The 72089-nt window shown below is 42.8% G+C and overlaps 2 protein-coding genes across 5 annotated transcripts; both read left to right on the top strand.

Moving 5' to 3' along the window:
* The first annotated feature begins 11810 nt into the window (after window positions 1-11810).
* LOC115115328 (immunoglobulin-like domain-containing receptor 2) lies at window positions 11811-37890 on the top strand. Of its 3 annotated transcripts, XM_029643854.2 has the most exons (9): window positions 11811-11966; window positions 22338-22667; window positions 24250-24369; window positions 30064-30120; window positions 33190-33336; window positions 33453-33617; window positions 34001-34114; window positions 35244-35445; window positions 35664-37890. In XM_029643854.2, the coding sequence occupies exons 1-9, from the start codon at window positions 11900-11902 to the stop codon at window positions 36406-36408; spliced, it is 1947 nt and encodes a 648-aa protein (XP_029499714.2). In that variant the 5' UTR covers window positions 11811-11899; the 3' UTR covers window positions 36409-37890. The 3 variants fall into 3 exon arrangements, with proteins under 3 accessions (XP_029499714.2, XP_029499778.2, XP_029499846.2); XM_029643918.2 differs by lacking the exon at window positions 30064-30120; XM_029643986.2 differs by lacking the exon at window positions 34001-34114.
* Window positions 37891-47162: 9272 nt separating this feature from the next.
* Window positions 47163-68986, top strand: me3 (malic enzyme 3, NADP(+)-dependent, mitochondrial). Of its 2 annotated transcripts, none has more exons than XM_029643756.2 (15): window positions 47163-47352; window positions 48404-48624; window positions 58267-58397; window positions 58713-58862; window positions 58965-59040; window positions 59147-59308; window positions 60973-61076; window positions 61158-61267; window positions 61551-61648; window positions 62316-62429; window positions 62728-62833; window positions 63019-63161; window positions 63363-63536; window positions 66169-66267; window positions 66380-68986. In XM_029643756.2, exons 2-15 carry the CDS (start codon window positions 48409-48411, stop codon window positions 66539-66541), a joined length of 1845 nt encoding a protein of 614 aa, XP_029499616.1. In that variant the 5' UTR covers window positions 47163-47352; window positions 48404-48408; the 3' UTR covers window positions 66542-68986. The 2 variants fall into 2 exon arrangements, with proteins under 2 accessions (XP_029499616.1, XP_029499548.1); XM_029643688.2 differs by having other exon boundaries at window positions 47163-47366.
* The last annotated feature ends 3103 nt before the right edge of the window (window positions 68987-72089 follow it).

Here is a 72089-nt window from a genome sequence, read left to right as displayed (position 1 = left end):
CAGTGGTAGGCCTGATCACCGACAACGATGAGACAGCCTATAGGGAGGTCAGAGACCTGACCGTGTGGTGCAAGGACAACAATCTCTTCCTCGACGTGATCAAGACGAAGATGATTGTAGACTACAGGAAAAGGAGGACCGAGCACACCCCCATTCTCATCGACAGGACTGTAGTGGAGCAGAGCTTCAAGTTGCTTGGCGTCCACATCACCAAGAAACTAACATGGTCCAAGCACACCAAGACAGTCATGAAGTGGGCACCACCAAACCTATTCCCCCTCAGGAGACTGAAAAGATTTGACATGGTTCATCAGATCCTCAAAAGGTTTTACTGTTGCACCATCGAGAACATCCTGACTGGGTTGCATCACTGTCTGGTTGCATCACTAATCATTTGTTTTTCTTATCTCATACTTTTTGGGGGGGTATTTTCTTAAAACTGCATTGTTGTTTAAGGGCTTGTAAGTAGGCATTTCACTGTAAGGCGAATGTGACAAATAACATTTGATTTGATTTGAATGACTGTAAAAAGACTGCTATTGTGAACCACTAATCTACATTTGGGTTGGGGAAGTCCTGTAGGTGGGGCGTGGGACAGGAACTGTTTGTCTTCTCTTGGTCTTATCACCTCTTTCTGTCCATGTGTACCTGTTTTGTGTACCTAAAAATAATACAAATATTTGATTTTAAAAAATATTTTAAAAAGAGTATACTGAATACTCATGGGGCATGACAGTAAAGTTTGAGCTGGCAGAGTGGATCTGATTGGTTGCCATGCAGATGTAGAAACCAGAAGTCGCCATAGACATAATGCAAAGAGAACTGCATGGAAACCTCTGAAAGAACAACAAGGAAATTAGGAAGTCAAAATTCAGAGAGGATAGCTGCACGTCAGTGGAGACTGCTGAGGGGAGGACAACTCATAATGGCTGGAATGGAGTAAATGGAATGGTGTCAAACATGTTTGATTTCATTCACTCCATTCCAGCCATTATTATGAGCCGTTCTCCTCTCAGCAGCCTCCACTGCTGCAAGTACACACTGATAAACAAATGGATGTTTTACATACAAAACTCTGCCATTATTCTATTGCTTGTTAAAAGTAAATGTGAACACACACAGTACATACTCTCAGTGGTCCTAGGTGGGATTGCTCTGGGGGTGTTGTTGGTCCAGTACTCTGCTTCACCATGCACTGTCCTACATTTACAGAGGGAGCCACTGGGAAGGGAAGGAAACGTCACATCATATAATGTCATTTGATAAGTAGTCCAGTAGAGGGCAGTGGAGTCCTATTGAATATCCTATTAGAACCATTTTGCTGAAGTAAACTTTGAGAACAGCTAAACCAGCGTTTCCCAAATTCGGTCCTGGGGACCCCAAGGAGTGCACATTTAGGTTTTTACGCAAGCACTACACAGCTGATTCAAATAATCAAAGCTTGATGATTGTTTCATAATTTGAATCAGCTGTGTAGTCCTATGGCAAAAATCCAAACGTGCACCGCTTGTGGTCCCCAGGACCGAGTTTGGGAAACTCTGACCTAACCAGTGGCAGGTATTTTACTCCTCCCTTTACATGACAAGACCGAATTGAAGTATCTATTCCATCTTTAAAACAGATTTAGCCTTTTCATCCAGACTTCATCTATCATACTATTTCCCTACATGGCTACTGTTCTCACCCAGGACCACCAGTTGGATATGGCGGACAGCCTCCTCTTGTCGTCTCCAGGGATCTGGACCCTGCACTGCCACAGCTGGTTCTCATGTATGGTCACCTGGCGCAGGGTGCTCTGCCCTCCAGGGACGTCATGGTTCAACTCTGCTCAGCCCTCATAGGAGGGCTTGATGTCCAGTTGACCGTTGTTAAAGTACAACGAGGCAATAATGATCTGCACGAACCAGGGAGACAAAATAATACACATTCTGCCTATACACACACTACAGTGCACACACTCAGTGGTGAAATAAGTACACTGCATCTAGTGCTCTTAGTAATTAAGCCTTAGCATGTCCAACTGGGAGAAAAAAAATCCATCTACGTAATTAAGAGAAATTATCTTCACTTGATCCAACTGTACTCCTTCTATTGATCTTAATTTGCATTTTGACATTAAGCAAATTGTGCAATCCCTTCTCTCGTCTTCTGACTGACCTTTGGATCAACATCAGAGTAATCAGCCTCCGTGGACCATGAGGTGGTGACCAATTGAGTTGTCTGGCAGGTATGAAACTACATGTCAGGGTGACATCATTGCCAGTGGTGTATAAAACTACTTTGAAGTACTACTTAAGTAGTCTTTTGGGGTATCTGTACTTTACAATTTATATTTCTGACAACTTTTACTCCACTACATTCCTCAAGAAAGTATGTACTTTTTACTCCATTACATTTTCCCATGATTCCCGAGTGTTGGAGTGTGCCCGTCTGTCCGTATATATTTTTTTAATAAGAAAATTGTGCCTTCTGGTTTGCTTAATGCAAGGAATTTGATGTACAACATATACTTTTACTCAAGTATGACAATTGATTATTTTTTCTACCACTGCACTTAAGTTCCTTTTAAACCAGATACTTTTAGACTTTTACTCAAGTTTTACTTGAGTCATTTTCTATTAAGGTATCTTTACTTTTACTCAATTTTGACAATTACGTACTTTCTCCACCACTGATCATCGCCTCACACAGCTTCGTATTTACACCCAACAAAAATATAAACACAACATGTAAAGTGTTGGTCCCATGTTTCATGAGCTGAAATAAAAGATCCCAGACATTTTTCATACACACAAAAAGCTTATTTCTCTATTTCTGTTTACATCCCTGTCCCATGGTGCCGGTGGGGTTATGGCATGGGCAGGCATAAGCTACGCACAACGAACACAATTGCATTTTATCAATGGCAATTTGATTGCACAGAGATACCGTGACGAGATCCTGAGGCCCATTTTCGTGCCATTCATCCGCCGCTATCACGTCATGTTTCAACCTGTTAATGCACAACCCCATGTAGCAAGGATCTGTACACAATTCCTGGAAGCTGAAAATGTCCCAGTTCTTCCATGGCCTGCATACTCACCAGCCATGTCACCCATTGATCATGTTTGGAATGCTCTGGATTGACGTGTATGACAGTGTGTTCTAGTTCCTGCCAATATCCAGCCACTTCGCACAGCCATGGAAGAGTAGTGGGACAACATTCCACAGGCGACAATCAACAGCCGGATCAACTTTATGCGAAGGATAGAGGATGAGAATGTGTCGCGCTGCATGAGGCAAATGGTGGTCACACCAGATACTGACAGGTTTTCTAATTCACGCCCCTACATTTTTTTTAAGGTATCTGTGACCAACAGATGCATGTCTGTATTTCCAGTCATGTGAAATGCAGAGATTAGGGCCTAGTGAATTTCTCTCAGTTGACTGATATCCTTATATTAACTGTAACATCTTTGAAATTGTCGCGTTTATATTTTTGTTCAGGTTGTGGAATTGTCACCTGTAGGTCCCAAGCAGATGATAATGCTGAAATGGAAATTAGTCATTCTCTTCATCACAAATCACTTTCAAATGTGTTGCCTGGTTCTGTGTGGTTTGGTTGGTAGAGCATGGTGCTTGCAACGCCAGAGCTGTGGGATCGATTCCCATGGAGGACCAGTACAAAAATCTATGCACCGGAACCCTGGCCCCTTGGTGGTTTCAAACAGTTTATCATGTCATATTTTGTGAGTTCAGTATATCCTTGTTTAGTGCATGTAATTCATTATTTATGCCAAAATGTAATATTTAAAAAACGAATAGGCCTATACAACGATATACATTTTGCAGAGGCTCGCTTATCCAGGGCAACTTGATTGATTGTTTTTATAAGATAAGTTTAATGCTAGCTAGCAACTTACCTTGGCTCCTTGCAGCCACAAGATTATTTTAACACTGCACTTGCGTAACAGGTGGTCAGCTTGCCACAGTTTCCTCGTGGATTGCAATGTAATCGGCCATAATCGGTGTCCAAAAAGGCTGATTACCGATTGCTATGAAAACTTGAAATCGGCCCTAATTAAATCGCCCATCAGATGGGAGCCCTTACCACTGAGAGGTCAGAGGTTGCCACGATCATTTCCTTGCTGACCGGAGAGGCATTGGAGTGGGTCACGGCCATCTGGGAGAGAAGAGATGAGGAGTTGGGTTCCTATGAGAGGTTGATGGCTCTGTTCAGGGCGGTCTTCAATCAGCTACCGGAGGGCAGAGAGGGAGGTGAGCACCTACTCTGACTCTTGCAGGGTGCCCAGACTGCTGCGGAGTGTGCCCTCACCTTCCAGACCGTGGCAGCCTCCAGCAGATGGAATGAGCCGGCGCTCTGTGTAACAGTATAGCTTCCGTCCCTCTCCTCACCCCTACCTGGGCTCGAACCAGGGACCCTCTGCACACATCTACAACTGCCTCCCACGAAGCATCGTTACCCATCGCTCCACAAAAGTCGCGGGGAACAACCACTTCAAGGTCTCAGAGTGAGTGACATCACATCACATCACGCTATTAGCGCTCACCCTACTAACCACTTCACATCGGTTACATCCGCACCCTAATTCAGAAGAGGACTGCACGAAGAGGTCCAGACGAAGCTGGCGTTCCGAGACAACAATCTCTCCTTGGACACACTCATTGCGATGGCCATCCGTCTGGGTAACCTTCTTCAGGAGCATCGGCACCTCCATCGCCTCTCGCCCTCCTCCTTTGGCCATCCTGAGACAGAGCCTGAACCAACTGAGATAGGGTCCACACACCTCCTCGCGGCGGAGCGACGCCATCGGCGACAGCTGAGGCTCTATCCCGATTGTGGTCAGGAGGGGCACCAGATTCAACAGTGTCTGGTGCGTCCTAACCAGGGATCCACGAGTGCAGAGGGACCGCCCTGTTATCATCCATCTCCCGGGGTTGGCATGAGTATTTCATCATCTCTTTCCGCCAAATCCTTTCTCGTTTCAATTTCACTGACTGGCTGTCCCTCGTGTTGTCTCTCCAGCTCGTGGACTTCGGTGCCGTGGGGAATTTCATTGACAAGGCCCTTGCCTCCTCCCTGAACATTCCTTCATATCTTCTCTCCTATACTTTTCCGGTCCAAGCCCTAGATAAGCAACCATTGGGATCCAGCACAATCAAGCACATTACAGCACCCCTCACCCTCACTGTGGGACCCATACACCAGGAAAGCCCTTCTTCATACACAAAGTAATCCTGAAAATCATTGCCTGGGTACCAGGATGCCGGAGGACCTGCTTTCCCATACCCTGTGGTTCCACACAGGTTTAGAGTCCTGTAAGTGCCCTCCAGCCAGCATGCCAATTGCACGCTGCCTCAATTTGAGACATCTGTGGCATTGTGTTGTGTGACAAAACTGCACATTTTAGAGTGGCCTTTTATTGTCCCCTGCACAAGGTGCGCCTATGTAATGATGCTGTTTAATCAGCTTCTTAATATGCCACAACTGTCAGATGGATAGATTATTTTGGCAAAGAAGAAATGTTCACTAACAGGGATGTAAACAAATGTGTGCACAACATTTGATCGAAATAAGCTTTTTGTGAGTGACACATTTCTGGGATCTTTTATTTCAGCTCACGATACCAACACTTTTACATGTTGTGTTTATATTTTTGTTCAGTATAGTTAATGTGAGCTAACCAAAATGCATTGCTTCTGACCTGCCATGATCCTGCTTTACATCTGACAAATCTTTTTGCTACCTAGATAATGGTTTAGTTCATTATCTAGCTAGCTAGCTAGCTTTAAGTGGAAAAACTGAGTCTTGCTGTAAAATGCAGCTAGCTAGCAAACTCGACTTTATCAATTTTAGCCAAGCTAACTAGCATGACACTCAGTAACGTTAGTTTACCTCTCGCCCCTCTCGTTCGACTCCTTGCCTACTCTCGTCTCTTGGTATTCTAGGTTCAAAACTATGGCTGTAGTCTGGTGCCTTATTGCCAAGGCAACTGACTCATAACACAGCCACCTGGTGCAGTCAACGGCTCAGTGTTCCATAACTATTCACCGGTTTCTACGTCAAGCAAGGAACGTTTTATTTGTGTGTGTTATTATGGTGCACGTGCGGCATATAATATATTTTACTTCCAATTTCCCCCAAAAAGTGACTGTTTTACAGACGAAAATGTGAAACATGGCCTTTAAACTTCTGGTCTTAACGCAGACCAGACAAATACAATCGATCATCGCGCCGTGGCATTGATCAACCAATGGTTAGTTAGATACCACCCACATAAGTTTGTTTGACACCCCCTCATTATCATATTGGAGGAAGAAATACAGAAATAAAATGAAAAGGTGGGATTCATTATTTATGTGTGCAATAATTCATACATGTATTTATCTATTTGTTTGCATTCACATAATTCTAATTCTGGCAGCTTTGGTTCTCCATGCATGCTGACTCCAATGCTTCCTTCCCACAAATTGGATGTCCTTTGGGTGGTGGACCATTCTTGATAAACACAGGAAACTTTTGAGCATGAAAAACCCAGCAGTGTTACAGTTCTTGACACACTCAAACCAGTGTGCCTGTCACCTACTATCATACCTCTTCAAAGGCACTTCAATCTTTTGTCTTGCCCATTCACCCTCCGAATGTCACACATACACAATCCATGTCTCAAGGCTTACAAATCCTTCTTTAACCTGTCTCCTCCCCTAAATCTACACTGATTTAAGTGGATTTAACAGGTGGCATCAATAAGGGATCATACTGTAGCTTTCACCTGGATAGTCTATGTCATGGAAAGAGTAGGTGTTCCTAATGTTTTGTACACTCAGTGTATATATGTGTCTTTCTATAAACTAGGGTACCAGTGAGGATTTCCTATGCTGGACAACTTGTCACAGCTGTTGATAAATCATTGATACTAATCTGCATAAAATGTTTATGGCATTACATTAAGATATAAGGGGGGAACACACAGTTGAGGTTGGAAGTTTACGTACACCTTAGCCAAATACATTTAAACTCAGTTTTCCACAATTCCTGACATTTAATCCTAGTAAGAATTCCCTGTCTTAGGTCAGTTAGGATCACTACTTTATTTTAAGAATGTGAAATGTCAGAATAATGGTAGAGAATTATTTATTTCAGCTTTTCTTTCTTTCATCCCGTTCCAGTGGGTCAGAAGTTTACATAAACTCAATTAGTATTTGGTAGCATTGCCTTTAAAATTGTTTAACTTGGGTCAAATGTTTGGTGTAGCCTTCCACAAGCTTCCCACAATAAGTTGGATGAATTTTGGCCCATTCCTCCTGACAGAGCTGGTGTAACTGAGTCAGGTTTGTAGGCCTCCTTGCTCGCACACGCTTTTTCAGTTCTGCACACAAATCTTCTATGAGATTGAGGTTAGGGCTTTGTGATGGCCACTCCAATACCTTGACTTTGTTGTCCTTAAGCCATTTTGCCACTACTTTGGAAGTATGCTTGGGGTCATTGTCCATTTGCAAGACCCATTTGCGACCAAGCTTTAACTTCCTGACTGATGTCTTGAGATGTTGCTTCAATATATCCACATAATTTTACTTCCTCATGATGCCATCTATTTTGTGAAGTGCACCAGTCCCTCCTGCAGCAAAGCACCCCCACAACATGATGCTGCCACCCCCATGCTTCACGGTTGGGATGGTGTTCTTCGGCTTGCAAGCTTCCCCCCTTTTTCCTCCAAACATAATGATGGTCATTATGGCCAAACAGTTCTATTTTTATTTCATCAGACCAGAGGACATTTCTCCAAAAATTACGATTGTTGTCCCCATGTGTAGTTGCAAACCCTAGTTCGGCTTTTTTTATGGCGGTTTTGGAGCAGTGGCTTCTTCCTTGCTGAGCAGCCCTTCAGGTTATGTCGATATAGGTCTCGTTTTACTGTGGATATAGATACTTTTGTATCCGTTTTCTCCAGCATCTTCACAAGGTCCTTTTCTGTTGTTCTGGGATTGATATGCACTTTTCGCATCAAAGTACGTAGCAGTATGACGGCTGTGTGGTCCCATGGTGTTTATATTTGCGTACTATTGTTTGTACAGATGAACGTGGTACCTTCAGGCATTTCGAAATTGCTCCCAAGGACAAACCAGAGTTGTGGAGGTCTACAAAACGAGTTTTAATGACTCCGACCTAGTGTATGTAAACTTCCGACTCCAATTGTACCCTAGTGGTTAGAGTGTTGGGCCAGTAACTGAAAGGTTGCCAGATCGAATCCCTGAGCTGACCAGCTAAATATCTGTCGTTCTTCCCCCGAACAAGGCAGTTAACCCACTGTTTCTAGGCTGTCATTGTAAATAAGAATTTGTTCTTAACTGACTTGCTTGGTTAAATAAAAAACAAAAAATCAGCAGTTGAAGCAATAAAGCTGCTCTGTTTCACTTAAAAGCTGAGGGATGGGGCTGGAGAAATGTAACCACTCAAATTAATAGACAGGGCTATGGATGCAAGGACTGGCTGTCCATGATATCAAAATCATAGTTGGTGCGGCTGGCTTCCGGGTTGGTTGCGCACTGTGTTAAGAAGCAGTGCGGGTTGTGTTTCGGAGGACACATAACTTTCGACATTCGTCTCTTCCGAGCCTGTACGGGAGTTGTAGCGATGAGACAAGATAGAAACTACTAACAATTGGATACTATGAAATTGGGGAGAAAAGGGAGTAAAATTTAAAATATATATATATTTTTTAAACTGACTAACCTACCGATCCTCGACTTCGGCGATGTCATTTACAAAATAGCCTCCAACACTCTACTCAGCAAATTGGATGCAGTCTATCACAGTGCCATCCATTTTGTCACCAAAGCCCCATATACTACCCACCACTTCAACCTATATTCTCTCGTTGGCTGGCCCTTTCTTCATACTCGTCGCCAAATCCACTGGCTCCAGGTCATCTACAAGTCTCTGCTAGGTAAAGCCACATCTTCTCAGCACCCACCTGTAGCACGTGCTCCAGCAGGTGTATCTCACTGGTCACCCCGAAAGCCAATTCTTCCTTTGGCCGCCTCTCCTTCCAGTTCTCTGGAATGAACTGCAAAAATCTCTGAAGCTGGAGACTCTTACCTCCCTCACTAGCTTTAAGCACCAGCTCTCAGAGCAGCTCACAGATCACTGCACCTGTACATAGCCCACCTATAATTTAGCCCAAACAACTACCTCTTTCCCTACTGTATTTATTTTATTTATTTATTTATTTTGCTCCTTTGCACCCCATTATTTTTATTTCTACTTTGCACATTCTTCCACTGCAAATCCACCATTCCAGTGTTTTACTTGCTATTTACTGTACATAGCTCATCTGTAAATAGCCCATCCAATCTACCTCATCTCCATACTGTATTTATTTATTTATTTATCTTGCTCCTTTGCACCCCAGTATCGCAACTTGCACATTCAACCATTCCAGTGTTTAATTGCTATATTGTAAATAATTTGCCACCACAGCCTATTTATTGCCTTACCTCTCTTATCCTACCTCATTTGCACATGCTGTATATAGATTTTGCTACGAACTGCTTTGCTTTATCTTGGCCAGGTGGCAGTTGCAAATGAGAACTTGTTCTCAACTAGCTTACCTGGTTAAATAAAGGTGAAATTAGGCATTTATACTTTATATTCTTTAAGAATCAAATATCAATCATTTAGAAGTCAAAAAATATATGTGCAATTGCAGATTTCCCCTTTAAGCTAACGGCCTGTCCGACCCTGTAGCGCAGCTGTCAGAAAGTGTAAGATCTGCTGGCTACTAGTGTTGGAGAATTTCCAGATTTCCCAGTACCTAGACTGTTCTCCCAGAAGTAGTGAACATAATCAACATAGGGTTGATTAGCAGACATGTGTAAGCAGAATAAGGGCTGAGCCCAGGTGAATGTACAGAGCTGGATCAACAGAAATTAGACATTTAAAAACAAAATGTAAGCAGAATCCATGGGATTGTACAGGGCTGGATCAACAGAAATTAGTATAGGCACCACAAGCCATGTCTCTGCAATAAGAGTAGGTTTGTACTAATCAAATAATATTTGACATATACATGTTCCCAACATAAGTGTATGTAATACATGTATTATTTTTTTGTATTAGTACCATGGTGACGCCACCAATATAATCTAAGATGAGCATAAATAAATCAGAAGTGAGTGAACAAGCCAGAAGCGGGACAGGAAGATAATAGTGGTGAAATGCCAAGGGGTGTTAATCATTTACAAAGAGAGGAGTGTCCATATATGTTATGTAAGGGCAAAACTGTATAAAAGCAGAGTGCTGAGACTGGAGAGGTCAGTTGTTCCATGGAATTGCTCGGCTTCTGTTACCTTTGTAATAAAGTCTATTTGAATTCACGAGTTCCGGTATCTGAGAAATATTTGGACCAATATTTCCACGACACTAGCTAACTTGAGTTGGCTAACTAGCGGCTAACATTAATAGAAGCTAGCTAGTAGCGTCACGTATCTTCAGAAACCCAGAGGAAACTCTAGAATTGCCGGTATCTAGAGTTACTATCTGGTCTCTTCACTGTTCGCCATTAACCAGGGATCAAAATCACCTTAGAATCACAGTTACCTACTTTAACTTCAAAACTAGCCCGGTCTTCTCCCCCTCACGCTTGCTATTGGTGGAAACGTACTGAACTCTTGCTGTGCCCAATCGAACTGGCAAACTAGGACTGATGATTTGGTTAGCTAGACTAGGAAGTATGTTTGCTTGGTTACCATGGCAACTACTGTAGCTATGTAGTGTAAACTTTCTAGCTACTTCAGTGGATGTTGAACAAATTTCTACCAGCAAATGAACACATTTATAACCATGGTATAAAAGGGATAATCAACTTGGAGCTCTATGCCTTCTCTGGAACACACCTTCCACATCATTCATTATTTTCCATAGAACGCATAGCCCCTCGTTGATTATCCTTTACATAATGTACGCTCTAGAATGCTCTTCAAGCCAATCAGAAACGAGTATTCCACTGTAGCCATTGGTCAGCCATATTGACATTCCCCAGTAGAAGCAGTCATCCATAGCAATGACTGGAATTCTACAGTATTTCAATGAAATATTTCAAGGACAAAATTACATGTATTTATGTATTTTTTGTTGTAGTGTGGACAGTAACATTAGAACTTTCAAAAAATTATACTTTAAGGATTTTAAAAATAGTTATGTTTAGCTCACATAATATAATTTAAAAGTATTTATTAAGGTGTCTGTTACAGAATACACGTGGCAAAAACAAATGTAGACAGTTAATCATTTTTCAATTGTGTATGTATATTGTGATGAAAGTAGGCCTACATCCTTTTTATTTGATAAAGCACTGATTTATGAATTAATTTGTTTTAATATTTGCTAGTAATTATGCCAATCAATAAATTAAGTCTTGTTATGAATGATTCATGGAAATGTAATGAAAATATTTATGTAATTTAATAACTAATTTTGTTTTTATTATAGAGCATTTACTGATAATAAAGTGAAGGAAAAACTGAACTAAAGGATTATTTTTGTTTACATTTTTTACATTTTAAAGGATCACACCGGAGTTAGTATGACCTGATTTTATATAAAAAATAAAATATTTTCAATTGTCGTTTTTGGAGACCAGTTTAGATGTAATGTTTTTAATCACAAATCTATTTAAACACGTGCTTGTACGATTATTCTAGGTAAAAGGGTGGTAAAACATTTAAAAACATTTATTTGTTGGAGTGCAGTTGGAACTCACCCGCTGGTGAAGTGGTACACTCCCCCTGGTCTCGGATTGACACTTCGGCTCTCCCGATTTATTCTTGTGCGCACTCAACGGACCAAAGAATGAGGCGAACAATGGGCAGGACGAACATTTGGATTAATTCTATCTGAATGCGAAACTTTTATTTTCGAAAAATGAGCTGGCTGTTAGGTCGATGGAATATTTTTTGCATAACAGGTAAATGTTTTTTTCTTTACTCACTCAGCATGTTGTTTTGTCATCTGTCTGCGAAAGCCGTGGATGCAGCCAGCAACAGTTTGACCCCTTCACTTTATTCCAGCAGCTAACGGGTCTACCTTTACAGCAGGCTACGACCTCAAAAGTCAACATGACTTTTGGATTCCCTTCATTTTTATAAACATACTTTTGTTTGCCCACTTGTTGTGTTGGGGGATTAGTCTGATTTGCTTTATTTTTGAACCTGTGCAGTGATGGGCCTTAGGTAGTCTTACTCTTGTTTTTCCTCTATTGTTTTTTGTCCTAAATTACAGGAGGAATGTGTGGAATGAGGACGCTAGTGAACACGTTTATTCTTAATATATTTTGTAATTGTGGGTTGGTTTGTGTGCAAGGCTTATCTGTAAACAATACTCTAGTCTCAGTATGAGTTCCCCGTCAAAATAAAGGTGAAATAGAAAATAGAAGGTCCCGTTATGCCTGCACCCCAATGACTCACATACACATTTAATAGAGATATGCTGGTCCTCTATTATAATACACATAGAACTCTCATTCCGAGAGCCCAATTTCCCACCTTTTGATTTAGTAAATTAATATAAAATGTAACCATTATTTAATTCTGTATTTTGAAGAGGTTTTTCTGTAGACCTATACAAGAACAAAAAAAGTCCTCTAGGGAGTTAAATCATTGTGTTGGAATGCCTGGCAAGAAAACGTGTCAGTTGTTTGCAAGGAAAGGGCCTGATGTGGTCAGGAAGCATGGTGTGACTCAGAACTTTGACCAAGAAGAGCCTAGTAGACTGGTTAAACTATAACTGTTGTCTACTCTTCAAGAAAATAGAACATGATTTGATTGTGTAAAAAAAGAACACTATTTGATGGTGTATGGTACAGTGGCTTACGAAAGTATTCACCCCCTTGGCATTTTTCCTATTTTGTTGCCTTACAACCTGGAATAAAAATGTACTTTGTACAATTACAATTACGTTTGCAGCAATTATAGTTTGTACAGCTTAAACTGGTCCTATGAACATATACTCCAATCTCCACTGTGGAGGTTTGCAGCTCCTTCAGGGTTATCTTTGGTCTCTTTGTTGCCTCTGATTAATTTCCTCCTTGGTGGGCAGCCCTCTCTTGGCAGGTTTGTTGTGGTGCCATATTATTAAAATATTTTAATAATGGATTTAATGGTGCTCCATGGGATGTTCAAAGTTGCAGATATTTTTTTATAACCCAACCCAGATCTGTACTTCTCCACAACTTTGTCCGTGACCTGTTTGGATAGCTCCTTGGTCTTCATGGTGCCGCTTGCTTGTTCAGGTCATGGATGAACTGGGATGGTTTCAGCTTCCAGGAATTGTGAACAGATCTTTGTGAAATGGAGCTGTGCATTATCATGCTGAAACATGGCGTGATGGCGGCGGATGAATGGCACAACAATGGGCCTCACTATCTTGTCAAGGTATTGCTGCATTCAAAATGCCATTGATAAAATGCAATTGTGTTTGTTGTCCGTAGCTTATGCCTGCCCGAACCATAACACCGCCGTCACCATGGGTCACTCTGTTCACAACATTGACATCAGCAAAGCGTTTGCCCACGTGACGCCATACACACTGTCTGCCATCTGCCCGGTACAGTTGAAACCGGGATTGATCCGTTTAGATCACACTTCTCCAGCGTACCAGTGGCCATCGAAGGTGAGCATTTGCCCACTGAAGTTGGTTACGACGACAAACTGCAGTCAGGTCAAGACCCTGGTGAGGATGACGAGCACGCAGATGAGCTTCCATGAGACAATTTATGCATAAACTGTCAGAAACAATTTGGTTGTGCAAACCCACAGTTTCAACAGCTGTCTGGGTGGCTGGTAACAGACAGTCACACAGGTGAAGAAGCCAGATGTGGAGGTCCTGGGCTGGTGTGGTCTGCGTATTGTGAGGCCGGTTGGACAAACTGGCCAAGTTGTCGAAAAAAGCATTGGAGGCAGCTTATGGTTGGGAAATGAACATTAAATTCTCTGGCAATAGCTCTGGTGGACAATCCCTCAAGTCAGCATGGCAAATGCACAAGCTCTCAACTTGAGACATCTGTGTCATTGTGTTGTGTGACAAAACTGCACATTTTAGAGTTGACTTTTATTGTCCCAAGCAGGTCCACCTGTGTAATGATCATGCTGTTTAATCAGCTTCCTGATATGCCACACCTGTCAGGTGGATGGATTATCTTGGCAAAGGAGAAAAGATCACTAACGGGGATATAACCAAATTTGTGCACAACAGTTTAGATAAATATGTTTTTTGTGCTTATAGAACATTTTATTTCTGCTCATGAAACATGGGACCAACACTTTGCATATTGCATTTATATTTTTGTTCAGTATAGTTAAGTGTTTCTGGTAATTTGTTGTGAATATGGATTAGGAAATGTATGTTTTGAGTTGAATCAGGATCATACAGTACATTCAGTAAGTATTCAGACCCTTGACTTTCTCCACATTGTTAAGTTACAGCCTTGTTCTAAAATTGATTCAAATGTTGTTTTTTTCGGTAATCAATCTACACACAATACCTCATAATGAAAAAGCAAAAACAGGTTGGTATTTTTTTGCAAAAAAAGAAATATCACAAGTATTCAGTACCTTTATTCACATACTTTGTTGAGTAAAGGGTAAAGTGGTTAGAGCGTTGGGCCAGTAACTGAAAGGTTGCTAGATCGAATCCCCGAGCTGACAAGGTCGTTCTGTCGTTCTGCCCCTGAACAAGGAAGTTAACTGACTGTTCTATTTTAGATATTTTATTTTTATCTTTACTTAACCAGGCAAGTCAGTTAAGAACAAATTCTTATTGGGCCAAAATCCCTGCTGCAGTGTGTGCAAACCTGGTCAAGAACTAGAGGAAACGTATAATCTCTGTAATTGCAAACAAAGGTTTCCTTACCAAATATTAAGTTCTGCTTTACTGATGTATCAAATACTTATGTCACGCAATAAAATGCTAATTAATTACTTAAAAATCATACAATGTGATTTTCTGGATTTTTGTTTTAGATTCTGTCTCTCACAGTTGAAGTGTACCTATGAAAAAAATTACAGACCTCTACATGCTTTGTAAGTAGGAAAACCTGCAAAATCGGCAGTGTATCAAAAACTTGTTCTCCCCACTGTATATATAAAAAAAACAGCCTCGAGATTCTTCACCGTAGGGATGGTGCCAGGTTCTCTCCAAGCTCAAACTTGGTTTCATCAGACCAGATCATCTTGTTTCTCATGGTCTGAGAGTCATTTAGGTGCCTTTTGTCAAACTCAAAGTGGGCTGTCATGTGCCTTTTACTGAAGAGAGGCTTCTGTCTGGCCACTCTACCATAAATGCCTGATTGGTGGAGTGCTGTAGGGAAGGTTCTCCCATCTCCACAGTGTTCTCGGTCACCTCCCTGACCAAGGTCCTTCTCCCCCAATTGCTCAGTTTGGCTGGGCGGCCAGCACTAGGAAGAGTCTTGGTGGTTCCAAACTTCTAACATTTTATGAGTGATGGAGTCACTTCAAAGCTGCAGAAATTTGTTGGTACCCTTCCCCAGATCTATGCCTTGACACAATCCTGTCTCAGAGCTCTACAGACAATTCCTTCTACCTCATGGCTTGGTTTTTGCACTGACATGCACTGTCAAATGTGGGACCTTAAATAGACAGGTGTGTGCCCTTCCAAATCATATCCAATCAAATGAATTTACCACAGGTGGACTCCAATCAAGTTGTAGGAACATCAAGGGTGATCAATGGAAACCAGATGCACCTGAGCTCAATTTCAAATCTCATAGCAAAGGGTCTGATTACTTATGTAAACAAGGTGTTTCTGTTTTTAATCTTTAATACATTTGCACAAATTTCTGTAAACCTGTTTTAGCGTTTGTCATTATGGGGTATTGTGTGTAGATTGATGAGGGACATTTTTTATTTAATCAATTTTTGAATAAGGCTGTAAGGTCACAAAATGTGGGGCCTGAATACTTTCTGAATGCACTGTAGGTATAAATGTATTTTTGTTATGTCACACTTGTGGGTATTTTTAGAGGTTTATAAATATGTGTTTTTGAGTGCCTAGTTACATGCACGGACAGTTTTGTGTTGTTCTCTGTTAGAGAGATGCTGAGACAGGCTGACACCTTGGATGAAAGGTCCCAGAATATTTTTTGATGTGTGAATCATGAGGTTACCAAGGTGTCCCACCCTGTCTGTTCTTTCTGTCCATCTTTATTTCTCCTCCTCGCTAGAATATAATAAACTCTTCTTCAAATCTCTAACCGCTAATTGGCTGTTCACTGGGCCTGATGAGATAATCTCATTGGTTGGAGTCCTCACATCCCCCTCCATTCTGTTGTCCACATACAGGGCCTTCATAAATTAATAATACCCCTTGACTTATTCCACATTATGTTGTATTACAGCCTGAATGTTTGCAAATGTATTGAAAATTAAAAACTGAAATATCTCATTTACATTCAGTACCAGTCAAAATATTGGACACAGCTACTCATTCAAGTTTTTTAAAACTATTATCTACATTGTAGAATAATAGTGAAAACATCACAACTATGAACTAACACATATGGAATCATGTAGTAAAAAAGTGTTAAACAAAAATATATTTTAGATTTTAGATTCTTCACCCTTTGCCGTGATAACAGCTTTGCACACTCTTGTTATTCTCTCAACCAGCTTCATGGGGTAGTCACTTGGAATGCTTTTCCAACAGTCTTGGAGTTCCCAAATATGCTGAGCACTTGTTGGCTGCTTTTTATTCACTCTGCGGTCCAACTCATCCTAAACCATCTCAATTGGGTTGAGGTCAGGTGATTGTGGAGGCCAGGTCATTTGATGCAGCACTCCATCAATCTCCTTCTTGGTCAAATAGTCCTTACATAGCCTGGAGGTGTGTTGGGTCATTGTGCTGTTGAAAAACAAATGATAGTCCCAATAAGCGCAAACCAGATGGGTTGGCGTATCACTGCAGAATGCTGTGGTAGACATTGTTACGTTCCCCAGTTTCTGTGTTGTAGTTTGTGTAATTGAGTGTGTTTCAGGAGATGGCTTCCTGAAATCCCCCAGCAGCTGATTGGTCGACTCCACGATTAATTGGAGAGCTGACCCCGCCCCCTCATCAAGAGGGCAATTGGCTATTGGCCGTTCTTTTGCACCAGGCGTGTGTAACAACATGCTGGTTAAGTGTGCCTTGAATTGTAAATAAATTAGACAGTGTCACCAGCAAAGCACCCCCACACCATCACACCTCCTCCATGCTTCACGGTGGGAACCACACATTTGGAGATCATCCGTTCACCTACTCTGCATCTCACAAAGACACAGCGGTTGGAACCAAAAATCTCAAATTTGAACTCATCAGACCAAAGGACAGATTTCCACCAGTCTAATGTCCATTGCTCGTGTTTCTTGGCCCAAGCAAGTCTCTTCTTCTTATTAGTGTCCTTTAGTAGTGTTTTTTTGCAGCAATTCGACCATGAAGGCCTGATTCACACAGTCTCCTCTGAACAGTTGATGTTGAGATGTGTCTGTTACTTGAAATTAAATCAAATTAAATCAAAATCAAATCAAATTTATTTATATAGCCCTTCGTACATCAGCTGATATCTCAAAGTGCTGTACAGAAACCCAGCCTAAAACCCCAAACAGCAAGCAATGCAGGTGTAGAAGAACTCTGTGAAGCATTTATTTGGGCTGTAATTTCTGAGGCTGGTAACTCTAATGAACTTATCCTCTGTAGCAGAGGTAACTCTGGGTCTTCCATTCATATGGCGGTCCTCATGAGAGCCAGTTTCATCATAGAGCTTGAGGGTTTTTGCGACTGCACTTGAAGAAACTTTCAAAGTTCTTGAAATGTTCCACATTGACTGACCTTCATGTCTTAAAGTAATGATGGACTGTCATTTCCCTTTGCTTATATTAGCTGTTCTTGCCATAATATAGACTTGGTCTTTTATCAAATAGTGCTATCTTCTGTATACCACCCCTACCTTGACACAACACAACTTATTGGCTCAAATGCATTAAGAAGGAAAGAAATTCCACAAATTCAGTTTTAACAAGGCCCACCTGTTAATTGAAATGCTTTCTACATTATTCCATATGTGTTATTTCATATAGTTTTGATAGTTATTGTACAATGTAGAAAATAGGAAAAAACTAAGAAAAAGCCTTGAATGAGTAGGTTTGTCCAATCTTTTGATTGGTACTGTAAGTATTCACACCCCTTTGCTTTGACACTCCAAATTGAGCTCAGGTGCATCCAATTTCTACAACTTGATTGGAGTCCTGTTGCCAATTAAAACATTTTGGGACATGATTTAGAAAGAAACACCTGTCTATACAGTATAAGATCCCACAGTTGACAATTCAGAATGTCAGAGCAGAAACTATACCATAAAGTCCAAGGAACCGTCCGTAGATCTCCAAGATAGAATTGAGATGAGGCATATATCTGTGGAAGGGTATAAAACTACTTCTAGTGTGTTGAAAGTTTCCAAGAGCACAGTTTCTATCATTGGGAAATGGAAAAAAATATGTAACTACCCAGACTCTGCCTAGAGCTGAACGTTCGACCAAACTGAGCAACCGGGCAAGAAGAACCTTGGTCAGGTCGGTGACCAGAACCCAATGACCACTCTGACAGAACTACAGAGTTCCTTGGCTGAGATAGGAGAACATGCCAGAAGGACAAAAGTCTCTACAGCACTTCACCAATCTGGGCTTTATGGGAGAGTGGCAAGACTGAAGCCCTTCCTGAGAAAACGGCACATGATAGCACTCCTGGAGTTTGCAAAAAGGCACATGAAAGACAGATTATTAGGCAAAAGAATCTGTGGTCTGATGAGACAAAAATGTAACTATTTGGCCTGAATGCAAAGTGCTATGTCTGGAGAAACCAGACACAGCTCCTCATCCGTCTAACAACATCCCTACTGTGAAGCATGGTGATGTCAGCTTCATGCTATGGGGTGCTTTTCAGCAGCAGGGACGGGGAAACTGGTAAGGCTAGAAGGAAACAATAAATGGAGCCAAATACTTGCAAATCCTTGATGAGAACCTGTTCAGAGTACAAATGAGTTTTGAGGGGGGCGAATGTGTACATTCCAACAGGACAATGACCCCAAGCATACAGCCAAAACGGTATGGCTTCAGAAAAAGAATGTGAAAGTCCTTGCTTAGACTTGAATCCAATTGAAAATCTGTGGAAAGACTTGAAGATTGCTGTTCACCGTCGCTCCCAATCTAACTTAACAAGGAAGAATGGGATAGAATCCCCAAATCCAGATGTGCAAAGCTGATACAGTAATACCCAAGATGACTCAAAGCTGTAATCACAGCCAAAGGTGCTTCTACAATGTATTGACTCATTTGTGAATACTTATGTAAATGCGATATTTCTGTCTTTCATTTTCAATACATTTGCAAAAAATTCTAGCAACATCCTTTCACTTTGTTATTATAGGGTATTGTGTGTAGATTAGACAGGTGAGAAAAAAAATATTGAATTCATTTTGAATTCCGGCTGTAACAAAACAACATTTGGAATAAGTCAAGGGGTATGAATACTCTCTGAAGGCACTGTAGGATTATACTAATTCCAAACAATGCGCTGGACCATGAACAAAAGGACTAAGGGAGGGACACATTTACCCCACGGGAAGAATTTAGAAGCACGGCCCCTCTCTCCTCCATCTTTCTTTTTCTCCAACCCTCTCATATTTAAAATGTAAAAATATATATATAAAGAACAGAACTGCCACTTTTCTCTCTCTCTCATTTGTTTTGCACTGACCAGAGGTAACTGACATCTACCTCTGACTCTGTAGGAGGAGTTGGTGAACCGTTGGTGCAGGGTCAGATATTTATTTAGCTTGAGCCTAGATATGTTGTTAGCCGCAACTTCTAATTGGAGCTCTGTAGGAAATATGAATGCCATAATCATGAATCGCCCTGGCTCCTCTTTAGTACAAAGTGGGAATCTCAATCTGTGTAAAACTGCATCCCCTCCTTGTCTCATTCCCTTCATCTGCACTAAACTGAAAACTTGGGAAAGTGCTGCTAAGGAGAGGGCCACTGTGTAGAACCGTTTGCTGTGATTTCCTCTTTTCTTGGAAATGTTTGGAGTGAGTTCCTGCTGCATGCCCCACCTAGACTGGCTGCAGAGTATGGCTCTGGCCACAACCCCCTCACTGTTCCCATTTATCATGACAACCCCCTACGTTCCTACTACAGTCCTGCCCCTGCCCCCCACACACGGCGGAATGTAACCTCTGTGACCTCCCGTGTACTGGAGAGAGGAGCCCCCCCCATCTAGATAATGTGCAAGTCACCACTTGGCAATCTCCTTGTTGGGGATTTTTTATTTTTTTAAATTTGATTTAACTAGGGAAGTCAGTTAAGATCAAATTTTTATTTACAATGACGGCCTACCCCGGCAAACCCAGACGACGCTGGGCCAATTGTGTGCCGCCCTATGGGATTCCCAATCACAGCCAGATGTGATTCAACCTGGATTTGAACCAGGGACTGTAGTGTCACCCCTTGCATTGAGATGCAGTGCCTTAGACACCTGCGCCACTCAAGAGCCCAGTTGGAGTCATCATTACGAATACACACACACCCACAAACGGTTCTCAGTAGAGTCAGACCAGATGTTTTTAGGCGTTGGTGAAATCAGGTCATCACTTCCACAACAGATACAGACCCGCTCCTGAGTTTTGTGGTTTAGTTAACTGAGAGGATCCTTCTGGAATCCCCCTTAACCTGTTGGATGTGCAAGGGAGAGTAGGGTATGAAAGGGAGAGTTGGACTGCTGTGGGCTCTACTATGGGTAGAGGATAAGTGGTGTTGGACTGGGTGCTTCTCAAAGCTAGTGTTGGAGAGCGTTCAACTGTAAAGTCTAATCTCCTTACCATTTGCATGTTTCTCTGGCTATTCAAAAGATACAATACATGGCCAAAAGTATGTGGACACCTCTTCAAATGAGAGGATTAAGCAACTTCAGCCACACCCATTGCTGACAGGTGTATAAACTCGAGCACACAGCCATGCGATCTCCATAGACAAACATTGGCAGTAGAATGGCCTTACTGAAAAGCTCAGTGACATTCAGTGTGGCACCATCATAGGATGCCACCTTTCCAACAAGTCAGTTTGTCAAATTTCTGCCCTGCTAGAGCTGCCCCGGTCAACTGTAAGTACTGTTATTGTGAAGTTGAAACATCTCAGAGCAACAACGGCTCAGCCGCGAAGTGGTAGGCCACAGAAGCTCACAGAACCGTGCTGAAGCGTGTAAAAATTGTACTCGGTTACTGAGTTCCAAACTGCCTCTGGAAGCAAAGTCAGCACGAGAACTGTTCGTCGGTAGCTCCATGAAATGGGTTTCCATGGTCGAGCAGCCGCACACAATAAAATCACCATGCGCAATGCCAAGCGTCGGCTGGAGTAGTGTAAAGCTCGCCGCCATTGAACTCTGGAGCAGTGAAAACGTGCTCTCTGGAGTGATGATTCATGCTTCACCATCTGGCAGTCCGACGGACGAATCTGGGTTTGGCGGATGGCAGGAGAACACTACCTGCACCAATGCATAGTGCCAACTGTAAAGTTTGGTGGAGGAACAATGGTCTGGGGTTGTTTGTCATGGTTCTTGCAAGGCCCCTTAGTTCCAGTGAAGAACTGGAACGCTACAGCATACAATGACATTCTAGACGATTCTGGGCTTCCAACTTTGTGGCAACCGTTTGGGGAAGGCCCTTTCCTGTTTCAGCATGACAATGTCCCCAGGCACAAAGAGAGGTCAATAGGGAAGAAATGGTTTGTCGGGATCGGTGTGGAAGAACTTGACTGGCCTGCACAGAGCCCTGACCTCAACCCCATCGAACACCTTTGGGGTGAATTGGAATGCCGACTGCAAGCCAGGCCTAATCACCCAACATCAGTGCCCGACCTCACTAATGCTCTTGTGGCTGAATGGAAGCAAGCATCGAAGAAATGTTCCAACATCTAGTGGCAAGCCTTCCCAGAAGAGTGGAGGCTGCTACAGCAGCAAAGTGGGGACCAACTCCATATTAATGGCCATGATTTTGGAATAAGATGTTTGATGAGGTGTCCATATACTTCTGGTCATGTAGTGTATGTTAAAGGCCTTATATGCAGACTTCCTTTAGATATTTAAAATGTGACACCTACTTCTCTATTCATAGGACTGTGTTAACTTTATATTGTCATAATATAACATTAAATATTGTTTTGATTATTGTATTATTAAATAACCGCTTCCCCTCTATTTTCTCCCTCATTTTCTCACACCTTGTCTGTGTGTGTATCAGTCTGTGTGTGTGCGGGGGTGCAGGTGACGGTTCGGGAGAAGAGGCGTTTCGCCATGCTCTTCCAGTCGGTGGTGCTCGAGTGTCAGTACCATACGCCTTCCTCCCAGACCCCTGTGGTGCAATGGTGGTACAAATCCTACTGCCGCGACCGCACACGAGACTCCTTCACTTTTCCCGAAAGCTTTGGGGTCCAGGGGCCCGAGTTGGGTGCCGCAGGCCACCTGGAGTGCTCCGACAGCAGCCGCACCGTCCGCATCGTAGCATCCGGCCAGGGAACCTCCATGACGCTGGCTGAGCACTACAAGGGCCGAGACATCGCCATCGTCAACAGTACTGTGGAGATTGGTTAATGAGTAGATTTGTGTTGTGATTGGAAGTTGTGTGTGGAGGTGTTTTGTAGTTTTATGAGCTTCAATGACTAGAAAGGTTGTGCTTGTGGAAATGTTGTCAGGGAAGACATACGACATGTGCAGACACGTTTAAATGCTGTTAACTCTATGTCTGTGCTTCAGTGTTATAGGCGGTGGTCTTGTCCGTCATAGCCTGTCTATTATCCCAGTCTACTGTTTATGATCCATCTCCCAACAGGAAACATGGCTGCTTGTGCTCTGCTTTTCCTGCTCCTGAAATAGTCGTTCACTGTCTCTGCTTCACAATAGGCCAGGCTACACACACACACACACACACACACACATTGTTAACGACACTGACCCCTGTTCACAATGGATTGGTCTTCTTCACACACTGCACTCTCTTATCCTAGTCACAATAAACCACCCCCATTGAGTTTCTTATCCAAATGAAATACCCACCTTTTTCTGCCTTTCAATAGAGAGCACCCACCTACTTTTGTGTCTCTTTTTTAACAAAACACCCTCCTGTTGCCATAATTCTTATATAGAAAGCTGTTGGATGTATGAATGAGTCAAATGTCAATGGAATGTATCTTTGAGGTTTGTTCAGTGTATTGTTTGACCAATGCCGGGTGTACACTACACGACTTTCAAAATCTTAACATCACTGAGCCTCTCACATTAAACAACCAACTTTCCTGTAGATTTGTAGGTTTGGTACAGACGGGGTGTCACACACAACAAGATTCTTCACTTGGTCTTGAGGATTCTCAATACCACCAATTTGTCTCTCGAAAACAATGACGCAATGATGTGATTAGATTGTTAACGTAGCTACTGTAGAACGAGCTGTGGTTCAAAACAACCTCAAATGTTTTCAGTCAGACATTCACGCTTGCCATACAGAGTTGAAATATCTAGCCAACATTTTGAATTAAGTAACATTGCCTGTGAGCTTTAGAGGTGTAACGATTTGACACTTTGGCTGTGGTTAAAGGCAAGTACCAACACACATTCTGTGTGATGCGAAACAACGTCATCATTTCACTGGCTTCTTTTCTGCCGAGCTCTCATTGGCTATTGCTGATCACTTTCCTTAAAAGTTGTCGTTGCACATCTCACACTATAAGAGCATTGCAGATTTTGTGCTGATGAAATCAAACATGTTTGAAAATATCGGGACGCCTGGGACCGCTCAAAGATGGAATCGGTAGCCCTGAGATTGCGTCTCTGACCCGCTCACATTAAACGAGTGCCAGTGACGGCCGCACGCCCTGAGTAGGCAACGACATGGGGATTTTGTTTACGACTTCAAAAACTTGGGACAGCTAAATCGGGGCCAAAATCATGAAGTGTACACCTGGCTTAGCAGTAGATCATTTTGTTACTGTATGCAGTTGTTGATTATTTGTTAAGTGTGTTTCATATGTATCATTTTTTAGAGGTTTTATAGGTTCCTAGTTTTTTCATAGGATATACTGACCATGCTCTCATATCATTTGACCTCTCACCTATGACCCTTGTCCTCACCTCTGACCCTGTGTCCTGTCCCTGTCCAGAGGCGGACCTGCGGATCGGGAAGCTGCAGTGGGGCGACAGCGGAATGTACTTCTGTAAGATCGTCATCGCCGACGACCTGGAGGGGAAGAACGAGGGCCAGGTGGAGGTACTGGTGCTGGGTGAGTGACCACAGGAAGGGAACCCTCCACACACAGGAAGTAAACATTAAACACAGGATTTCAACAACCTCAACATCAAAGAGGAAGTTTTAGAGCAGAAATTAACAGGAATCTGAACATTCTGTTGGGGCTTTCTTATTTCGAGGTCCTCTCTGGTTTAAAAGGATTTGGGAGTTAAGGAAGTAGGAAACAAGTATACTCTTATGTATTGTCTTGTGTCTCACCTTCCGAACCTTACCACAGCAGTAAAACCAATGCACACCCTAAAACCAATGGATTTGTGCCTTTGCACCAGTCTCATATGCTGACTGTGGTGTGTGCGTTCACTTTTGTGTGTGTGTCAGTGTGTAGGGTAAGTGTATTTGTTTGTTTGGTATGGTTCATAATGGAGTGCTTAAATATAAACATCCTTGCTCTAGAGGGCGTCTGCATTCCAAAGTGTACTTACAAGTGCTGCCATGACGACGGGCAGAATGGCGTGCGCTGCCCTACACACGGTTCTGATCCTCTCTGAGAGGACCCATTGTTTGGCTGAGCTTACCCTTGTAGACCAGCTAACATAACCCTGACATAGCCATACATAAACCCTTATAACCGCAGATATAGGCCAGGTAGACTTTTGTGCCACAGCATTGAACATAGACTACATAATAGAGAGTTTACAACATATATTACAGAGAGTAGTTCTAGGTTATTATTGTGAGCTATGTAATCCAATTCTTAAGCTGTTGCCATGGCAACATTCCTTTATTTGGGGAGGATGAGACTAAAGCGTGTTAAGGGTCAGTGATGTAGATGTAAAAGGAGAGAGAGAAAGATAGCTTTATGTTGTGACACAGGAGAGGAGCTGACTTTGGCCTTGTAATTCCTTCAGAGTTAGTCGTCTCCCTGTGTTTTCATAATTTTCCATAGGTTCGCAAGTGGCTTAATCTCATCAACAGGAAACGATGCCCCTCCGTCTCAGTATACAGTTGAAGTTGGAAGTTTACATACACCTTAGCCAAATACATTTCAACTCAGTTTTTCACAATTCCTGACATTTAATCCTAGTAATAATTCCCTGTTTTAGGTCAGTTAGGATCATTACTTTATTTTAAGAATGTGAAATGTCAGAATAATAGTAGAGAGAATGATTTATTTCAGCTTTTATTTATTTCATCTCATTCCCAGTGGGTCAGAAGTTTACATACACTCAATTAGTATTTGGTAGCATTGCCTTTAAATTGTTTAACTTGGGTCAAACATTTGGTGTAGCCTTCCACAAGCTTCCCACAATAAATTGGGTGAATTTTGGCACATTCCTCCTGACAGAGCTGGTGTAACGTAGTCAGGTTTGTAGGCCTCCTTGCTCGCACACGCTTTTTCAGTTCTACCCACACATTTTCATTGAGGTCAGGGCTTTGTGATGGCCACTTCAATACCTTGACTTTGTTGTCCTTAAGCCATTTTTCCACAACTTTGGAAGTATGCTTGGGGTCGTTGTCCATTTAGAAGACCCATTTGCGACCAAGCTTTAACTTTCTGACTGATATCTTGAGATGTTGCTTCAATATATCCACATAATTTTCCAGCCTCATGATGCCATCTATTTTGTGAAGTGCACCATTCCCTCCTGCAGCAAAGCACCCCCACAACATGATGCTGCCACCCTCATGCTTCACGGTTGAGATGGTGTTCTTCGGCTTGCAAGCGTCCCCTTTTTCCTCTAAACATAACGATGGTCATTAAGGCCATACAGTTCTATTTTTGTTTCATCAGACCATTTCTCCAAAAAGTACGATCTTCGTCCCCATGTGCAGTTGCAAACCGTAGTCTGGCATTTTTATGGTGGTTTTGGAGCAGTGGCTTCTTCCTTGCCGAGCGGCCTTTCAGATTATGTCGGTATAGGACTCGTTTTACTGTGGATATAGATACTTTTGTACCTGTTTCCTCCAGCATCTTCAAGGTCCTTTGCTGTTGTTCTGGAATTGATTTGCACTTCGCACCAAAGTACGTTCATCTCTAGGAGACAGAACGCCTCTCCGTCCTGAGCGGTATGACGGCTGCGTGGTCCCATGGTGTTTATACTTGCGTACTATTGTTTGTACAGGTGAACGTGGTACCTTCAGGCATTTGGAAATTGCTCCCAAGGATGAACCAGACTTGTGGAGGTCTACACATTTTTTTTCTGATGTCTTAGCTGATTTCTTTTGATTTTCCCATGATGTCAAGCAAAGAGGCACTGAGTTTGAAGGTAGGCCTTGAAATACATTCACAGGTACACCTCCAATTGACTCAAATGATGTCAATTGCCCTATTAGAAGCTTCTAAAGCCATGACATAATTTTCTGGAATTTTCCAAGCTGTTTAAAGGCACAGTCAACTTAATGTATGTAAACTTCTGACCCACTGGAATTGTGATACAGTGAATTATAAGTGAAATAATCTGTCTGTAAACAAGTGTTGTAAAAATGACTTGTGTCATGCACAAAGTAGATGTCCTAACCGACTTGCCAAAACAAGTTTGTTAACAATACATTTGTGGAGTGGTTGAAAAACTAGTTTTAATTACTCCAACCTAAGTGTATGTAAACTTCCGACATCAACTGTATGTAGCCCATATATCTGATGCTGTCTGGAACAAAAGAAGGACATGTTGCCGCCGTATCATTTGATTGATTGATGCCAGCAAGCATTTGGCTTCCCTTGATAAAAAAAATATATAATTATTAGCCAATCAGCGTTGAGCTGAGCTCAACTGTGGATTGTCCTGGCGCAGCAAAACGCCTCCCAAGGGAGGCCAGTTTGGATTTGCCTTCCCACCAATCAAATCTCATCTTCGCCAAAACGTCATCATTGTTGGTAAAAACTTGTCTATTCCTGGTTTGCTTGGGTTGATGCCCTGCAGTAGCGAGCTTGCTAAACCGGTCCTTTCCTCAGCCATGCATGGAGAGGAGGATCTGGACTTGTGGTTTTAACTTAATCCTATGTACAGGCTAAATGATTATGATGGCGATTCTGATGTAAACATAAATTAATATATTGTGCCACTGGCCTTTGAGGCTGCTGCCTACATACAGACTTGAAATCATTGGCCACTTTAATAAATGGATCACCTGTCACTTTAATAATGCCACTTTAATAACATTTACATATCTTGCATTACTCATCTCATATGTATATACTGTATTTTATACCATCTATTGCATCTTGCCTATGCCGCTCTGTCATTGCTCATCCATATATTTATATGTATATGTTCTTAATCCATTCCTTTACTTAGATTTGTGTGTATTAGGTAGTTTTTGTGGAATTGTTAGAACGAGAAGCACAAGCATTTCGCTACACTCGCAATAACATCTGCTAACCATGTGTATGTGACCAATAAAATCATACGATTTGATTTGATTGAAGTTCAATATGTAGGCTAGTATAGGCTCACATTAACTAGCTAGGTAACTTAGCTGGTTCATTGTTGCCCATGCGAGGAAGTTAGGTTAGCAAGCATTTTAGCTAGGTAGCCTATGAAAACAAAAACTAAAAGTGTACTGTATGACAGAGCCATGGACCATTTTGCCAACATGAACGAGAGGAGGATGGCATTGGCGTTCAACTAGTCTACAAGTAGGATGAGTCAACTTTAAAAAATATATTGCACACACACACACAAATAAGTACCATGGACAGCCACATGATATTTAGCAACATTAAGTTTGTTTTCAGTGTATTAAACTAAGCATGTATAGCCTTGTTGATTTGATGTTTAAGTTAAATGGTGCTGGAATTAGTGGAGGCAGTGCTCCTGTTGTCTCTGTGCTGACTTGCGGTAACTCTGTGGTTCTAAATCAGTAGTTGTTTAGTAAACTGTCAAACGTGAACTTGTTTGACCACGCTGCGGGCCATATACTGTAGCTGTTTGTAACATGCAATATTTGCTTTGTGGGATTGGCCGGACAGATGTTGCTCTCTGGTTTTGTGACGAAACAAACGTATGTGTAGTTGAATTTATTCCGCCACTGTGTGATTGTTTTCTTTTAGTTGTCCCAGCCTTATTGTGTGTCACAGTGGCGTTTAAAGGAATGTGTTATAGAGAAAACAAGGCAAATATCACAACATAGGTTGTAATATGGCTCTTTTACTGGCTTGGCTTCCTCAGTGATTTAACCTACACACCGCTACTGCTCTCACTGCTTTTTATTTTCCTCCCCTGGAGGGCCTCATCTTCCTCTACTCCTTATTACCCCTGTCTTCTTATCATTGTTCCCTCCCCTCTGAGGCACATCGTTTCTCCCCTCTTTCAGGTTTCTGAGCTCAGCTGGGTTTATACGACTCAGTGCCAGAGCAGGTTGGTAGGATCTGTGTGTGTGTGTTCGTGTGCGTGTTTTGTTTATCAGAGGAGAGGAGTGTGCTTATCTCCATGACTACTGCCAACTGGAGCCTGTTTGGCTGTGGGAGTTCAGTCTACCCTGACAGCTAGCAGACCTGTTGAATCAAATAACCCTTAGACACTATTTTAGGGATTGATATGTAGAGACACACGCACATGCACGCATACTTAATGAGAGTAAACCAGGTATTTTAGCAACCCTGTTGAACCGATCTAGAGGGTTAAAACACAGAGATTAGAATTAGCTTATTTTGGCGTTTGGGTGAGGCCACGGACTGGTCCCACTATTCTTTTTCTCTGTATCTCCATTGCCCTTTATCCTTCTCTCACTCTGTCTCTATCTCCATTAAATTTTACCTCCCTTCCTCTGTCTCTCTCACGTTTAGCAAAGACAAAGCCACCATTGTTACCATGGCGATAGTGTTCATCCGACCCTCTTTCCCTGATGAGCTCTAATAGTTAATTGGTGACCCAGAATGCTTCAGAAGTGTCTGTCCCCTAACACCCCTCCCCCACATACACACACACACACCCCTCCTACCCCCTCCACTCTGGCCTTACCTCAACGTCCCGTAGAGCATTTTATTGGGTACAGGACCTGTTGACAGGGCTGAATATACCTTTGAGTTCAGTTATGGGTTATGTTGTAAATCTCTCACACTGATTACAGATCTTTTAGCTTGCCTTGTAGTATCATGTGACGTGTGGAGCATGTTGGATGTGTATTTGTGTGTGTTGCGGGTTTGTACAGTAACATCACAGAAATATAGCACCCTGCTAAATTTAGGTTCAGTGTGAGATGAGAGTTTGATTCTTGATCTCAGAACTCGTGGCCTTTAAGACTGTGTGTGGAGATCAATAACCCTAAAGAAGACGCTGCGTGCCGAAATGTTGGTTAGGTGCACCCATTGAATTGTTTGGAGCATATTTAGAGTGTGCGACTTTCTTTCTTTTTATACAGTTTACCCTCTGTTAGCCAGCACCTCAACAAAAAATGTTGGGTTTGCGTCAGCTCATGGTTTTTACTACATAAAGATCATTAAGCGACACCCTTGGAACTTTGTTTTCACCCCCCATTAACATGTTCTCTCAAATCCATTTTTAATAATGGGAAATGATTTATGATGATTATCACTTTGGCTTCAGCATCAGGTGTTAACGAATTGTACTGTTTTCCCCTGGTGTCTGTCGATTAATCTCTGCCAGTCTCAATGCATGATCCTCAGTCAATAACTCCATCTGATTGGCTGATTTGCCTCACCTTTGACCTCTGCCCTCTGCTACTTCCTGTCTGCTGCGCCTCACCTCTGGTCTCCCTCTCTCTGCAGGTAGGACAGGTGTGCTGGACGATCTCCTGCCAGAGTTTGATGTGGAGATTATACCAGGTACGGCTGCTTGCTTCCTCATTCGCTGGCCACGGTCTGTCACTGTCTGTCTGTCTTTCTGTTAGTCTGTGTGTGATTATGCCAAAAATGGCTGCCTTTTCACTTCACCTGTCCCTTCCTTACCTGTTCCCCTCGGTGACATCCCCTGCTCTGGCTCTGCTTACCTGTCATCGCAACCCCCCCATGCTGCTCTCTCACTGTCCAATCATCTTCTGGGAATTGCTTTAACAACTGCAGAGGAAAGAACCAATGTGGCCTCATCTTATATTCTGCCTCTGCGCAGTCTTGCATTAACTCACTCTCACTAGCTAGGTTTCTGTCCAATTTGCGACATATTTTCATGCGAATCTTAAAAAATCTGCATAAAACATTATTTCTTTATTTATAAAGCCCTTTTTACATCAGCAGATGTCACAAAGTGCTTATACAGAATCTCAGCCTAAAACCCCAAACAGCAAGCAATGCAGATGCAAAAGCACGGTGGCTTGGAAAAACTCCCTAGAAAGACTTGAGCCTAAGAAGAAACCTAGAGAGGAACCAGGCTCTGAGGGGTGGCCAGTCCTCTTCTGGCTGTGCCGGGTGGAAATTATAACAGTACATGGCTATTAAGGCCAGATCGTTCTTCAGGACGTTCAAACATTCATAGATGACCAGCAGAACCAAATAATAATCACAGTGGTTGTAGAGGGTGCAACAGGTCAATGCAATACCTATGGACTAAATGTCAGTTGGCTTTTCATAGTCGAGCATTCAGAGGTCGAGAGGTTGATCGAGAGAGAGCAGGCAGGTCCAAACAGCAGGCAGGTTTGAGACAAGGTGGCACGTCAGGGTTCCATAGCTGCAGGCAGAACAGTTGAAACTGGAGCAGCAGCACGACCAGGTGGACTGAGGCATGGTCCTAGGGCTTAGGTCCTCCGGGAGGGGAGGGAGAGAGAGAGATGTGTTTCCATCAAACGTACTTCAATTTCCATGTTACAAAACCTGTTGCATCTGGTCATGGCACGTGCGCTATAGCCAACATCCCGCAGTCATAGTAGCTACCTACATTATGTGATTATTATTGATAAGAACAACATGATTTTATTTGTCAAACTACAGCCAAGCATCGATCATCATGTCACCAGAATAAGACCCTCGATATTTATTGGAAAGGAGCATCAAGCTCATCACGTGCACCATCACCAGCCTGTGAAGTTAATCGTAACTTATTTCATCTGTAGCCTAATAAACTGCATGGTTTCCCGAGTTGTAGTGGAGGACCAGACAGATTATTTCACTTATAATTCACTGTATCACAATTCCAGTGGGTCAGAAGTTTACATACACTAAGTTGACTGTGCCTTTAAACAGCTTGGAGAATTCCCGAAAATTATGTCATGGCTTTAGAAGCTTCTGATAGGCTAATTGACATCATTTGAGTCAATTGGAGGTGTACCTGTGGATGTATTTCAAGGCCTACCTTCAAACTCAGTGCCTCTTTGCTTGACATCATGGGAAAATCAAAAGAAATTAGCTAAGACTACAGAAAAAAAAGTTGTAGACCACCAGTCTGGTTCATCCTTGGGAGCAATTTCCAAATGCCTGAAGGTACCACGTTCATCTGTACAAACAATAGTATGCAAGTATAAATACCATGGGACCACGCAGCCGTCATACCGCTCAGGAAGGAGACGCGTTCTGTCTCCTAGAGATGAATGTACTTTGGTGCGAAAGTGCAAATCAATCCCAGAATAACAGCAAAGGACCTTGTGAAGATGCTGGAGGAAACAGGTACAAAAGTATCTATATCCACAGTAAAACGAGTCCTATATCGACATAACCTGAAAGGTCGCTCAGCAAGGAAGAAGCCACTGCTCCAAAACCACAATTAAAAAGCCAGACTATGGTTTGCAACTGCATATGTGGACAAAGATCGTGCATATGGGGACAAAGATAGAACTGTTTGGCCATAATGACCATCATTAATTTTGGAGGAAAAAGGGGACGCTTGCAAGCCGAAGAACACCATCTCAACCGTGAAGCATGGGGGTGGCAGCATCATGTTGTGGGGGTGCTTTGCTGCAGGAGGAACTGGTGCACTTCACAAAATAGATGGCATCACGAGGTAGGAAAATTATGTGGATATATTAAAGCAACATCTCAAGACATCAGTCAGGAAGTTAAAGATTGGTTGCAAATGGGTCTTCCAAATGGACAATGACCCCAAGCATACTTCCAAAGTTGTGGCAAAATGGCTTAAGGACAACAAAGTCAAGGTATAGCTAGCCATTACAAAGCCCTGACCTCAATCCTAAAGAACATTTGTGGGCAGAACTGAAAAGTGTGTGCGAGCAAGGAGGCCTACAAACCTGACTCAGTTACACCAGCTCTGTAAGGAAGAATGGCCCAAAATGTATTGTGGGAAGCTTGTGGAAGGCTACACCAAACATTTGACCCAAGTTAAACAATTTAAAGGCAATGCTACCAAATACTAATTGAGTGTATGTAAACTTCTGACCCACTGGGAATGTGATGAAAGAAATAAAAGCTGAAATAAATCATTCTCTCTGCTATTATTCTGACATTTCACATTCTTAAAATAAAGTGGAGATCCTAACTGGCCTAAGACATGAAATGTTTACTAGGATTAAATGTCAGGAAGTGTGAAAAACTGACTTCAAATGTACATGATTATTATATCAATATTTGCGCATAAAGGCGTTTCCACTGCCATTGCTCGCAATAATCCATTTTACCGACACAAAAAGATCCCACCATGTCGAGCAAACAAATTATCTGTCGGCATTTATAAAATGGAAGCCTTCCTGTCCCAATCATATTCTTACTACAGTACTAAATGCATGGAGTGTATTTAATACCTCGCCTCAATGGAGCAGAATTATTCACATGAACCCCCCTCTCTCTGAAGAGGACCACTTGGGATGTGTTTTTTCACAAGGGGCTCACTGAAGTATTGACATTTTAATTTCTGCTTACGCCCTGACGAATTCATCATTAGTGTTGAGAGCCTGTGTATATCTACTGTTTGTGGGATCTGTAGTCTTATTCATCTCTGTGTTTGTGTTCCAGAGTGGACGTTTGTGGGATCTGTAGTCCTGGGCAGTATCTTGTTCCTTTTGTTGATGGGGATCTGCTGGTGTCAGTGCTGCCCTCACTCCTGCTGCTGCTACCTCCGCTGCTGCTGCTGCCCCGACACCTGCTGCTGCCCACGTCACCGTGAGTAACACACACACGCGCACAAACACATAACTACAAACACACACAGTCTTACATTCACTTGCTTACCTTTTAAAAAGTTTAGGATTTTAATATTATTTGTCATTGTTTTCCAGTCTATGAGGCAGGGAAGATGGCAAAGAGTGGCCAGTCCCCCCAGATTGCTGTGTACCCCCCCTACTATATCCCTGGGGTCCCCACCATGGTCCCCTTTGCCCCTCCGTCCCTCGCGGACCCTAAAATGCTCTCCTTCCCCTCAGTGGAGAAGAACCTAGCTGGGGGTGAGTGACCCGACCCACACCTGCGCTCGTGCTTTCAGTCTGCAGGACCTGGACAAGCCATTCTGCATTGTGGGAAATGTAGTTTTGCATGATATATCACAGTAACATGAACTACCATTTGTAGAGGGTCACACGACTTAACTAACCCTCTTCTTATGTCACTCTTCATTTTCTGTCTCTAAACTGGGTGGAGTTGTCTATGACCAGACGTGTGTGTGGGTGACTGGGTGTGTGTGCATGGGTGCATTCATACGCTCATGTGGGGGTGTGTGTGCGTGTGTGTTTTTATGTGTTTTTGTTTGTGTAATTGGGTTTTTACTGTGCCCATAGTGGCTTTTATCCTTGATATAAGTGTGTGTGGGTGTGTGCGTCTGTGTCTACAGTACGCAGTGGCTATCGTCTCCAGCCCAGTCACAGTCAGAACTCTATGAAGGTTCTGTACTACGTGGAGAAGGAGCTGGGACAGTTTCCCTCTGCCAAGATGGCTCCTCCACAATGTAAGCCTGTATGGAGTCAGTAGTTTCTCTATAATCGCCACACGTACATGTCTGTGTATTTGTCTCGGTCTGTGTTTAATATGTGTGTGTTTGTATGTAAGTGTCTTGGTTAGTGCTTGTGTAAAGGTTTGTGTCCTCTTCATCAGAAACCCTCCGTTACATTCTCCATTAACTATTGATTTCGCCATTAATAACAAACTAACCCTAAATACACTGAATGTCATTAATTCCATCTACTGAGAGAATCCATTTGTGTTGAATCTGTCAAATGTTGTTTGGTAACCATTTTAAGGACTACTTATAAACTGCGTATAAACCATTATTAAATGATTTATCATCCATTTGTAAACTTATCAACATTAGTAAGTACAGCACATTTTTTGGACGATGTTATCTGTATTATCATAATGTTTATAAGAAGGTTTTTAAGTAGATAATCAAATAGTAATACCATCAGTATACACAGACCATTGGGGTGGGATGATGTCACTCAAACACATTTGACCATGGATGGCGATTTGACTCTAGATGAAAGACATCAGTGCTCTGTATTGATTGGACTGTTGCATTTTAATCTGATACTATTAGATGGCATGGTTCTCTATTTCACATGAAAGTTCATTTCCATACCAGTAATGTAAGAAGTTTTAGTAATTGTTTGTAAGCACACATTTATTTATGAATTGCCGTGGAAAGCATCTTGTCATTGGAAATTCCAATAAGGCGGAGGAAGACAGCCCTTTTTGGCTGGTGTGTTCCATGGAACGCATACCCATTCTATGTATTCTGTTTCTATGGGTGGCATGTTGTAATTTCATAATTGGCTCAGATTCCTTCTATAATGTCTCTCCCAAGATGTAAACTAAGAGCAACATACCATGAGAGCCATCAGCAAAAGCATTTCCTTTGAAAATTGGCGGTCTGTATTTACACTATGGCTATCAGATGTTTTTTGCATTAGTTTTGGTGAAATTTGATGATGTGTCTGTGACTCGATTAGGAGTCTTGATGCATAGTGATGATGGTGGTGTACTGTCGATGCCGTAGATTAGTTCAGATTCAAAATACTATTGTAAAAACTTTTCTTGACATCAGTAAAAGTCTCTATAGTGATGTGTTGTCCCAGCAGCCAGTAGCCTATCAGAGCTCAGCTCTCTGCATGAGGGAGGGGACACGGATTTCCGGCAAACCTATCGGACAGTCCAGATGAACGCTCTCCCGCCCATCGCCGACCTAGATGACCAATCAGAACTCATGGCAGCTCCCGTGCACAACAGTCGTCGACCCAGGCATTACCGTGGCAATGACACGGATGACGAACAAAACAGCAGGTACCACTGAGTGTGACTGTAACTCTATGACTGTGTGAGGACTGTCTCTACAGTACTCAAGATACGTTGTGTGTGTGTGTGAGAGAAAGAGAAGAGGATGTTGTATATGTATTGTATATTGTATTCCTGATTATCTTGTATTTAGTGTAGGACTAAAAATGTTGTTAGCACTGTGCATCTGTTATGTACTCTGATCCCCTGTCTTCCCTGTGTTTCAGGTGGAACCCTCGCTCTGTGCACCTGGAGAGGAAGACATTGGGCACCAGGGGGCGTACCGGCTCTCTGGATGAGTTGGAGGAGTTTTCTATGTCCTACGGCCCCCGTGTCTGGAGGGGCGAGCCTCGAGACCAGGACACGGACTACGACCTGGCGCTACGGGTGCGAGAGCACTACCCTCCCTACTGGGACCACAGACCCCCTCGCCGTTTTCATGGAGACCGGGACAACAACAGGCACCCCCGCCGCAGCCCCCGTCCCTCGCCACAGAAGAAGAGGAGGGACACGTGGGATGGCGATCGCGATCGCCCCCACCAGCACACCCATGGGGAGAGGGGTTACGATTACGCTTTTCTCAATGACCTATTGGAGCATAAGGTGAGGGGGAGGGCAGGGGAGAGGGGCGAGAGAGGAAAGGGGCGGGCTGACGAGGATAGTGACACTCCTTCCAAGGCCAGTTCGAAGGGCAAGGGCAGTAATGGTTTCTACAGACAGTCGTCTAGCAACCGGCCCGAGGATGAAGACTCTTTACCTCCGTACTCAGAGCAGAAGGTGGAAAGGTATTGGACGATCAACCCAACCGCTGAACGTAACCGCACGGTCGAACCGCCCTCAGAACGGTACCGGTCCACTGACCCGTCCATGCAACCGTTCTCCTACACCCGTCCCCCTAAAGGACTAGCACATACCGTACAGGGGTACCGAGAGGATAGGGACAAGAACCGAAATATGGTGAGTTACCTGTAGGAGGATCAAGTTGAAGAACCCCTCCCTCTCAGGTTGTCACAGATAGAAGAGCTCAGACGTAGCAAGCCTAGCAACTCTAACAGTCTGTATACCCATCCCAGTGTCTTAGTATTACACCAACTTGCCATGGTTAGCGTCTTTATTTTATATCAGTGGGTGTTGTACATAATTTTCTTTAAAGTATTTCATGTTGATTGATTGTTATGTGATAAAAAGAGTCAAAGCACTATTTTGATGTCATTTTGATCTATTTTGTAAATAATGTAATGTTTAATGCTTTATTTTAGAGGAAAAAGGTCAAATCTTAATGCCAACAAGAATGCATGTTACTGTATGTGATTGTATCGTTCTTATGGAACTCAGACATTACTAACAAACCATGACCTGCATGATTGGTGTGGATCCCCTCACTGACCAGGCCTGACTAATCGAGCATGAGCAACATGATTGCAGGGTATCTAACGTGTGGCTCTTGGTGTATTTCTTTAACAGACCCCTGCTCTGAGCAGAGAGTCTCTCGTAGTTTGATACACCAGAGAGAACCCAAGCCCGTGCCTGCACAGCACTGCACTGCCAATATTGAGAATCACACGTCACTCACTTAAAACATCATGCATCCCTTAAAATGTCATGCATCAGCTTGGTAGAGACTAACTGCACATCAGGCATCAACCACATGGAGAGAGGCGTACCCAATAGAAGGCTTCTTTCCACAGAAGGAGTGGAAGGCACCTTGCAGGGATCATGAAAAGACAATGGAATGTGCATTGTTTATGCATGAATTGAGGAACATTTGGAAAATATTATTGTATGTGTGTTTAGCGTGCACGCATATATATCATTTGAATGGGTATGTATGGGTGCAGCGTGTGTGTATGTGCACCGTTTGCCCATATTCAGGTTCATCTGTCATCTCAAACCAAGCATTCTACAGAGCAGTTCCCCTCTCTCACCTACACAACATGGTTACAGTTCCCATAAAGTTACCCTGACAACAATGATGCAATTAGGGGTATTTGTATGTATCGATGGGTATTATTAGGTGTGGGGGAGAGTTGGGACAAGGGGTTAGAAAAAAGGTAGGTAAAGAAGTAATCAAAGAAACTTAATAGGATCATTATGTGTGTAAAAGTGCTGGATTGTTTCAGAAATTATCTATATTCACCAATTGGTCATTATAATTATACCTCCAATACCCCATGCCAACAATGTTATCACGCTATAGGAAACACAAAATAGGTGTCAATTGGGCCTATAAAATGGCAACTCAGGTTCACCTGTCTTCATTGTGTGTGTGTGTGTCATATACTGTACCTACTGAGCTTGAATTTGTATTACAGATTTGCAACTGAACTGTAATGCTATTCTGTATTAGCCCACAGTATTGAACTGTGGTTTGAAACTGCCATTCAGCCAGAGCAGACGTTTGTATTCCACTTGTTTGACATTGATGATTTTGATAAACACCTGTTGCATATCTTAGATTGTGCCATTGTGTGTGATTATTACATCATGTTATGTGTGTGTACATTGGATATGGAGTGTGTGTATCTTATCGCTTATCTATGTTAACTGCTTTATACACACACAGCGCTTGTTAACAACTTTCTTCACACACACACAAACACAACAGATTCACAACTCTTAACACCCTTCTCTGACAATGACCATTCATTTTCACACATACACAGGTGAAACAACGAACAATTTATACCATATCTCTTATTCCCCAAGACACATACTGTATCTGTGGCTGAAATACAGTGAGCTCCAAAAGTATTGGGACAGTGACATCTTTCTTTGTTTTTTTGCTCTGTACTTCAGCAATTTGGATTTGAAAAGATACTTTGACTGAGGTTAAAATGAAGACTGGCAGTTTTAATTTGAGGGCATTTTGTTTCATAGGGTGTGAACTGTTTAGCAATTATAGCACTTTTTGTACATGGTCCCCCCCCAAATTCACTTGTGTGTATTAAAGTAGTCAAGTTTAGTATTTGGTCCCATATTCAAAGCACGCAATGACTACATCAAGCTTGTGACTCTACACATTTGTTGGATGCATTTGCTTGTTTGTTTGGGTTTTTTCTCAAATTATTTTGTGCCCAATAGAAATGAATGGTAAATGTTGGAGTCACTTTCATTGGAAATAAGAATAGAATATGTTCCTAAACACTTCTACATTAATGTGGACACTACCATTATTATTGTCCTGAATGAATTGTGAATAATGATGAAAGTTAGATGCACAAATACCACCAAGACATGCTAACTCCCCACCATTACAATAACAGGTGAGATTAACATCTGTGGGTCTGTACTTTTCTCACTCATCATTATTCACAATATATTCAGGATAATAATAATAATAATCTGATAATAATAGATAGGAATATGGGACCAAATACTAAACTTTTGACTACTTTAATTAATAGACATAAGTAAATTTGTTCCATTACTTTTGGTCCCCTAAAATATGGGGATCATGTACAAAAAGCTCAGTAATTTCTAAACAGTTTACCTGAAAATACCCTCAAATTAAAGCTGCCAGTCTGCACTTTAACCTAATAGTCATTGTATCATTTCAAATCCAAAATGCTGGAGTACAGAGCCCAATCAACAACCAAAAATGTAACTGTCTCAATACTTTGGAGCTCACTGTATCTGTCCCTTCTGAATGTGGGACAACACTGAACAATATGCTGACCATGACAAGGGGAAATGGAGTGCAGCAGGAAATATGACAAGATTCTAGATTCCACAAGTCAGACCAAGATGCATCCTTTCCAGGATGACATCACAATACCAGGAAGGAAGCTTTCGCTTCACTATCTGGTCTTCACAGGTGCTCTGCATTTATAAAACATTTTTCACAAGGTCTCAAAGTGCTTTACTTTGAGTCCAGAAGAGCTCTTGAGAGTGGAACTAAAGTTGGCATGTTGTTGTGTTGAGTGAATTGCTTACATGTTGGAGAGAAAGGGGGAAAACTATTAACACAAAAGCACTCCCACCCTTGTTTAACGTTACCATTCTTCAATGCTGGGGCTTGGCCAAACTTCATAGAGTGACTGTCTACCGGTATGAATAGAGCCTTACAAATAATACCACCCACCAACAACCTCCCTTCCTTCCTTTCAGAGCAACATAACCGTGACCTCTCCACAGTGCTGTGGCCTGGGCCCTTTTCTCCCTGCCTGTTTTGTGTGTCGAAGGACTGTTGACATGGAATTCCCACCCTGCCGAGAGTACAAACAAGCTTGGCATTAAGACACAAACCCAGGGCAGGACAGACACTGAAGAGGAGATAGCTGGGGCCCCTTTATAGTACATCATATTGCTGAGTTGAATAGGCTAGCTGACAGTCCACGACTACTGCACACTATGCTGATACATCCATCTAATGTTGTAAATTAAGTTATGGTCACTGTACTGGAGCCTACTCAACATATAATTCTATATAAATTGATATATAGAAAGATCACCACTTTTACTATAGGCCTATAGAAAAATATATCTGATTTTCTCAAGGCACTATGTAAAAGGAATTTCCAGAGGGGTTATCTTGTTAAGATAATCAATTTTAAAGTCCTAGATCTATTTCCCCAAACTATTTGATACATTTAGTCCTACATGTATTTCAAAACTATTGTCCATGTGCACGAGTCTTCCATACGCACCTGCATTGTGTTGCACCTGTTACGGCTCGAGGCGGGTTCAACGATGTCACCTGACGCTGGGGTTGGGATTGGGCACGCGCCGAAGGATTTTGCCTGGTAAAGTTGCCTTGGCACCTGGTGTGTATTCATTACGTCTTGCAACATAAATCGTTTACCGTTTAAGAACCAAACAGAGCCAACGGAACGAAACGGAGAGGGACCGACTAGAATTTGTCCAATACAAACTCTGGTTTTCGTTTCAAAAACGTGATCCATTTCGTGTAAATGGTTTGATTCGTTTAGCAACAGAATTGGCGTAATGAATACACCCCCTGTGTTTTGGGTAATCGTTTCACCGCAAAATAAATTTATTTGAAGGACTATTTACATAAAATGAAGTGTGCTTATGAAGCCTTGCGTCGACTAATGTCATGGTTTTATCAAATTGTTAGTTTATTTCTGTATCGATTGACTAAAAGTTAGTCATCTTTTATAGGGTTCGGTTCTGGAATTATAGAAGAGCTCAGACGTAGCAAGCAAGCCTTATAATGGGGCTGTGGAGATTGATGTCATATTGTAATAGAGCAGTGAAGATTATTAAGTAATAATGAAACTGTAGCTTGTGATGTAATAAGGGGCTGTGGCAATTGTAATATCATGATGTGGAAATTGTGCTGTCATAATGGGAATATGACAATTGTGACCATAATGGAGCAGCAGAGGTGGAATGTGATGTCATAATTGTATAGGGATGCCATAATAAGGCTTTGAAGATTGTATGATGTCATAGTGGTTCTGTGGATTGTGATGTCATAGTGTTGCTGTGGAGGTTGTGATGTCATAATGGTGCTGTGGCGATTGTGATGTCATTGAGGTGCTGTGGAGATTGGGACAACAATATTATAAGGGAGCTATGTGTGTCTAGTGATAATAATGCTCCCATTATCCTCCTGCTGTGGCCTATCAGGCTGCTCTGCAGCTGGGCCAGGACCAGCCAATGACTGTCCAGACCGCCAGCGCACTGTTTTCACGTCATCCAGAAGAGGGTACCTGTACCCCCTCTATATAGCCTCGTTATTGTTATGTTATTGTGTTACTTTTTATTATATTTTACTTTATTTGGTAAATATTTTCTTAACTCTTCTTGAACTGCACTGTTGGTTAAGGGCTTGTAAGTAAGCATTTCACGGTAAGGTCTACACTGTTGGTTAAGGGCTTGTAAGTAAGCATTTCACGGTAAGGTCTACACTTGTTGTATTTGGCGCATGTGAAAAAGTTTGATTTGATTTAGTATGTCTCCACAAACTGTCTGTCTGTCTTTGGAAGAGAAGTGAAGATAATGGGTTCGTAAACCAAAATTATTAAAAGGATATGCTGTAATTAGGTGACTCAGCTAATTGACTGTGTGATATTAGATTGCTTCTTGTGTAAATATGTTCTGTCTGGATTTGAATGATTTGTATGTATACCTGTACAGACTTAGAGCATTAACAGTACCTACACTCCCCCCCGTATTTATTTGGACAGTGAAGCTATAACTTTTAATTTGGCTCTATACTCTAGCAGTTTGGATTTGAGATCAAATGTTTTATGAGGCAACATTACAGAATGTATTTGTTTTACTGTTTAGAAATGAATGCCCTTAATGTATCTAGTCTCCCCATTTAAAGGTGTCTTAAGTATTTGAACAAATTCACTTATAGTGTATAAAATGTTGTCAAAGTTTGTATTTGGCCCCATATTCCTAGCACAAAATGACTACATCAAGTTTGTGACTACACACTTGTTGGATGCATTTGGCAGTTTGTTTTGGTTATGTTTTCAGATTATGTTGTTTCTTAACAGTTCTACTGTCAGCGTGATTACGGATAATCCTGAATGATTCGTGAATAATGATGAGTGAGAAAGTTACAGATGCAAAAAGATCATGCCCCCAAAACATGCTAACCTCTCATTATTACCATTACATTAGCAGGGGAGGTTAGTATTTTTGGGGGGTGTATGATATTTATGCCTTTAACTTTCTCATTCATTATTATTATTCACGTTTTATTCATGATTATCCGAGGGCCTTCCGAGTGGGGCAGTGGTCTAAGGCACTGATAAGGGACATATATAGTCCGTATGGGAGTTGCAGTGATGAGACAAGACTGTAACTACTGTAAAGACTGTAACTACCAATTAATGTGGACACCGGACGACGCTGGGCCAATTGTGCATACGTCCATTACATTTTTACATGTCTGAGGTTTTTATCAAATATATTAGATGGAGATGCTTTAGTTAAACAAAGTGCTGTCTGTTTACTTCTGCCTATATACAGTTTTGCATCAATTAAGTTAGGAAAATATTTTGTATTGGGAATATACTATAAATGTAACACTTTTTAAATAAATAGGTAAAGAGAACTGATGTGTGCCTTTTAATTCTTAATACCAACGTTTTCATCTACACTGGTTCTCAGATGTTATTAACTAACAATAGTTTGAGACATGCATTAGATTAAAATGCTGGTAGAGTGTTATTATATTCGTCCAGCAGAGGGAAACATTGTCATCCTGCAAGAAACCTGGTATAGAGGAGACGGACCCACTGGTTGCCCTCTAGGTTACAGAGAGCTGGTAGTCCCATCCACCAAACTACCAGGTGTGAAACAGGGAAGGGACTCAGTGGGTATGCTAATTTGGTATAGAGCAGACCTAACTCACTCCATTAAATTAATCAAAACAGGAACATTCTACATTTGGCTAGAAATTCAAAAGGAAATTATCCTAACAGAGAAAAATGTCCTCCTGTGTGCTACCTATACCCCCCCACTAGAATCCCCATATTTTAATGAAGACAGCTTCTCCATCCTGGAGGGGGAAATCAATCATTTCCAGGCCCAGGGACATGTACTAGTCTGTGGCGACCTAAATGCCAGAACCGGACAAGAACCTGACACCCTCAGCACACAGGGGGACAAACACCTGCCTGGAGGTGACAGCATTCCCTCCCACATATGCCCCCCTAGGCACAACTATGACAACATAACCAACAAAAATGGGTCACAACTCCTGCAGCTCTGTCGCACGCTGGGTATGTACATAGTCAACGGTAGGCTTCGAGGGGACTCCTATGGTAGGTACACCTATAGCTCATCTCTTGGCAGTAGTACTGTAGACTACTTTATCACTGACCTCAACCCAGAGTCTCTCAGAGCGTTCACAGTCAGCCCACTGACACCCCTATCAGACCACAGCAAAATCACAGTCTACTTAAACAGAGCAATACTCAATCATGAGGCATCAAAGCCAAATGAACTGAGTAACATTAAGAAATGCAATAGATGGAAGGAATGCAGTTTGGAAACCTACCAAAAAACAATTAGGCAACAACAAATTCAATCCCTTTTAGACAATTTCCTGGGTAAAACGTTCCACTGTAATAGTGAAGGTGTGAACTTGGCAGTAGAAAATCTTAACAGTATATTTGACCTCTCAGCTTCCCTATCAAATCTAAAAATCTCAAATAGAAAACCGAAGAAAATTAACAATAATGACAAATGGTTTGATGAAGAATGCAAAAATCTAAGAAAGAAATTGAGAAACCTGTCCAACCAAAAACATAGAGACCCGGAAAACCTGAGTCTACGCCTTCACTATGGTGAATCACTAAAACAATACAGAAATACACTACGGAAAAAGAAGGAACAGCATGTCAGAAATCAGCTCAATGCAATTGAAGAATCCATAGACTCTAACCACTTCTGGGAAAATTGGAAAACACTAAACAAACAACAACACAAAGAATTATCTATCCAAAATGGAGATGTATGGGTAAACCACTTCTCCAACCTTTTTGGCTCTATAACAAAGAATAAAGAGCAAAAACATATACATGATCAAATACAGATCTTAGAATCAACTATTAAAGACTACCAGAACCCACTGGATTCTTCAATTACATTGAATGAGTTACAGGACAAAATAAAAACCCTCCAACCCAAAAAGGCCTGTGGTGTTGATGGTATCCTCAATGAAATGATCAAATATAGACAACAAATTCCAGTTGGCTATACTAAAACTCTTTAACATCATACTTAGCTCTGGCATCTTCCCCAATATTTGGAACCAAGGACTGATCACCCCAATCCACAAAAGTGGAGACAAATTTGACCCCAATAACTACCGTGGAATATGTGTCAACAGTAACCTTGGGAAAATCCTCTGCATTATTATTAACAGCAGACTCGTACATTTCCTCAATGAAAACAATGTACTGAGCAAATGTCAAATTGGCTTTTTACCAAATTACCGTACAACAGACCATGTATTCACCCTGCACACCCTAATTGACAACCAAACAAACCAAAACAAAGGCAAAGTCTTCTCATGCTTTGTTGATTTCAAAAAAGCCTTCGACTCAATTTGGCATGAGGGTCTGCTATACAAACTGATGGAAAGTGGTGTTGGGGGTAAAACATGTGACATTATAAAATCCATGTACACAAACAACAAGTGTGCGGTTAAAATTGGCAAAAAACACACACATTTCTTCACACAGGGTCGTGGGGTTAGACAGGGATGCAGCTTAAGCCCCACCCTCTTCAACATATATATCAACGAATTGGTGCGTGCACTAGAAAAGTCTGCAGCACACGGCCTCCCCCTGCTAGAATCCGAAGTCAAATGTCTGCTGTTTGCTGATGATCTGGTGCTTCTGTCACCAACCAAGGAGGGCCTACAGCAGCACCTAGATCTTATGCACAGATTCTGTCAGACCTGGGCCCTGACAGTAAATCTCAGTAAGACCAAAATAATGGTGTTCCAAAAAAGGTCCAGTCACCAGGACCACAAATACAAATTCCATCTAGACACTGTTGCCCTAGAGCACACAAAAAACTATACATACCTTGGCCTAAACATCAGCGCCACAGGTAACTTCCACAAAGCTGTGAACGATCTGAGAGACAAGGCAAGAAGGGCATTCTATGCCATCAAAAGAAACATAAATTTCAACATACCAATTAGGATTTGGCTAAAAATACTTGAATCAGTCATAGAGCCCATTGCCCTTTATGGTTGTGAGGTCTGGGGTCCGCTCACCAACCAAGACTTCACAAAATGGGACAAACACCAAATTGAGACTCTGCACGCAGAATTCTGCAAAAATATCCTCCGTGTACAACGTAGAACACCAAATAATGCATGCAGAGCAGAATTAGGCCGATACCCACTAATTATCAAAATCCAGAAAAGAGCCGTTAAATTCTACAACCACCTAAAAGGAAGCGATTCACAAACCTTCCATAACAAAGCCATCACCTACAGAGAGATGAACCTGGAGAAGAGCCCCCTAAGCAAGCTGGTACTGGGGCTCTGTTCACAAACACAAACACAACCTACAGAGCCCCAGGACAACAGCACAATTAGACCCAACCGAATCGTGAGAAAACAAAAAGATAATTACTTGACACATTGGAAAGAATTAACAAAAAACAGAGCAAACTAGAATGCTATTTGGCCCTACACAGAGAGTACACAGCGGCAGAATACCTGACCACTGTGACTGACCCAAAATTAAGGAAAGCTTTGACTATGTACAGACTCAGTGAGCATAACCTTGCTATTGAGAAAGGCCGCCGTAGGCAGACATGGCTCTCAAGAGAAGACAGGCTATGTGCTCACTGCCCACAAAATGAGGTGGAAACTGAGCTGCACTTCCTAACCTCCTGCCCAATGTATGACCATATTAGAGAGACATATTTCCCTCAGATTACACAGATCCACAAAGAATTCGAAAACAAATCCAATTTTGAAAAACTCCCATATGGGGTGAAATTCCACAGTGTGCCATCACAGCAGCAAGATTTGTGACCTGTTGCCATGAGAAAAGGGCAACCAGTGAAGAACAAACACCATTGTAAATACAACCCATATTTATGCTTATTTATTTTATATTGTGTCCTTTAACCATTTGTACATTGTTAAAACACTGTATATATATATAATATGACATTTGTAATGTCTTTACTGTTTTGAAACTTCTGTATGTGTAATGTTTACTGTTAATTTTTGTTGTTTTTCACTTTATATATTCACTTTGTATGTTGTCTACCTCACTTGCTTTGGCAATGTTAACACATGTTTCCCATGCCAATAAATCCCTTGAATTGAATTGACATTGACTTAATGCTGCAGTACAGTACAGAACAGAATGTAGTACAGAGTCCCATAGGGCAGCGCACGATTGGCCCAGCGTCGTCCAGGTTAGGGGAGGGTTTGGCCAGGGTAGACCGTCATTGTAAAATGAGAATGCGTTCTTAACTGACTTGCCTAGTTAAATAAAGGTTAAATAAAATTTTAATAAATACTTCTCTGCATGGTGGCGCACACCTCTGAACATTTGCACTTTTTCTCAATGTCTCTGTGGGTATACAGTGCATCTGAATCTGGAGGTTGACTCAGCATTGCAGACCGGACAGAGCATCTGTTTAATTCAGTTACGTGGATATGATCAAAGACTCCAACACTAGTACCACAAATAGTTACATCTATGGCGTTTACAGCGGGAGCAAATTAAGCATAGCGGGTTAAACAAGCAAGGAGGTGGGCAAAGCCAAGTACAAACTAGCGAGATCCTATTGTATCATATATTTATTATAGGGAACGCCTTTCTGGAGTGCACAAACAACGCAATTTTTTTTCTACTTTGGCAAAGCGTCAAGTCTATAAAACTTACTGCACTGTATTCGTAACAGATTTGACTTTTGCGAACAGAAAATTTATTGAGATCAGATGTTTCATCGATAAGAAAATTAGCAGACCCGGCCCAGTTTCTCCTCGTTCCATTTCCCACTACCCGCGACTAGACTCCCTCTCACTACCATATTTGGTGGTGAGAAACCGCTGTAAACGGCTGCTTCATCTTTATAGCCCCTGTGATGTGTCTGGATTATCCCTTCTGCCTGTGCGGGTACTCTCTCTGATATGATACAAGGAAGAGCTATAAATTATAACAATGGAAAATACAGTACCCTGAAACAGGAAGGAGGAGCGTAGGGACATGAATCACATTTCGCTTTATCTGATTGGACGGTCTTGACGAAAAGGGCGGTTCTACTGCAGATTCATTGGGAAGTGAAGTCTCAATGTCAAAGAAGCTTGTATCAGCTGTTTCAGACTATTCATCTCAACATCCACCGATAAAAACATCAGCGACGGAAAAAACAGTCGTCTGCCACCAAACCCTATGAAGATTGAAGGCTTTTACGAATAGGAACTCAAGGGCAGCGTCAAACGGTTTTCAGGTAGCGAGCTAAAGGTACTTAGTTTGTTTTGTAAATAACCCAATGTGTGTGCTGCTGCCTATATTTGGAGACCATATATAGCTCACAGTTGCACAACAAGATGCAAAATTAACTTGTCGATTAGGATGGATACTGAAAAACACCGTATTTACAATGCCATCATCATCGTGGCACCTGTTGTTTACCTACTGCGAGTGTTGAATTAACTTCCTTATTGAATTAAATGCTTAGCCATACGTTATAGATTCAGGGCCTAGCGTTGTTTAGGCTACTGTATGTGGAGGCCAACTGTATGCTGACATTGGATGGTATGCAGGTTGCGTGCATGAAATTCTAGCTCTTCTGTATTTTTTATTAAAAATAAAATAGTATGTAACCGCAATTCGGGGCATTCCTGCATGTGCCCTCGGGCATCCCATTGGTTACTGCATGAACGCCCCCGCCCCCCCTGTCGTGTACAGGAGTCCCTCCTGGACTAGCTAGCTAAACTAGCACACAGTGTCATCGTTCCCGCTTACCAAACCCCAGCCGTCATCGTATGAACTGCAGGATAACAGTGCCCATATGGGTAGCTATATAGCTATGCTTTCTCTCTTGTTGTGATGTGTGTTTTGTCCTATATTTATATTGTATTTATTAAAAATAAAATAAATCCCAAGCCCTGTCACCGCAGGAGGTATTTTGCCTTTCGCTAGGCCATCATTGTAAATAATATTTTGTTCTTAACTGACTTGCCTAGTTAAATAAATAAAAGCTAGCAACTGTTGTTGCCCCCGCGTTTTCTTTCTGTGGGGTTTATAAGCAGTTGGCATCCAACTTTATGGTGCATTACCGCCACCTACTGTACTGAAATGCCCCTGCTTCCCGCCTATATACCAGAGTCATAGCTTAAAAATGGACCAATAGAAGTATTTAGAGGGTTCCAGCAGATGCAGGAATGCCCACATGCAGGAACGCCCCGAATTTCAGGCTGCAGTTGCACCCTTCTCTTTTTAAACAGAAGTGATTTAGGAAAAGTCAACACCTCCTCTCCCGCCCTCTCTCTTCACAGGAAATATGAACTCCCTACCAGGCAGGAGTGTGTCGCTGTGCAGACGCATGACAGCGGGCACTATGAGGGTCCTCGCGGGCACAACGGGCCATCCTGATACCGTGGCCCGTGCGACCTGCCTCGAGGCTGTCAGAGTGTGCCACTCGGACTCGAGCCGCAAGGGCAGCGTCAGCACCAAGAAGCGTGGCTATGACATCACCAGAAACCCCCACCTGAACAAGGTAAATCCCTAGACCACCACAGACAGTGCAGTGCCATCAGATGAAATGCCACTGCACTCATTTAAACAATTGAGATTATATGTTGCAATGTTAAACAGTGTGTGTGGCTAGATACTTTAGGATTTTGTCAATTAGGCCCTTTCTGTACTCCCCCAGTGTCAGATGAACTTGTGGATACCATTTTTATGTCTCTGTCTCCAGTATGAAGGAAGTTGGAGGTATTCTTGCGAACCAATGCTAACTAGCGTTCGTGCAATGACTGGATGTCTATGGGTACAGTCATTGCGCAAACGCTAGTTAGCATTGGCTCGCAAAACTACCTGTAAGTATCAGGTCAGTCAAAGTTCCCATTGATAAGGGAGCTTTAGGTAAAGGAGGTGTGACTGTCTGGTTTGGAACATTATAGTAACATAGATATAAAGGGTGAAGAGTGAAATGCAAGTATGGTTCTGTTTCTGATATTGTTTGCCCCTGCAGATGTAGGTTCAATTGAGCCTTGGGATCTCTATAGCCTCTCTATAGCCCAATCCAAAAGGGGCCATATGACACCCCTCTTCAGGTTATTCTAGGTCATTGTTGTTGATGCCAATGAGACTGAACTGGACAGGAATTGTCCATTGTTAGAACTGCTGTTCTGCACTTTCTATGTGAGGAAACATGATTCAAAAACACACAAAAAAACACAGATGGCCTTTTTTGTACACCAGACATTTTCATATTATAGGGTATAGGTGTTTTTAGTCTGCTCTTTGCATTACCCAACTCTCTCTATCTATGAAAGTGTAATTGCCATGGCTAGTCAGGTGTGCTTCCTTGATGGCTTTACTTTAGGGCCTCTAACTGCTGCTCTATCTCACAGGTTTAACTGTGTGTGTGTGTGTGTGTGTGTGTGTGTGTGTCAGATTATGTAAGTGTGCGAATAATGTATTTCCATCTTGTGGTTGAATTACTTATGTCTTTGTTGCACTTAATTTAAATGTTTGAATGTTTTTTAAATTTTATTTCACCTTTATTTAACCAGGTAGTCTAGTTGAGAACAAGTTCTCATTTACAACTGTGACCTGGCCAAGATAAAGCAAAGCAGTGCGACACAAACAACAACACAGAGTTACACATGGAATAAACAAACATAGTCAATAATACAATAGAAAAAGTCTATATACAGTGTGCAAATGAGGTAAGACAATAAATATACCATAGTGGCGAAATAATTACAATATAGCAATTAAACACTGGAGTGATAGATGTGCAGAAGATGAGTGTGTAAGTAAAGATACTTGGGTGCAAAGGAGCAAAATAAATAACAGTATGGGGATGAGGTAGTTGGATGGGCTATTTACAGATGGGCTATGTGCAGTGATCTGTGAGCTGCTCTGACAGCTGGTGCTTGAAGTTAGTGAGGGAGATATGAGTCTCCAGCTTCAGTGATTTTTGCAGTTCGTTCCAGTCATTGGCAGCAGAGAACTGGAAGGAAAGGCGGCCAAAGGAGGAATTGGCTTTGGGGGTGACCAGTGAAATATACCTGCTGGAGAGAGTGCTACGGGTGGGTGCTGCTATGGTGACCAGTGAGCTGAGATAAGGCGGGGCTTTACTTAGCAAAGACTTGTAAGTTGTAGAAAGGGACAAATACATGACCTTTCATCCTCCAGACAACTGTTTCAAAGTCTGCTCTCAATTATGACCATTAATCTCTAACACAGTCCCATTAACCCCTCAGCATATTGAAGGACATTTTATATCACCAGTTATTAAAACATTTTAACAATCACACCATCAAACAGTTCTTAGGTTCTCACAAGTTCATCTGACTCAGGGGAAAAATCCCCATTAACATCACATAGTATGAGAAAGCAGTGATTTTTCTGCCATTAAAATCCTTGGGCTGGCCACCTAAGCATTTTTTTGGGATGCCTGTCCAAATAGTGTAAAAACAACAACACATATGATAAAGATAATGGACCTACAGTGACTTCAGTATTCACACCCCTTGACTTTTTTCACATTTTGCTGTGATACAGTCTAAATTTAAGTACATTTATATTTTATATTTTATGTCATTGGCCTACACACAGTACTCTATAATATCAACGTGGAATTATGTTTTTCAAGACTAAATAAGTTCAGGAGAAGAAATATGCTTAAGAAGTCACATAATAAGTTGCATGGAGTCACTCTGTGCAATAATAGTGTTTAACATGATTTGTGAATGACTACCTCATCTCTGTACCACACACATACAATTATCTGTAAGTTCCCTCAGTCGAGTAGTAAATTTCAAACACAGATTCAACCATAAAGACCAGAGAGGTTTTCCAATGCCTCGCAAAGAAGGACACCTATTAGTAAAAAAAGCAGACATTGAATATCCCTTTGAGCATGGTGAAGTTATTAATTACACTTTGGTTGGTGTATCAATACACCCATTCACTACAAAGATACAGGTGTCCTTCCTAACTCAGTTGCTGGTAAATTAGGAGACCTCAGGGATTTCAGCATGAGGCCAATGGTGACTTTAAAACATAATCAATCAATCAAATGTATTTATAAAGCCCTTCTTACATCAGCTGACATCACAAAGTGCTGTACAGAAACCCAGCCTAAAACCCCAAACAGCAAGCAATGCAAGTGTAGAAGCACGGTGGTTAGGAAAAACTCCCTAGAAAGGCCAGAACCTAGGAAGAAACCTAGAGAGGAATCAGGCTATGGGGGGTGGCCAGTCCTCTTCTGGCTGTGCCGGGTGGAGATTATAACAGAACATGGCCAAAATGTACAAATGTTCCTAGATGACCGTAATAATCTCAGTGGTTGTAGAGAGTGCAACAGGTCAGTACCTCTGGAGTAAATGTCAGTTGGCTTTTAATAGCCGATCATTCAGAGTATCTCTTCCGCTCCTGCTGTCTCTAGAGAGTTGTAAACAGCAGGTCTGGGACAGGTAGCACGTCCGGTGAACAGGTTAGGGTTCCATAAGCGCAGGCAGAACAGTTGAAACTGGAGCAGCAGGTGGACTGGGGACAGCAAGGAGTCATCAGGCCAGGTAGTCCTGAGGCATGGTCCTAGGGCTCAGGTCCTCTGAGAGAGAGAGAGAGAAAGAAAAAGAGGGAGAGAATTAGAGAGCATACTTAAATTCACACAGGACACCGGATAAGACAGGAGAAATACTCCAGATATAACAGACTGACCCTAGCCCCGACACATAAACATAAAATAAATACTGGAGGCTGAGACAGGAGGGGTCGGTAGACACTGTGGCCCCATCCGACGATACCCCCGGACAGGGCCAAACACACAGGATATAACTCCACCAACTTGGCAATAGCACAGCCCCCACACCACTAGACGGATACTTCAACCACCAACTTAGCATCCTGAGACAAGGCCGAGTATAATGCGCCCACAAAGATCTCCCCCACGGCACAAACCCAAGAGGGGTGCCAGCCCGGACAGGAAGATCACGTCAGTCACTCAACCCACTCAAGTGACGTACCCATCCTAGGGACAGCATGGAAGTGCACCAGTAGGCCAGTGACTCAGCCCCTGTAATAGGGTTTGAGGCAGAGAATCCAAGTGGAGAGAGGGGAACCAGCCAGGCAGAGACAGCAAGGACAGTTCGGTGCTCCAGTGCCTTTCCATTCACACTCCGGGGTCAGACTACACTCAATCATAGGACCTACTGAAGAGATGAGTCTTCAATAAACACTTAAAGGTCGAGACAGAGTCTGCGTCTCTCACATGGATAGGCAGACCATTCGATTAAAATGGAGCACTATAGGAGAAAGCCCTGCCTCCAGCTGTTTGCTTAGAAATTCTAGGGACAGTAAGGAGGTCTGCGTCTTGTGACCATAGCGTACATGTAGGTATGTACGGCATGACCAAATTGGAAAGATAAGTAGGAGCAAGCCCATGTAATACTTTGTTGGTTAGCAGTAAAACCTTGAAATCAGCCCTTGCCTTAACAGGAAGCCAGTGTAGAGAGGCTAGCACTGGAGTAATACTATATATTTTTTCTAGCAGCCGTGTTTTAGTACAAACTGAAGTTTATTTAGTGCTTTATCCTGGTATCTGGAAAGTAGGGCATTGCAGTAGTCTAACCTAGAAGTGACAAAAGCATGGACATATTTTTGGACAGAAAGTTTCTGATTTTTGCAATGTTATGTAGATGGAAAAAAGCTGTCCTTGAAACAGTCTTGATAAAAGAGAGATCAGGGTCCAGAGTAATGCAGAGGTCCTTCACAGTTTTATTTGAGACAACTGTACAACCATCAAGATTAATTGTCAGAATCAACATAAGATCTTTGTTTCTTGGGACCTAGAGCTAGCATCTCTGTTTTGACTGAGTTTAAAAATAGAACATTCGCCGCCATCCACTACCTTACGTCTGAAACACAGGCTTCCAGGGAGGGCAATTTTGGGGCTTCACCATGTTTCATCAAAATGTACAGCTGTGTGTTGTCCGCATAGCAGTGAAAGTTAACATTATGTTTCTGAATGACATCACCAAGAGGTAAATTAAAACAATAGTGGTCCTAAAACAAAGCCTTGAGGAACACAGACATTTACCGTTGATTTGCCAGAGGACAAACCATCCATAGAGACAAACTAATATCTTTTCGACAATGGCTGTGATAGGATAAAACTGAGGATTGTTCAATAACATTGTACTGTAGTTACTCCACAATACTAACCTAACTGGCAGAGTGAAAAGATGGAAGCTTGAACAGAATACAAAACCATGCATCCTGTTTCCTAAAAGGCACTAAAGTAATACTGCAAAACATGTGGCAAAGCAAAGGTAGCCTAGTGGTTAGAGCGTTGGACGGGTAACTGAGAGGTTGCAAGATCAGTTTTTCAGGATACTAAAAAGAAAAGGAATGGAGCTAAGCACAGGCAAAATCCTAGAGGAAAACCTGGTTCAGTCAAATCAAATGTTATTTGTCACATACACATGGTTAGCAGATGTTAATGCGAGTGTAGTGAAATGCTTGTGCTTCCAATTCCGACAATGCAGTAATAACCAACGAGTAATCTAACCTAACAATTCAACAACTACTACCTTATACACACAAGTGTAAAGGGATAAAGAATATGTACATAAAGATATATGAATGAGTGATGGCACAGAACGGCATAGGCAAGATGCAGTAGATGGTATCGAGTACAGTATATACATATGAGATGATTAATGTAGGGTATGTAAACAAAGTGGCATAGTTTAAAGTGGCTAGTGATACATGTATTACATAAATATGCAGTAGATGATAGAGTACAGTATATACATATACATATGAGATGAGTAATGTAGGGTATGTAAACATTATATTAAGTTGCATTGTTTAAAGTGGCTAGTGATACATTTTTTACATACATTTCCATAAATTTGCATTATTAAAGTGGCTGGAGTTCAGTCAGTATGTTGGCAGCAGCCACTCAATGTTAGTGGTGGCTGTTTAACAGTCTGATGGCCTTGAGATAGAAGCTGTTTTTCAGTCTCTCGGTCCCTGCTTTGATGCACCTGTACTGACCTCGCCTTCTGGATGATAGCGGGGTGAACAGGCAGTGGCTCGGGAGGTTGTTGTCCTTGATGATCTTTATGGCCTTCCTGTGACATCGGGTGGTGTAGGTGTCCTGGAGGGCAGGTAGTTTGTCCCTGGTGATGCGTTGTGCAGACCTCACTACACTCTGGAGAGCCTTACAGTTGTGGGCGGAGCAGTTGCCGTACTAGGCGGTGATACAGCCCGACAGGATGCTCTCGATTGTGCATCTGCAGAAGTTTGTGTGTGCTTTTGGTGACAAGCCGAATTTCTTCAGCCTCCTGAGGTTTAAGAGGCACTGCTGCGCCTTCTTCACCACGCTGTCTGTGTGGTTGGACCAATTAAGTTTGTCCATGATGTGTACGCCGAGGAATTTAAAACTTACTACCCTCTCCACTACTGTCCCGTCGATGCGGATAGGGGGGTGCTCCCTCTGCTGTTTCCTGAAGTCCACAATCATCTCCTTTGTTTTGTTGATGTTGAGTGTGAGGTTATTTTCCTGACACCACACTCCGAGGGCCCTCACCTCCTCCCTGTAGGCTGTCTCGTCGTTGTTGGTAATCAAGCCTACCACTGTAGTGTCGTCCGCAAACTTGATGATTGAGTTGGAGGCGTGCATGGCCACGCAGTCGTGGGTGAACAGGGAGTACAGGAGAGGGCTCAGAACGCACCCTTGTGGGGCCCCAGTGTTGAGGATCAGCGGGGTGGAGATGTTGGTACCTTAACCCCCCCCCCCACCTAGGGGCGGCCCGTCAGGAAGTCCAGTACCCAGTTGCACAGGGCGGGGTCGAGACCCAGGGTCTCGAACTTGATGACGAGTTTGGAGGGTACTATGGTGTTAAATGCGGAGCTGTAGTCGATGAACAGCATTCTCACTTAGGTATTCCTCTTGTCCAGATGGGTTAGGGCAGTGTGGTTGCGATTGTCGTCTGTGGACCTATTGGGGCAGTAAGGAAATTGGCGTGGGTCTAGGGTGTCAGGTAGGGTGGAGGTGATATGGTCCTTGACTAGTCTCTCAAAGCACTTCATGATGACGGAAGTGAGTGCTACGGGGCGGTAGTCGTTTAGCTCAGTTACCTTAGCTTTCTTGGGAACAGGAACAATGGTGGCCCTCTTGAAGCATGTGGGAGCAGCAGACTGGGATAAGGTTTGATTGAATATGTCCGTAAACACACCAGCCAGCTGGTCTGTGCATGCGCTGAGAACGTGGCTGGGGATGCTGTCTGGGCCTGCAGCCTTGCGAGGGTTAACACGTTTAAATGTTTTACTCACGTCGGCTGCAGTGAAGGAGAGTCCGCAGGTTTTGGTAGCGGTCCGTGTCAGTGGCACTGTATTGTCCTCAAAGCGAGCAAAAAAGTTATTTAGTCTGTCTGGGAGCAAGACATCCTGGTCCGCGACGGGGCTGGTTTTCTTTTTGTAATCCGTGATTGACTGTAGACCATGTCACATACCTTGTGTCTGAGTTGCGACTCTACTTTGTCTCTGTACTGACGCTTAGCTTGTTTGATTTCCTTGCGGAGGGAATAGCTACACTGTTTGTTTTCGGTCATGTTTCCAGTCACCTTGCCCTGGTTAATAGCAGTGGTTCGCGCTTTTAGTTTCGCGCGAATGCTGCCATCAATCCACGGTTTCTGGTTTGGGAATGTTTTAATCGTTGCTGTGGGTATAACATCGTCGATGCACTTTCTAATGAACTTGCTCACCGAAATAGCGTATTCGTCAATGTTGTTGTTGGACGCAATGCGGAACATATCCCAATCCACGTGATCAAAGCAGTCTTGAAGCGTGGAATCAGATTGGTCGGACCAGCATTGAACAGACCTGCGCTCGGGAGCTTCTTGTTTTAGTCTCTGTCTGTAGGCTGGAAGCAACAAATGGAGTCGTGGTCAGCTTTTCCGAAAGGAGGGCGGGGGAGGGCCTTATATGCGTTGCGCAAGTTAGAATAACAATGATCCAGGGTTTTACCAGCCCTACCCCGCCCCTCTTCTTACCAGAAATATGCTTGTTTCTGTCGGCGCGATGTGTGAAGAAACCAGCTGGCTGCACCGACTCCGATAGCATGTCTCGAGTGAGCCATGTTTCCGTGAAGCAAAGAACGTTAGTCTCTGATGTCTCTCTGGAATGCTACCCTTGCTCGGATTTCATCAACCTTGTTGTCAAGAGACTGGACATTGGCGAGTAGTATTCTCGGGAGTTTGCCCCTTTTAAGGCATCATTGTTTTGGGTCGCCGGCTGGGATCCGATCCATTGTCCTGGGTGGAAGGCAGAACACAGGATCCGCTTCGGGAAAGTCATATTCCTGGTCGTAATGATGGTGAGTTGACGTTGCTCTTATATTCAGTAGTTCTTCCCGACTGTATGTAATGAAACCTATGATTACCTGGGGGTACCAATGTAAGAAATAACACGTAAAAAAACGAAATACTGCGTAGTGTCCTAGGATCGCGAAGCGAGGCGGCCATCTTTGTCGGCGCCGGGGTTGTGCTTTCACCAGTCTGCTTTCACCAGACACTGGGAGATGAATTCACATTTCAGCAGGACATTAACCAAAAACACATAGCCAAATCTACACTGGAGTTGCTTACCAAGAAGACAGTGAATGTTCCTGAGTGGTCAAGTTACAGTTTTGACTTAAATGTATTTGAAAATCTATAGTAAGACCTGACAATGGTTGTCTTGCAATGATCAACAACCAATTTGACAGAGCTTGAAGAATTTTGACAAGAATAATGTGCCAATGTTACACAATCCAGGTGTGGAAAGCAGTTAGAGACTTACCCAGAAAGACTCACAGCTGTAATCGCTGCCGGAGGGGTTTCTACAAAGTTTTGACTTGGGGGTGTGAATACTTATGCAAATGAAATATTTCAGAATTTTCAATAAATTAACAAAAATGTCTAAAAACATCTTGTGACTTTGTCATTATGGGGTATTGTGTGTAGATGGGTGAGAAAATATATTTAATCAATTTTGAATTAATGCTGTAACATAACAAAATGACGAATGAGTCAAGGGGTATGAATACTTTCTTAAGGCACAGTATATATTTTTCATAATATAATCTTTGAGTACTAACAGTCACCAAAATAAAAGCTAGACAGTCAGGGTGATTTGAAAATTCCAAAAAGAACACGGCATTAGCCATGGCAAAATGCATGGAATTGCAGGAAATTAACCTTAGAACTACAACATTTTATCTCAGCTCCATGGCAGAATATGTAGACTAGCAGGACATTTGTTTTAAAATTGCAACATTTTCTTTCAGCTCCATGCCAAAATGTACAGAATTGCAGCAAATCTGCTTTAAAACGGCAAAAAAAATTGTCTGAACTTTATGGATAAATTAGTAGAATGCACAAAATTGGCTTAAAAAGTGAAAGATTTCTCTACACCGCCAAGATGGGGGGGCCCTAAAATGTTCTCTTAAATTCAACTGCACCGATGGGCCGACCACGCAGATTGCAACGCCCCCTTGCAACGCCCCCTGCCACGCCCACCAACTAAGCCCCTTTTTGATCCAGAAACCTGTGTCACACTGTGATTGACATATTAACAGCTGTTTATTATTAATGGACCAAACCCCAGGTGCAAGTGTTACATTAGACTGTCACAACTTTACATATTGACACTACAATAGTAGTACATTTACAGTAGCAAGTTCCTGAAAATTTGATTTTATTTCCATGACGAGCCTCTTGCTTTCTGAAGAATTCTTTCCATTTGAAGAAATATAAAAGAGCTAGAGCGAGTGTGTGTGTGTGAGAAAGAGGGAACGCCAGAATACTGACATGACAGAGTAGTGGCACTAAGCACAACCAGACCATAAAGTTGGGGTCCGGTCAGCCCTTTGAGCAACTATATGAATTTCCCTACATGCAATAGGCCTAAAAAAAGGAATGCTCAAGACATGATCAGAACCACAACACAGCTAAAGCTCTAAAGCTTCTCTATTGAAGACAATAATTGTAAAGGCCTGATAACTGGGTGTTTATGTGAACAAGAACTAGCTAGATCAATGCTAGCTATACCAATGCTACAACATTGGATGGTGTCTGTTACACAGCGCTATCGTTGACCCTTTATGTTGGATGTGTGCGTCTCTACCCCCCTGCAGGGCATGGCCTTCACCCTACAGGAGCGTCTGCAGCTGGGCATCCACGGCCTGCTGCCCCCCGTCTACCTCTCCCAGGACGTCCAGGTGCTCCGTATCATGAAGAGCTACGAGGGCCGCAACCCTCTCGACAAGTGAGCACGCACACACACTCACTCAGATGCAAATAAAACACACACAACACACATACTGTATGATGGCTAAAAATACACAAATACAGTAGCTTTAATCTCCCTCATCACTTACTGGTCTTTGTTTCACCTTGTTCTGCTTTCTTTCTCTCTCTCTCCCCACTTCTCTCTCTCTATTTCTCCCCCCATTTTCTTTCTCCATTTCTCTTTCTGTCTGTCTCTCTCTCTTTCTCTGTCTGTCTCTCTGAATCTCTCTCTCTTTCCCTCTCTCTCTGTCTCTCTCTCTCCTCCCATTTTCTCTCCATTTCTCTCTCTTAGGTACATCTTGCTGATGACTCTGCAGGACAGGAATGAGAAGTTGTTTTACCGCCTGCTGACATCTGATGTAGAGGAGTTCATGCCCATTGTCTATACCCCCACTGTAGGGCTGGCCTGCCAACAGTACGGACTGGCCTTCAGAAGACCACGGTAGACATGAAACACACACACACACATACACACACACACCCAGTGAATTGTTGTGTGATGATCGATGATAGTGGTTCTGAAGTGTTAGCATGTATCCCACAGAGGTCTCTTCATCACCATCCATGATAAAGGCCACATCGCCACCATGCTCAACTCCTGGCCTGAGGAGAACATCAAGGTAAGGAGTGCCTAACACACACACTTTACTCCATGGTACAGGATATGGACACAAGGGTGTAAACAATTTTCACCATGTGAACCAAACCGTGTGTGTGTATCCCCAGGCCATTGTGGTGACGGACGGAGAGCGGATCCTGGGTCTGGGCGACCTGGGCAGTTACGGCATGGGCATCCCAGTGGGTAAACTGGCCCTGTACACGGCCTGCGGAGGAGTGCCACCCCAGCAGTGTCTACCAGTCCTGCTGGACGTAGGCACCGACAACCAGGTACTTCTACCAGGAGTTTTTCAGGACCCTATCTTTCAAAGATCATTTGTAAAAATCCAAATTACTTCACGGATCTTCATTGTAAAGGGTTTAAACACGGTTTCCCATGCTTGTTCAATGAACCATAAACAATTAATGAATATGCACCCGTGGAACGGTCGTTAAGACACTAACAGCTTACAGACGGTAGGCAATTAACGTTACAGCTATGAAAACCCAGGACACTAAAGAGGCCTTTCTACTGACTCTGAAAAACACCAAAAGAAAAATGCCCAGGGTCCCTGCTCATCTGCGGGAACGTGCCTTAGGCTTGCTGCAAGGAGGCATGAGGACTGCAGATGTGGCCAGGGCAATAAATTGCAATGTCCGTATTGTGAGACGCCTAAGACAGCGCTGCAGGGAGACAGGAAGGACAGCTGATCGTCCTCACAGTGGCAGACCACGTGTAACAACACCTGCACAGGATTGGTACATCCAAACATCACACCAGCGGGACAGGTACAGGATGACAGCAACTGTCCGAGTTACACCAGGAACGCACAATCACTCCTTCAGTGCTCAGGCTGTCCTGAGGCCTGTTGTAAGGCAGGTCCTCACCAGACATCACCGGCAACAATGTCGCCTATGGGCACAAACCCACCATCACTGGACCAGACAGAACAGGCAAAAAGTGCTCTTCACTGACAAGTCGCAGTTTTGTCTCACCAGGGGTGATGGTCAGATTTGCGTTTATCGTCGAAGGAATGAGCTTTACACTGAGGCCTGTACTCTGGAGCGGGATTGATTTGGAGGTGGAGGGTCCGTCATGGTCTGGGGCGGTGTGTCACAGCATCATCGGACTGAGCTTGTTGTCATTGCAAGCAATCTCAACGCTGTGCATTACAGGGAAGCCATCCTCCTCACTCATGTGGTACCCTTCCTGCAGGCTCATCCTGACATGACCCTCCAGCATGACAATGCCACCAGCCATACTGCTCCTTCTGTGCGTGAGTTCCTGCAAGACAGGAATGTCAGTGTTCTGCCATGGCCAGCAAAGAGCCCGGATCTCAATCCAATTGAGCATGTCTGGGACCTGTTGGATCGGAGGGTGAGGGCTAGGGCCATTCCCCTCCAGAAATGTCCAGGAACTTACAGGTGCCTTGGTGGAAGAGTGGGGTAACATCTCACAGCAAGAACGGGCAAATCTGGTGCAGTCCGTGAGGAGGAGATGCACTGCAGTACTTAATGCAGCTGGTGGCCACACCAGATACCTTTGTTCAGGGACACATTATTCCATTTCTGTTAGTCATATGTCTGTGGAACTTGTTCAGTTTATGTCTCAGTTATTGAATCTTATGTTCTTACAAATATTAACACATGTTAAGTTTGCTGAGTTTATATCTTACCTAGTGAACTAAATATGCTGCTGGTAGTTGTATGGCAGTGAGATCTAAGTAGGGTTAAGGTAAGAATACAATAATTTTAGGATTCACCAAGATTGCATAACAGTGTTGTTCAATTCCAAATGGACCCCTAGCCCCTCCCCCCTCCTGTAGCTCTGAAGGGGTTGGACAGGTGCTAGATGATGATTTGGAATTCAGGGCTCCACTATCACTTAGTTACTTCCCTTATTTCCTGGAGGCCCTCGTCATAGAGCTTGAGGGTGAAATGTTATTTTTGATCAGGCACTCCTGGAAGACCCCCTGTACATCGGCCTGAAGCACAAGAGGATCAGAGGAAAGGAGTACGATGACCTCATCGATGAGTTCATGCAGGCAGTTACTGACAAGTAGGTTGTGTGTGTGTGTGTGTGTGTGTGTGTGTGTGTGTGTGTGATTTGACTGACTGTTCACTGCTCCACGGAATGCAGGTATGGAATGAACTGCCTGATCCAGTTTGAGGACTTTGCCAACTCCAACGCCTTTCGCCTCCTCAACAAATACCGCAACCGTTACTGCACCTTCAACGACGACATCCAAGGTAACTTGTTCTCTTTTTCCCTGTCAAATCTATTCGCACTCCATACGCCTTATTTGCTGTATGGATGACTGATGCCCTCCTGTTTGTATGGATGACTGAAGCCCTCCTGTGGTCTTAGTCAGAGATGCATAATAGAGTTTTGTGTACTGTTGAAAGATGGATGTGCAAAACCATTCTGACTTCTGAGAACAACCGTATAACCCATCCCTTGTGTTTCTCACCCTCTCTCTTATGTCTCCTGTGATTGTCTCTTTCTCTCCCTGTCTCACTCACTCTCTCCCAGGCACAGCCTCAGTAGCAGTAGCTGGGGTCTTGGCTGCTCTGAAGATCACCAAGAACAAACTGTCAGACCACACCTTTGTGTTCCAGGGGGCTGGGGAGGTAAGAGGACAAACGCGCTGATCTGTGTTCATTATAAACACCAAAACATGTTGATTTTTTTTGGAAACCTCACTCTCTTGAATCAAGTCTTGAAAGATAACACAAGCATGCAGATGAAATGGCTTGAAAATCATCATGTTGCATGGCAGTGATTGGGTAGATTGCTTAGTAGCAGGATTCATCATGGAACTGTCTTTTTTACAATGATGTCATACTTGAGTAAAAGTAAAGATACCTTAATAGAAAATGACTCAAAAGTAAATGTAATTGCAAAAGTATGTTATTTCAAATTCCTTATGTTAAGCAGACCAGATGGCATCATTTTCACAAAAACATTATTTTTTACGGATAATCAGGGGCACACTAACACTCAGACATAATTTACAAACGAAGCATGTGTGTTTCGTGAGTCCGCCAGATCAGAAGCTGACCAGGGATTTCTCTTGATAAGTGTGAATTTGACCATTTTCATGTCCTGCTAAGTAATAAAAATGTAATAAGTACTTTTGGGTATCAGGGAAAATGTATGGAGTTAAAAGAACATTATTTTCTTTAGGAATGTAGTGAAGTAAGTCGTCAAAAATATAAATGCCTCCAAAACGACATAAGGAGAACTTTCAAGTATTTTCATTTAAGGACTTTACCACTGCTTTTGTTTATTACCCAGGCTGCACTGGGTATAGCCCACTTACTAATCATGGCCATGGCGAAGGAGGGGGTGTCGGCCACGGAAGCCGCAAAGAAGATCTGGATGGTCGACTCCAGGGGTCTCATCGTCAAGGTAACAGAAATACCATATTATCATAGCTAACCTCCTAATACACTTGAATAGCTTCAAAACGCTGATCTAATCAGCCTTCTCCTGAGCTGTCCACCAAGACATTGGTCGTGTTAAGTAGGATGCAAGGTTACAGTATTTTCAGATAGAAAGATCATGTAGATCAGTTATGCTGCACTGTCATGTAGAATAGGGAATAATGTCAGTCAGTTCTATGGGCAACGTTCAGAATGTTACGGCCTCCTGAACTGGATCCAGTTGTATGTCAGACTGACTGATGTTACCATGGTGTGACCCACAGGGCAGAGGAAACCTGAACCATGAGAAGGAGGAGTTTGCCCATGACCACGCCCACATCAAGACCCTTGAGGAAGTGGTGCACACCGTCAAGCCCACCGCCCTCATCGGTCAGTTGCCATGATCACATATTGTCTCACCAGTGTAACTAAGGCTCATCTGTCATGTACAGAATGTTTCTTTAGAAACAGACCAGTAATGGACACTGGACAGAAACTCAACATTGCAGAGCATCTCAGGAAGATATGCGTGTTTTGTTCTCACACTCCGTACTCTTTTCTTCTCCTGTGTGCAGGAGTGGCGGCCATCGGAGGGGCGTTTACTGAGAAGATCATCAAGGACATGGCGTCCTTCAACGAGAGGCCCATCATCTTCGCCCTGAGTAACCCCACCAGCAAGGCAGAGTGCACCGCCGAGCAGTGCTACCAACTCACCGAGGTACTGAAACTCTGATCCTAACCTAGACAATAGACATTCACTCACTGTTCCCTTGTTGGAGTGCCAATCAATGTATGCTTACTAAATATCCTTGCTGTCATAGAAATAGAATGATCTGAAATAGAATTAAGGATCTCTTTTGCTCTCTCTCTCACTTTCTCGCTCGCTCGCTCTCTTTCTCATTTTCTTCCTCTGTCCCAGGGGCGGGGCATCTTTGCCAGTGGCAGCCCCTTTAATAAGGTGACCCTGGCTGACGGGCGCTCCTTCATCCCCGGTCAGGGGAACAACGCCTACGTGTTCCCTGGCGTGGCATTGGGGGTCATCGCCTGCGGGGTGCGCCAAATCTCTGACGACATCTTCCTCACCACAGCCGAGGTAACTGTTTGCCTTAATTTTACATTTTCAAAGAAAGACATACAAACATTCCCAAACAGCAGAGGTAAAGAGTGTATGTAATGCTTATCAATCCAATGATCTAATACTATTGTTCAAGTTGAATAATATAATATTAGTTTCAATTTCAACATTTTTCTGTCCACTCGTAAAATATAATTTTAACTGTTTCAATTTCTAATTTTTCTACCATTTAAAATATATACATTTTTATATTATTTTTCCAATTTACCTTGTGTTGTTTGAAAAATGAAAGTATAAATATTGGTGTGGTTAGGAAAACTGGGCGATTTCTAAATATGTGGTTAAAGACACATCCAAAATGCTAAGTGAATGAGAAATCTCTTACACACACCACTGCAGACAGTGCAGTGGGTAAAGGCGAGTGCTGTGAGTCACAAACTGTGGCCCTTTGGAGGCAAGGTTTGGCGCACATGCACATATAACCTGTGTCACTGTGCACACACACACACCACGTTTACCCCTGGCTACTTCAGACTTACAGGCATATACTTTATTAAAATGGTCATGATGCGTTATGAGCACAACCAAATTAAGAAACTTTTGTCACTGACTGCAAAGAGACCTAGGACTCCATGTCAGTCTGCCCTCCGAATTCACTGCAACGTTCTGCTGCGTAGCCTAGGCGAACACCTCGTAAAGCCTACAGTAGCTTAGAAAATCTAACAGTGAGGCCTAAATGATGAAAGAGACATTGGTCCCAAAAAATTGGTGCGTAATTTCAACTAATGACCTTATCCATGGTGCTTAACTAACAGTAGTTCCCCCTTATGGCAACTATCCTTCTAACTACTGCATGCTAATTATCTTGGGATCCTGGAGACCAGGAGCTATGAGTGTGTATGTGTCACATGTCGAGCTGCCCTCCACATTTGTACAACACCACTATTTTGCAGCCCATACTAAACTTTCAGCAGCCCACTAGATTGAGTAACCCATAACCTGTAGGTTATAGTGGGTTACAGTGGGCAAGTGAAAGTAAATTAGACCATAGCATATTGGCATTATATACCTATCCAATGGCTGCGGGAGGAGTGAAGCAGGGATTTTATGGAAACGTGTCTGTGGGAGGAAAGGCAACTCAAGGACCACTCCTGCAGCATATAGGCGCTCTTTGAATATACAGTGCACTTGGAAAGTATTCAGACCCTTTCCCTTTTTCCATATTTTGTTACATGACAGCCTTATTCGGCAATCTAAACAATGTCATGACTCTCCTGACTGTGGATCAAAGGACCCATCAGCTAGGCAAATGTTTGAAGATAGCCAGACCCCCTCTCTCCCACAGAAGAGGGGAAGGGGGTCTGTGCTGCTCTTGACACCTTAACACTGGGTCGTAAATTTAAGCAGGAGGGAACCTTTCCGCTCTGCCTTTCAGTATCCACCAAAGGAATGCTTTGTCTAGAGAGAGTGTGGCCCGCCTAAAGACTCTAACGTCAAAATATTCATTTCTGATGTCCAAATGTTAAGAATGGTCTGGGGGGGGTCTAAAGAATAATCCTATCACATTGTTTATTATTCTGTAATGTCATTAAGGATGGTATATCAAGGTAACGGTAACTCTGAAAGTGTACACATCCTATGTATCAGGTTTACATCTACATTTTGTAAATATTATATAATGAAATATGAGAATAGTTTTGTGAAGATAGCATTGTGATATTAGCCATCTAAATGAAAAATGTTTTTCATCTGAACTTGTGCCCAGTCAGTAGCCACGCCCCAGTGAGCTCAGAGTTCGTGTCAGCATGACAGAACACCCCCTTTGGCTAAAAGGATTCTCGGAATGCACTGTATTCTTGGATGGATTCTCCCTTTCTTGAAATAATCTTTGATCTAAATATATACAGTGGGCTCCAAAAGTATTGGGACAATGACACATTTTTAGTTGTTTTGGCTCTATGCTCTAGCACTTTGGATTTGAAGTGATACAATGACTATGAGGTTAAAGTGCAGACTGTCAGCTTTAATTTTGTGGTATTTCATCCATATCGGGTGAACTGTTTTGAAATTACAGGACTTTTTGTACATAGTCCCCTCCCATTTTAGAGGACCAATAGTATTGGGACAAATGCACTTCTTGTGACTCTACAAACTTGTTGAATGCATTTTCTGTTTGTTTTGGTTGTTTTTCAGATTATTTTGTGCCCAATAGAAATTACTGGTAAATACTGTATTGTCATTTTGGAGTCACTTTTATTGTAAATAAGAATGTAATATGTTTCTAAACACTTCTACATTAATGTGGATGCTACGGTGATTACGAATAATTCTGAATGAATCGTGAATAATGATGAATGAGAAAGTTGGAGGTATAAATATCATACCCCCCCCAAAAAATGCTAACCTCCCCTGTTATTGTAATGGAAAGAAGTTAGCATCTTGGGGGCATGATATGTGTGTCAAACTTTCTCACTCATGATTATTCAGGATTATCCATAATCATGGTAGCATCCACATTAATGTAGAAGTGTTTAGAAACAGTCTGCACTTTAACCTCAGTCATTGTATCATTTCAAATCCAAAGTGGTAGAGCATAGAGCCCTCCATTTCTTTACTTCTCTTTTTCATTTCCTGTTTCTCTCTCTCTCAGGCGATAGCTGACATGGTAACGGAGGAGCACCTGGCCGAGGGAAGACTCTACCCTCCACTCAACAGCATCAGAGAAGTGTCCTTTAAGATCGCTGTCAAGGTTAGAGACTGACTCCACCCCACAAAACCATCAATACCAGCATTACATTCCACACATCAATACATTAGTGTTCTGTGTAACTAATTTATATTTTTCTCTACCCATCTCTCAGGTGGTTGACTATGCGTACAGACACAAAATTGCCTCCCTGTACCCGGAGCCCAAGGACAAGGAGGCGTTTGTGCTCTCCCATGTCTACAGCCCCGACTATGACTCCTTCGTCCAGGACACCTACGACTGGCCCGTGGACGCCATGAAAGTCCAGGACGTGTGAACTCCATCAGCCACCTCTCTTTCTATCCCCAACGTTCGATCCCTCAGTACAGCACAAGGGAGCTACACATATCAGACATGCGCTGCTGCCTCTCCAGATTTCGCATAATTTCACCAATCATCACTCAACAGTCGCGTTCCCCTGCTCAGACGTTGCATGCATCAACCAATGGTTGCATTCCACGGCATCGACAGTGCCTTTCGGCACCAGATTGCTGTAACATATGTGGTTAACTCATACATAAAATACCTATCCAGGCGTTGTAAGATCTGGCATGTGTCCTCAACGCCTGGGCAGAGGAACGCGCCCAAAGCCTTCTGCAGCTAGGTCATCAAGACGAGACACTCCATTGCCTCTAGACACTCCCCAGTGCCCATAGAATGTAATACATAGGATGCACATCTGTAGGAGATTACAAATGGTTAACCAGCAGAAATATAATTTAAGGGGTATTTTTCTGAAGGTTCAGTCATTTCATTTGATGTCCCCCTTGACTTTTGTTATTGCTTTGTTTACCATATCGCTATATGTGTCCATATCATCAAATTGCCAGGTTAGTGCCACAACGTTTCATGTGTAACTTGAGGGAACCCTATCTGTTCTATACATTCTATATTCTATTTTGAGATTATTTATTTGTGATTGATACAGAATCTGGAGACAGACTGTTCTGTGTCACCAAACCCCTAATAACACACTCCGTTGAGCATCTTTGGACTAGCTTTAATAACTAATAGGCTAACTTAGGAAGAAATGGCATATTCCCGAAAGGCCTCTGTCATCTATTGTAGGTTGCATCTCAATAGTTTTACCTTGCTTCCTTTGCTTGGAAAAGTGGATGGGTGAATCCCATATTGCCTTTACCTGTCCATTGTTTTCAAATGAGTTTCGATAAAAGATAGGAGACAAGCATAGGAGGAGACCGCCAGTTTTAGACTGTTAAGATGGACCTCTTGTCCGGACATAAACGCAAACCCTCATAGTGCCGGCCTCCGTTTGACCTCCTGACCTCACATGTAATATCCTGCAGATTCTCGTCTTTAGTTGGAGGATTCTATCAGATATTAGCAAAGAATATGTACACGCTGGTTCACACTGCAGTATCATTGATTTTAAAGCACAACTCCAATATATTATTAACTGACAATGTATTACTCCCTGTTGTCACTTCATACTTTAGGCTACACTCCTGCCAAAGCCTGGGTTACAAGAGGACCAGTTAGATAACCTATAGAATTTAAAAATAGGACACCCTTGTTCATCTTGTATTTTTATTCTAGACTTCCCTCTTGATGCGTGTCAGAGTTTTAACGAGATGACTAACTACATTTTTATCCCCGACATCATTACCATTAGGAACTGACTTTTACATTTGAGTAATTTAGCAGACACTCTTATCTCACTTATAGTAGTGAGTGCAATTTTATATTTTCTTCGTACTCGTCGGAATTGAACCCACGAACCTGGCGTTGCAAGCGCCGGGCTCTACCAACTGAGCCACAAGGGACTTCAGGTTTGTGCGGTGCCCGACGTTTGTGTACGTGATAAAGGAAGCTTTAATAAACACTAGTGTACCACTAGCCCATGCATAGACGCTAACTACCTTTAGCATCTATTCATGACGGTAACTTCTGGCCGGGGGAGTTTTGTTAAGAGCACCGACGCTTGTTCTGAACGTTAACAGAAATCGCTTGCGGTATGATTTTGGAAACATAAGGAAAGTAGCTTTCATATCGGCAAAAAAATGTTTTTCGAAAAACGAAAAGGCTAAATTACTACACACCTTTTATAGGGTTGGTGTTCCCACACGGCCATATCTCCATGTTGCAGCGCTTGTTTACAGAAGACCACCTGTGCTTATTAGCTATCTATCGTGCTCGAGCACCTGTGTAAGCATAACTGGAGAGGAAGTGTAGTTCGTCAACTGTAGGCATACAATTGTATGGATGTCTGCAAACCTGCTTCAGTAAGTTCATCTTTTTTATTTGGTAAGATTCTTACTCGCTAATATTAAAGATAGGTTCCATATGTTTCCAAAACCGTATCGCAACGATGATGATTGACGTTTCTAAACATTAAAACAGAGCGTCGAGTTATAGTTCACATGTTCCCACCAATAAGCAGTGCTTATAGCTGAGAATGCCTTGGGTTCTCGAGAGCAAGAGTAGCGCCTATAATAATTACATATGTGATTGCCTCTTTGGGTATGCGTTTTTTAATAATGGAGGGGTTGCATCTTTTTTGTGTGTAGTTTTGTATAAAGCGTTGCCTGTTTCGGTTTAGGTGTTTTTGCCAAAGGTAATGACAGACATGGTAAATGTTATATTTTCTTTCCCCCAGAGAATATTATGCTCTGCTTAGGCGTGATGCACCACAGAAGGAATTCTATTTGGTGTTCAAGGAAAAATGTATGTTTTGAAGGGAATAAAAAAGGCACTAAGTGAATATTGTTAGCAAAACTACTGAGTGTTTTGTTGATGATTAACACATTTTGTGTCATGCTGCTGATGTAGCGTGTGTCCTTCCACATGTTGGTTTCTCCACTGTAGCTGGAGAGTCTCTTAAACTGCAGACATCGCTGCAGCCCTGAGCACTGGTCTATCAGCAGGCAACAGCCAGCCCTGAAACAAGAACAACACTTTTTATAGGCCTTATTCATTGAAAGACAGGAAGGGCAACTCTTTACATTTTATATAGGCCTTATTATTCCAGGATCACTTGAATAACCGTGGCTAAGGGATGTTCTTAAGCGCAACGCAGAGTGCCTGGATACAGCCCTCAGCCGTGGAATATTGGCCATATAGCACAAAACCCCGAGGTGCTTTATTGCTATTATAAACTGGTTACCAACGTAATTAGAGCAGTAAAAATAAATGTTTTGTCATACTTGTGGTATACCACTGCTGTCAGCAAATCAGCATTCAGGGCTTGACCCACCCAGTTTATAATACACATTATATCCAGTTCTCTGAGTCTCTTCGCTTCCATGCTCCACCCCCACGTCTCCTCTTTGCCTATCATGGCGAAGGATCCGGTGAGTTATCATCCTAGGGGAGGGAAACAATCATTGGTGCTGCTCTCCATCAATCATAACCATCCTTTACTATATTACTATGTCATTCATCTCCAAACCCAGAACCAGATTTAGCATGTGCTTGCCATCTACTCGATTTGGTTCTGGGTTCTGATATTTTCAAAACTGTGTTGAATGGAAGTAGCAGACGAGTACCACTCCCTCTCAAAGCCTCTACCAAAGTCTGTTCCCTTCCCTCCCTCTTTCTGTTGGTTGGTCCTGTTGATCATGTCCGTCTCTCTCCTGTGCTTGGCGGCCAGGTGGAGCTGTGCCCCCCTCATCTTCTTGTTGGTGCTGTGGAGCTGGTGCAGATACAGCTCCCTGGCCCTCTGCTCCGCTATCGCCTGGGGGGCACAGTCGTACAGGACATACGGGGTACCCTCCGAGGCCGGCTGCCTGTCAGGCGCTTTCCTGCTGAGCTCCTCCAGCTGCAAAGCAAAGAGGATATACAGACCCTTGCTGAATTCTCTTTCTTTACACCTCTCTCTGAAATTGTGCACTTGCTCCCCCTCACCCACTGCACTTACACACACACACACACACACACTCGGCTGCTAGCTGAACCTGTCGCAGGCGGTGTATGAGGTGCTGTGCTTGGTGGGCCTGTATCTGTCTGCTCCATCTGCTGTCAGCCTGCTCCAGAAGCTCCTGCAGGTACTGCCTCTGCTTGGGCAGCCGCGGGGTCATCAGCGGGCGGCCCTGGAAGTTGAACGAGGCCTGGGGAGGAGGCCGTGAAGTTACTATAGATCTCAGTGGAGAAACACATCAAATTAAATAGAAGTATTCACAGGGACTCACATAGAACCTTCTGGGTCTTGAGGCAGAACTTTCCCTCGCGGCCTCTGCCACACCCAGGTTAAATGCTGCCAACCTCTGTTCTCCCGGATCAGATGCTGCTCAGCCTGAGAGAGAGAGAAAGTAGGTTCATCACTTGTTCCTGTCCCTCTGACTTCCTCAGCTTCCTCACTACTTGACTCAGTAGGTAAAAATAGGGTGAAAAACATCTGTCTATTCTGAACTCTGGAGGTGGTCCCTTTGGGTAATTATTCTCCAGTAATCGTGGTTTTGTATTGTTGTATTTCTATAATTGCTGAGGACGTGTATGTGAGCTTGCCTGTTCCCTCTGCAGGTGTAGCTGATCTCTCTCCTGCTCATTGTGCAGTAGGAGGTTTTCCTCCTGCTCCTCTCTCAGTATCTCCACCCATGTACACCGGTACATTCTACTGAGCATGGTGCTTGCACAGGAAACACGACTCCTACAGAACACACAACAGCAGTAATGCAACAAGCTTCCCCAAGGATTAGTAACATATTTCAAAGGTAACAGCTGTGCCAGATGACTCTCACACTCTTCTAGCTCATCTGTTGGACACTGATCCTCTCAGAGTTGATGTCCCTCTACCTGCTCCTCTCCTCCACAAAGTTATTGTGCAAAAAATATATTGCTTAAGCAACTGTTTGAAGCCATTCAATGGTCCTGATGAATGCAGCCCGTCCCCCTCAGTTACCTCTCCCATCTCCTCTGCCACCCCCTGTTTTCCGGTGGGGTTGCTAGGCAACAGAAGGGCCTGTTCTGCCTTGTCTCTCTGCTGGCTGGCAGACACCAGACATTTACTGATGTCCAGCCCCTGGAAACACAAACATACACATTGACATAGATCAGAACATAGACACACCCACCCCCACACATACAGACGCTGAAGGTGCACCAAAAGTTTGCACACAGCGCTCATCTCATGGAATCTTTTACAAGATAAAAAACACACATAAAATCTCCAATGTTCTCTTATGATATCCAAACCTCTCTAGGATCGTCTACTGATGTCGCATGACCAATTGTGTAGTAGTGTTACAACCAACCAGTTACAAAAGGGCTTTATAAGGAGTAAGTAAAGTTGCACACATTGGAGAGAGTCCAGAGCACCCTGGCAGTGACAAAGTTCCTTTAGAACTTCATCCTGATGAGACAAAGTAAAGACGTTACATTTTCAGATGATCTCTGGACCTCAAACTAATTAAATATCTCTCTTCACTTTCAAACTTAACCCATTGCTATAGTCTTGTTGACAGCTATACTGCGTCAGTAACTTAGTCTGTGCAGTGTAGTAGACACAAACACTACTACAACGAGATCCCAATGGGGATCAAAACGTTCCACGCCTTGTGCGTCTCACTAACTAATCACTGTTTTGGGAGCATATCAGAATTGTGGACATCTACTTTCTCCAAATGACTTTTGTTTTGCTATCCATCACCTGAAACAATGATCCCAAATGTCTATACTGTATAATTTCTAGACTATACCATTAGCCCACCTGGGGTGTTGGAAGGAGAGGAGGCCAATGTTGTGGAAGGTAGAGGATGGACCGCTGGGTGGAGATGGCCCGGCGCAAGAGGAGCAGTGTCTCCCTCACATACCCCTCCACCTGGTCGCAGTCAAACGGGCTCTCCAACGATAGGGACGTGTAGTTCAGT

This window comes from Oncorhynchus nerka, linkage group LG1 (assembly GCF_034236695.1).
Source record: "Oncorhynchus nerka isolate Pitt River linkage group LG1, Oner_Uvic_2.0, whole genome shotgun sequence".
NCBI classification, from domain to species: Eukaryota; Metazoa; Chordata; class Actinopteri; order Salmoniformes; family Salmonidae; genus Oncorhynchus; species Oncorhynchus nerka.
The sequence above is the reverse complement of the archived record's forward strand: the minus strand, read 5'-3'. Positions and strand labels throughout refer to the sequence as shown.

Excerpts from the sequence above, each read along its gene's own strand:
- LOC115115328 (XM_029643854.2), top strand. The coding sequence starts at position 11,900 with ATGCGAAACTTTTATTTTCGAAAAATGAGCTGGCTGTTAGGTCGATGG. Across the intron at positions 22,668-24,249 it reads AGACATCGCCATCGTCAACA|AGGCGGACCTGCGGATCGGG; the intron begins GTACTGTGGAGA and ends GTCCCTGTCCAG. Across the intron at positions 35,446-35,663 it reads GATGACGAACAAAACAGCAG|GTGGAACCCTCGCTCTGTGC; the intron begins GTACCACTGAGT and ends CCTGTGTTTCAG.
- me3 (XM_029643756.2), top strand. The coding sequence starts at position 48,409 with ATGAACTCCCTACCAGGCAGGAGTGTGTCGCTGTGCAGACGCATGACA. Across the intron at positions 58,398-58,712 it reads GGCCGCAACCCTCTCGACAA|GTACATCTTGCTGATGACTC; the intron begins GTGAGCACGCAC and ends TCTCTCTCTTAG. Across the intron at positions 61,077-61,157 it reads ATGCAGGCAGTTACTGACAA|GTATGGAATGAACTGCCTGA; the intron begins GTAGGTTGTGTG and ends CACGGAATGCAG.